The sequence below is a fragment of the Talpa europaea genome, assembly GCF_964194135.1.
Source record: "Talpa europaea genome assembly, chromosome: 13".
Classification (NCBI taxonomy): Eukaryota; Metazoa; Chordata; class Mammalia; order Eulipotyphla; family Talpidae; genus Talpa; species Talpa europaea.
In genome coordinates, this window is record NC_140080.1 from 78,744,683 (window position 1) to 78,816,548 (window position 71,866).

Below are 71,866 nucleotides of genomic sequence, written 5' to 3' on the forward strand. Positions count from 1 at the left end.
GAAAGACACTTCTCACCTTAGCCCAGCTGCCGGCCTGGCTGCCTTCCGCTGTTTCCCTGCCCTGGCTGTCAAGTGACCAGGCCTCTCCTGGCCTCCTCCTCTCCCTGGGGTATGATCATCTAGCCCGTGGGCCTTTTCTGACCCTATTCCAGCATCCATTTAGCCTGCACAGCTGATTCCTCCTTTTCAGCAGCTGTCAGGGACCAGCAGAGCCCTGGTCCAGGGACCCAGCCTGACGCCACAAGGTCCTGTCCAAGTGATGTCTCTGCCTTTTGTTCTGCTTTATGTGAGCCCGTGGCAAGAAGGCAGAGAGTCTGGGGGATCTTGTCTGGTGAGCCAGCCTAAAGGAAAATCAAGGTCTTCACCAGAAAACAAATGGCTTAGTTCGGATCCATCTCTAAAGCGCTCCCAAGCAGAAAAGGAAGTCTCTGAGTCCTGTGCAGACATGATGGAAAGATCTGGAACCAGCAGTGTATATAAGTCCCAGGGACTTGATGTTGGCTCCACAGATTCGAGGTAGTCAGTGCTGTTCACAGAGAGAACAGCCTGCTTGGGGGTCATGGGAGCCCAGCCAGCAGTCAGAGTCCCTGAAAAATGGATTCCTGTGCCATTTGAGAGAATGCAAAGAATATCCCTTTTTAAGGTGAATGAAACTTAGGCAACTGTCCTTCTCCATAACTGCATCAATTGCATAGTCCTAAGCAGTGTTAATAAACACTCTGGAAAATCTAATAATCGCTTCTCCTTCTCCAGAGCTACTGAGATCTCAGGAACTTGGTTGGCTGGAAGATGACATAAATGAGGTCACTTTAGATACACCCCCGGAGGACCATTTCCCTGGCATCCTAAAACCCAAAGCCCGGAAGGAGGGAGAGAGCTTTGAAGTGACCCTGACTCACAACACTCCTCAGGAAAGCCCTCCAGGCACGGCCCCTCTCCCCAGGACAGCAGGATGGCTCCATGAGGCACAGCCTCTGCCCAGAGGACAGCCCTGCTCTTGCTTTTCTGCCAGGAATGGCTTGTCTTGCAGAGAAAAGAGCCAGGGGAAGAATCTCAGAGAGGTACAATAGAGGGAGATTCTTGTTTCCTAGCAGAGGGAATAGCTTGGTCCAAATATGGGGACTCACAATGCTTCACTGTCTGGCTCTGACCCATACCCCCACCTTCCGCTTCACCTTTTATTGCCTGCTGAGCTGACACCCCTCCCCATGCACCAGTTGGATCCACAACTGGGAATTACTGGCATGATTTTCTTAGGCATTTCCTTGGCCCAGAGAGTGTTCTAGACACTTGCCTTCTTGGTCAGGTCCTAACATGAAAGCCTGGGCTGGGAGGTTAAGGAGCTGCTCTGAGCTCCTTCACACCCCTGACTCCCCTCTGCCACTGAACCTTATTCCCCCCTCCCCAAGGTCTGTTCACTCCTTACCTCCCTACCCTCAAATATGTGCTCTGCCTAGTATCTTGGTTCCTTTCAGGGCAGCCCACGGGCATACAGTAGGGACTCAACAAAGAGCAGTTTACAAACAGGGTAGAGAAGCCAGTCTGTTTAGGGAGCCCCTTTGCTGGAACATTTGAAGTTTGACTTTTTGGAGAGATGTGAGGCTGATCCCAATAGCCCTTTCTGTCTATATTTCTGAGGGAGGTGTGGGCAGACAAGGAGAGCATTTGCACACCAGGAAGATAATTACGTGTTCTTGGAAGCAGGTTTAATAGACTGGCTCAGAGCAGAGCTGGGACAGGACTCTGAAGCCTGCCGCCTTTTGATGGGACGTGGCTGGAGCTGGGGTTTCACTGTCCAGCTCTAACAAATGGCTGACGCCTTATGGAAACTTTTGAAGGCCCCTGTTTCAGAGCAGTCAGCTTGTACTTGAGCTGATTGGATTGGCCTAGCCATCTTTCCCTTCAATTTGGAAGCATAAGAAAGAAGGAAAATAAAACTCAGTGCATGCCTACTATGTGCCAAAAGCCAAGTCAACGATTTCACTGTCCTAATAGTCTGTGAAAGGGGGGATGGAGATCTACGCAGCCCCTCTGGAAAGAGAAAAGTATGAAGCTTGGCCTCTCAGCTTCCCAGTCTGTGCTCTTTCCAGACACAGTGACCTTCTCTTTACAAGGCCATTTTTGCTGTGTGTCTCATCCCTACTCCAAAGCCAAAATTCCCCCATTTGAACAAGATAAACATTCCCAGGGCAAAAGAACACTGTGTTCCCCAGAGGAGCTGTGATCACGTAGTTCCTGTAGAGGCTACTTGGGTTATAAACTAGAACATGGGCTGAGGGCCTGGACCTGAGCTCAGGGGCAGACACCCCAGCCCTGTTCCTCAAGGAGTGCACCCACTGGGCAGTCAGAGTAACAGAAAGAGCCCAAGGTGTGGGGAGTGGGCCTAGCTGGACTCTGCAGCAAGCTCTGGTTTTCCAGGGCTTCTGCTGCCTGTGGCCATCACGGGAGTAAGCCTGCCTCAGAAAGTGCAGAGTTAAAGCCATGTGAGAAATGCTGCCTGCTTTGCTTTGCTGGGCCTTGATTCTGCATCTGTCACTGGAAATATTGTCTGCATGGAAGAGGGACCTAAAGATAGAGAAGCAGGTACCTTTTTGGAGATGACTCCAGACAGCACTTCCCTTGGCAAGCCTATTTACATTCGTCCCATAAGTCATTAAATATATATATCAAGGGTATAATATGTGTCTCGTTTTGTGCTGGGCAGTATAAATACAGAAATCCACCATGACATGTGCTCTGTTCTCTCTCTTTTTTTTAAAGATGTATTTATTTATGCATGCAAGAACTGGGGTACAGACCACAGGTGTGGGGCTTGGAGATCCACCAGAGACAGAGTGGGGAACAGAACAGGCAGATTGACTGAAATACACTGCTGAGGGGAACAGCGGGCAAGTCAGGAGAGGTCTGCTGCACCATGTGGGTAGCTCCCTGGCCAGGGATCAAAGTCATGCTGCAGTGGCTGCAGATAGCTTCATAGGTTGCATCTTAACACCTTGTGCCACCAGGGAGGCCCATGTGCTCTGTTCTGAAAGGTTCACAATGCATGCACATATTTTTTATCAAATGAAATACAGTGTTTGAAAATCTCATGGTGAGGGCCTCCCCAGTGGCGCAGCAGTTGAGCGCTGGGTTGCGAAGCTGCCCGCAGCCTCTGTGGCGCCAGTTCGATCCCCGGCTGCTCCCCAGCCACCTGAGGAGGGTCCCACATGGCGCGCAGACCTCTCCTGCCGCCCGCTGCTCCCCTCAGCAGTGTACTTCAGTCCTTCTGCCTGCTCTGCTCCCCACTCTGGCTCTGGTGAATTCTCTCACCCTCCCGCGCTTCTGACTGTACCCAGTGCTTGAATGAATGAATGAATGAATAAATAAATAAATCTTTAAAAAAAAAGAAGAAGAAAATCTCATGGTGAGAAAATAATTCCTGAAGATACCCCACCTGCACACTGGAACCCTATTGCTAACAAAACTCCCTGTTTCCTTGATTGTATGACATGTATTGTTGTCATTTAACATTTCTGAAGTCAGGATAAATCTTACAGTGTTGATGGGCAGCATTTTCTTCTCTCTTGGTGTGATACAAATCAACAATATTTCTTAGTTAATAACATCCTAGGGGCCTCCGCTGGTGGCACAGCGGTTGAGCGCTGGGCTGTGAGGCTGCCCGCAGCCTCTGCAGCACCAGTTCGATCCCAGGCCGCCGGCGAGGGTCCCACATGGTGCAGCAGACCTCTCCTGCCTCACCAGCTGCTCCCCTCAGCAGTGTATTTCGGTCCATCTGCCTGTTCTGTTCTCCTCTCTGGCTCTGGTGAATTCTCTCACCCTCCCGCGCTTCTGACTGTACCCAGTGCTTGTATAAATAAATAAATAAATCTTTAAAAAATAACAATAATAATGAATAAATAAATAAATAAAAATAAATTTAATAACATCCTAGGTTCAATGATAAATATTCAGAAAAAAAATTATCCTCTTCCGACTAGATTTTTAGTGGCCACTAAATTTACCACAAAGTCTTTCCAGAACATTTCTAGCTCATCCAGATGTCTGGTGTCACACAGCTCAAGTGTCTAAATACCTGATTGCCCCCCACTTTTCATCTGGATGACTTGGGAGGAATCCTCTACCAACAGATCGGGGTGCTGTTTCACCTGTTGGCCACCAGAGGGAGAAAGTGCACTGGAAAGGAGCAGCTTCTGCTTATCACTTTCCCTCTCTCCTGGCATGCCCCCTCCAGGGCAGTCTGAAATGCTACCTACAGGGTCAAAATCAGGAAAAAGGCCCCCTTCCAGGGCCTGGCAGCATCAGAAAGAGGAATTAGTTGAATCTGAATGAGGCTTGCCGATCCACCCCAAAGATCAGCCATGGTTTAGAGGCGCTCCTCCTTGGCATGGGGACAAGGATTAGACCTGGCAGAGTTTTGTTTCAAAAATGAGGGCTGGTGGGTAGCCCCACCCCCTCCTCAAACCATTCAAGATTCATGAGACCCATGAAGATTTGTAAAGTTCTCCAAAGAAGTGTTCCCACTCCCCGTAGGCTGCCTGCCTACTTGCCTCTCTCCTCTCTCCTTCCACCTATTTGTTTATTGAACACCTACTGACTGTCAGCCAGTGCTGGCCTGATAATACAGCAGAAAACAGGACAGAGATGGTCATGTCCTCCTGAATCTTAAGTCCAGGTCGGGAGATAGATACAGTACAAATAAATACACAAGTCTGTCACTGCTTGCAAAATGTGACAGGAGACCATGGTTGGGTTATCTGGGAAGGTTTCTCTAACAAATGACGATTGAGACAAAGCCTGAAGGAAGAATAGAAACTTCCGACGAAAAGAAGGCCAAGAGGCCTCCAGGCAGACACACCAGCATTTGCAGAGGCCCTGAGGTGGGAAAGTGCTTAACACCTTCTAGGGCTAAAAGGAGGCTGTGGTGAAGTCTAGCCTGGAGAGAGAGGGAGGTACAGGGACAGACTACAGCATAGGTGTGAACTGGGACACACGCATGTTAAAGACATCTTTTGCACCTGTGGCCACTAAAAAAATTAAGCAGGGACTCAACTCAAACGAATTTGAGTGTTAATCTGACAACTCGGATCCCTTTGGAGCATGGTCTGGAGGAAAATCTGAGAAGTGGAGATATTCAATTGTGAATTTTTGGAGAAATTAAGAGTCGGTGGCAGCTAACTGAAAACTGTGGACATGAGGGAGAATTACTGAATATGGAGAATGGAGGCGAAAGTAATGTTTGAATCATGACATTTCTGAAGCAGCTGCTAGGAGAAGAGGGGAGTTAGAGGTCAACTGTGAACCATGTAGGTAGGCTCCACAGCAGCGAAGATGAGTTTTTCTTAGATGCCCCCCGATTCACTTGGAAGCTCTGGGTCATCCGTGTGTGTGTATCAAGGGGGAAAGGTTGTACAATTAACTCCCACAATTAGAAAGGCTAAGAAAAAGTATTTCAGTGATCGGGGGGAAAATAGGAGGAATCTGTTCTCATCGGGTGGTCAGGGAACTCTTCACAACAGAAATGGACTTTCTTTTGGACTTGGAGAAATGGGGGTATGTGGGAAGGTAAAGCTTCCCTGTGGGGGGAATGGCCCTGGGCCCCTCAATCTACATGAGCCACTGGGACCGCAGGTCCTGTGTGTCGGGACAGACCCAGCCTTCTGTGGCATCACCGGACGACCGCAGCCCAGTCCCTCTGGGCCCAGTTCTGACTCACTTGCTCTTTCCCTTCCCTGGTACCACAGATGAGCGCCCGCCCTGCCAAGGAGATGCTCACCACTCACAGCAGCCCTCTGCTGGCGGAGCCTCTTCCCAGCAGATACAAACTCTACAAGGAGTCAGAGCTCACCAGCCCCAGCTGGCCCTCCAGCCCCCAGGACACGCACCCCGCTCTGCCCCTCCTGGAAATGCCTGAAGAAAAGGTGAGGAATGTTCCCCCCAGGTGTTTCCCAGGTAGGGGTGGCGGGTGAGGACTGGGGAGAGATGGTGATGCAAGATGCTGCTTTCCCCACTTCCCAATGCACCTGTTACCTAAAGCCACCGAAGGGCCACTGTCTGGGGAGATGCACCCCCACTCCATTCACAGCATACACTCCCGATGGACCCCCATTGGCCTTAGAAAGAAAATGTGACTCTGGGGATGGTGTGATTTAAGGGTAAGTGGGGAACACACACACTCACACACACAACAGTCTTCGATCCAGTCTCCCAGCTCTTACCCATTAGACCTGCTCCCCTGAATTGCTCTATAGTATCCAAAAGGAAGGCCCTGGTTCATGTGGGCTTTTAGCATTCCTTGCCCACAGTGGCACAGAGGTAGCCTGGCTGGTGCTATTGACACATTGGAGAGGGACACAGGACTGCTCGGGTTTTTTAAATGAGATATAATTCATATAATAGCACAAAACTCACCTGCTACAAGTGTATATTCCAGTGGGATTAGCATATTAACAAGTCATACAGATATCATCACTCCTTAATTCTGTATTTCAACCCCTCAAAAAGAAACCCCAAACTTACTAGCAGTCACTCCCTCCCCCCAGAGCCTGGCAACTACCTATGACTTTCTGCCTCCATGGATTCACCTGTCCCATACATTTCCTATGAGTGGAATCCTAGCATATGTGGCCTTTTGTGACTGGCTTCTGTCATTTGTTATGTGTTCAGGTTCACCCATAGCTTGAGTCAACGCATTGTTCTTTTTTATGGCCAAATAATAATTCACTGTATTGATATGCCTTATTTTATCTATTTGTTAGTTGAGGACTTGAGGTTGTTTCCACCTTATGGCTGTTATAAATAATGCTACTAGGAGCATTTGTGTAAGGTTTTGGGTGGACATATGTTCTTATTTCTCTTGGGTATATACCTAAACGTGGAATTGCTAGATCGTTGGTAACTCTGTGTTTAATGTAAGTGCCAACTTGTTTTCCAAAATGGCTGCCTAGTGGGCATTTCCACAGCCTCGTGAAAACTCATGTTGTCTGTGTTTCCTACGATAGCCTAGGCGCACCTCAAGCAGCCTCTCATTGTGGTTTGGATTAGCTGTTTTCACTGTCCTCGAGACACTTAAGTTTTTCTACAGGGTGGAGGTGGGAGGAATCTATAGCGTAGCAGTGTACAGTAGAAGTACAATGTGAGCTGCATAGGTAAGTTTAAATTTTCTGTTAATCATGTTATTAAAAGTTTTAAAAAGCAACTGAAATTAACTTTAATAATATATTTTATTTGGTTTATTACAGAGAAATCAATTATGTATATATTATTGTTATTTCAGTATGTAATCAATATAAAGTACTACTGAGATATTTAAATTGTCTTTTCATACTAAGTCTCCAATTCCACTTCACGCGCATCTCAGTCCAGACCAGCCACATTTCAAGTCCTCCGTTGCTGCCTGTCCTGTTGGCTGCTATTTGGACGATGTAGCTTTAGAGCAAGGAGCCCTGAGTGGGACTCCAGGGATAGAAATGAGGGGACATGAACTTGAATGAGGAAAATAATGCATCTTTATTCTCAATAACCTCCAATGAATTTCAGCATTTACTGCAATTGTGAATATAAGCAATGAACACCAGTCGTGTTAGTAGTGCCTGAGATTTTTGTCATTGTCACACATTTGGTTCCCCAGGAAGTGAACTTTGAGATGGAGATTTGTGAGGATGGAGATCTGGGATGTGTCCTTGGGACCCATTCGTGCAGAGGAGGGTAAAGCCTGCAGGACCATCCCATCAAGGCCTCCGCTCTCCCTGTTGATGGGGATGGCCTAGATAATAGTCCTGAACTGGGATGAGGAGGCCCCACATAGTCACTCACCACCACTTTGAAATCATAATGTGCACTGGATCTGCCACAGCTGTGTGTGAATCACAATTTTTTAAATATTGTGATAATTGCATGTTGTTATAACTCATTTCCTTTGTCATTTTTATTTTTACAAACATAAACATTATCCTGGGGAGAAATCCACAGGCTTCACCAAACTGCCAAACAGTATCCATGGCACATAAGTTAGAAGCCCAGCTCTAGAGAAAGTGTGGCATCCTGGGCGGAGCAGGCCTGGACAGCCTCGGGCAGGGGCATGTGTCTTACCCTTGGGCCTGTGGTCTTGAATCTTTGTCAAAAACCTGACAACCTTCCCCTCCCCCCAACACCCCTGTTCGCAACAAACTATAATACATTACCTGATGTCTTGTCATGGCTTCTCCTGGAAGGATCTCCGGCCACCCAGTGAAGACAGCCACATTGTGAAAATTGAAAAATCCAGTGACCGGAGTAAAAGGAGAGGAAGCGAGGTGGCCCGTCGGGGCTCAGCCCGCCGGGGAGGCATCAGCCTCTTCCAAGCAGTGGGCTACCTCACGGGCGAGATGAAGGAGTGCAGGAACTGGCTGAAAGGTAGGCAAATGTGGGTGAAGGAGCAGCCGGCCCCTGTCAGGGGCTCAGTTCACTTTCTGGCTTGAACTGAAGAAGTCACCCCCTCACTCATCCGTGGCTCCCATAGTTGGGGTGCTCCAGCTCTGCCTTGACCCTGGGTGGATAGAATCTACCCTCTCAACCTGGAATTCCCAGTTTTGGAATGAAATGTATTGCACTGATTTTAGCTGTTTGCAAATTCTTCATTCTTGCATGGAACTGGTACAGGACAGCCGCGTTAGCCGCCAGGAGCCATTTCCTGAATAAGCTGAACCGTCTTCCTTATTCCACAGTCATGCATTGCATGCCAAGGAGATATGCACATCACCCTCCCGGTTGTTCCAGGGTTCTTTCCTTTCCATGTCTTCCTTATCCGAGTTTCCCCAAACTAAATGCTACAACAATGTCCTTCCCCTCGCAGCTCCACTCACCTTGACCTGTATAGGTTGTTCTGGGAATCAAATGTCCCCTCTTTAGACCCAGCTCTCCTGGGTCCTGACTCAATGCTGAGGGTCACAGCTGAGCAAAAACCAATTCTTTCCCAGCTTCCTTTCTCCAGATACTTTCTTTTCTTCTCGGACACCAGTCCTCCACTGAGTCATAGAGCTCGATACAAAAAGAGTTTCCGTCCGCCCCACCCCTTCCCTTGGACCCAGAAATTTCCCTTGGAATGTACCTGGGGATTCCTTGCCAACCAGGCCAATGGCTGGAACGGTGCTAGGTTGGTCTCAGGCTGTATGTAAAAGGGAAGACTCCTCTGCAGACAGACTGCCGGGAGACCCAGTCTGGTGCCAGGCTGAATGAGGAGAAATGTCCTGCCCCACGTCCCTGTTGCCTTGGTTGCCACACCAGCCAATGGTGCAGCCAGAGGTGCAGGCTGAGGCTCTGCCGTCTCTTTCAGACAAGCCGCTGGCCCTCCAGCTCACCGACTGGGTCCTGCGGGGGACAGCTCAGGTGATGTTCGTCAACAACCCTCTGAGCGGGCTTGTCATCTTCATCGGCCTCCTGATCCAGAATCCCTGGTGGACTATCGCCGGGGCACTGGGGGCAGTGGTCTCCACCTTAACTGCCCTCGCCCTGAGCCAGGACAGGTGGGTCCCTCTCTAGGGGGTCTTGGGGTCTTGGGGCAAACAGGTGGAGAGACATTTCCTTGAATGATCAACCAGCCCTATTCTACCCACCAGCCCAAAGTGACCAAGTCACTAGAACCCTTTGGGAATTAAATTCCTTCTGTGTCACAGCAAGTGATGGCACCAGGCTCCATTTCACTGTAGAGATTTCTGGAAACACTCCCCTGAGGCAGGTGCTTTTCCCTGGTGGAGCCTACTAGCTAGTGGAGGGAGACAAGGCTAATGGCAAGAAACGTCTCAGGGTACAGCGTATGATGAAGCATTCAGAGAGGCAGACGGCACTAGGTGTTGGGAGATTAAAGCAGCAGCCTTTGCATTAGGAACACTGGATGCAGGAGGGAGGAGGGGCAGGGGAGAGTTGGAGTGGAGGTGAATGGAGAAGAGGAGCAAACAGGAGCACTGGGCGGTGCAAGGCAGGCGCCTTCCTGCTGGAGATGATGCTCTGGTAACTGCGAAGTTCAAGCAGCAATAAATACCAGCATTTTCTAGCACCGTGCCATTTCCTCAGACTTTGTTGGATGTTATTCCAATGGTTCCCAGACTTTCCTCAGGGCCAGCATCAATCATGGGGCGCAGGGGTGGGTGAAGATTAAGAAATGTGGCTTCTCAGCTCAAGCTCTCCTCCTCCCTTCCAGAGAGTTCCAGTCAGTGGATCTGAGGGTGTTTGTAGTCAGAATCTTGGGTGGTTCTGGGGGTCAGAGAAGTTTGGGAATGCTCATATTCTTAGTGTTTTTTCAACTTTGGGATCATCAGCCCATATGTGGATCATGAATTAACTGCCAACAGCAATTGCCGACTGTGCTAGGTGTGGGGTAACACACACCTGAAGCTGTGATCCTGTACCTCTAAGTCTCATGCAGTGTTCTAAACCAACACTACCTGAATGTAAAAAAAAAAATAAAATTAATTTTCTAAATTTTAATAGAGTAATTATAATAATCCATATGTAGTAAAAGTAAAATAATTTGTGAAATTTTTGTTACATTCATGTTGGGGTGTGTGTGCATGCATGAGAGAGAGAGAGAGAGAATGAGCTAGGTCATACTATAAAATACATTCCTTCCAACTGTGGATTATTGTCAAAAAGTTTGAAAAGCTCTGCCGTGCCGTGACACGTGTGATTTTTGTCACCACTTCACAAGGCTGACAGTGCAGGTAATGGAGTCCACATTTTGCTAGTGAGAGAAGGGAGCCTCGGGTATGGAAAGCACTCACCTAACAGGCCACCAGCCAGGGTTGGCAGTGCTAGGACACGTGACACTCTGCACCTGACAGTGTGAGATCCCCCAAGCAGCCGAGGGCTTAGACACCCAGGAGACAATGTACATAGTTTAATACTAGATCAGCACAGATAATCAAGTGTGTGCACATGAGTGTGTGTGTGTGTCTGACCCAGTCGTCATTGAGTCAGCTGACTTTTTCTGTGAGTGCCAGGAAGAAGGGGCCTGGTAAGCATCCCCAACCCCAAAGCCAAGGACTATGTTGCCCGCAGGTCAGCCATCGCTGCAGGACTCCACGGGTACAACGGGATGCTGGTGGGGCTGCTGCTGGCCGCGTTCTCCAAGAAGCTAGACTACTACTGGTGGCTTCTGTTTCCGGTGACCTTTACAGCCATGGCCTGGTGAGGCATCTCGTTCTCTGCTCTCAGCCCCTAGGGGCCCCAGCTGCTTGTGTCTCACACAAAACAGGGATAGGCACCGTCTGGGGCCCAATGTCTTTATAGTCAGGCCAGTCTGTCTCCCAAGACACCATGAAAACCTGTGAGTTCAGCTGTCGCACAAAAGGTATGTTTTGAACTTAGAATAACAGGGACCCTATAAAGCAGCATAAAACCACCTTTTTTAATTATGCTGATAAGATTCCTTGAATGATAGGCTTAAAATAAAGGTTAACATTTACTGTTTCCTACACATCAGGCACAGTGCTAGGTAGGGTTATCATTGTGCCCGATTTACACAAGAGAAGACCAAGGCAAGAGGTTAAGTGACTTACCCCAGGTGAGGCTCGGCCAAAGTTGTTGACACTGGGGTTCTGAACTCACCCCAAGCTACATGGAGCTCATCTACCTTGTGGCCTAACCAAGATACAGAGGCAGAAAACACAGCTGGTATAGAATCAGAGCACTATGCTGGAACAAAATGTCTACATTTAAAACAGAGAACCTTTGTATGAGACGCATCAGTTGAGACCTTTGCAAGGAAATAAAAAAGATGTGAAGAACAAGAATCCATTGAGTAAGGGGTGTGCTTGGAAAAGACATGCGTGATCCTCAGTTCACTGGAATCTGCAGCCCTCTGCAGTGTTATGGGGTGCCAAGGGCGTGCCCACTGTGGGACAGGGGCAGGTAGCCTGGGGTGAACCCATGTCCCCCACATTCCCAGATGCACTGACTGATTTCTGACATCTCTAAGAAGTAAATGTCTTTCTTTGCTTTCAAGTCTGGAGTTACTAACACCAGATAAAACTGAAAACAAATTAATTTGGTTTAAGTACGGTCCCATTCATTTTTAGTAGTGCTTAAAATAGATTACTATATTAAGCATTCTGGGCGATTTATATTTCTTCTCAGGGCTTCTGTCATTCTTAATCCATTAAAACAAAGAGCATAAGAGTCATTTCTGTGGGGATTTCCTTAACGGACCCACAAGGCCCCGTGTGAGGAGTGGGAAACTCATCTTCATTTGCTTACATTTAATTTATAGCTGCATGGAATGAAGCTTCCAACACAGCTCCTCAGCCCAGCACACTGGGTGGTTTGTCTGCAGCGCTCCCCATCCCGTTTACACTATAGAAGACAGAGCACCTTGGCACCTTCTCTAGGCTGAGCTCTGCACCACTCCTCCAGCAGCTCAGCAATCCTCTTATATACTCTTGACATCCAGTCCAGAGGGAGGGTATTAGAGGTGCTGTTTGCCAGATTTATCCAACAAGCACATTTTTGCTGTGTGCCTGGTGCTATGTGCAGGCACCGTCCCGATGTGGGGTAGTTGTGAACAAGAGACAGTCTCATCCTCTTGGAGCTTACATTCTTCTTGGCAAAGATGGAAAGAAACTCCTAAACTAATTATTAGGAAAGATCATTTCAAGATGTGATAAGTGCTTTTAGGAACAGAAAACAGGACAAATGAGACAGAGAGTGGTTCCAGATGTGGGTGGTCAGGGAAAGCCACTTTGCAGAGGGAACATTCAAGCTGTCATAGGTAAATGAGGATCTGATCACTGAGGATCTGAGTGAAGACACTGCAGGCAGCGGCAGCCTCTGCAAAGACCCCTGAGCAGAGCAGAGTAATGTGTTCAGGAGACAAGACCAGTGGGAACGAAGACCTAAACAAAGGAGGGTGGCAGGAGGTGAGGGCAGAAGGTGGGCAAGACCCCATATACCATGGATCCAGTAAGCCCTTTGATTCCACTACATCTGTAATGGGAGGCAGCTAAAGGATTGTAAGCAGAGGAGTGATAGGATATGGTTTACTTTAAACAAATAACTCCGCTTGCAGTATGGAAAATGGATTTTAACTGGAGCAAGACTGGATGCTGACAGCATAGTTAGGAGTCTGCCACAGTAACCCGCAGGGGAATGGGAGTAACGAGGCCATGAGGGTGGTGAGAGGTGGTTTTGCTTGGGGGAAGAAGGTAGAGACAGCAGGACTTGTGAGAGACTGTGAATTATGAGGTAAAGGATAAAAGGTTCTGTGCACCACTGTAATTTGCCTGGGCACCTGACTTGGTGAAAATGACAAAGAGAAAAAAAGGTTGGTGGGGAGATACAGATATGACTCCAGAATTCTCTCTGAGCACATTAAACTTTGGCCTTCCAAAAAGAGATGTGGAAAGATAACTGGATGTACAAATCTGCAAGTTAGTGATGTAGTCAGGGCTTGGAAGACAGAAGCATGTAGAAGATATTTTGTTCATGAGATTAACAGATAAGAGTAACAGAAAGATAAGATTAAGAGAGAGAAAAGATCCAAAACAGCCACAGGCTCTGCTTAGATGTCTGGCCGAAGAGGAAAGAATCACTGATGGACACTTGAGAAGCGGCTGGAAAAGCGGGAAGAAAGTGAAGTAGCCAGACAGAGTGTTTCAATCCAATTAGAAAACCCAGCCAACAAATGAGGGAGGCAGGGAATGACTGTGGATTTGACAAGATAGATGTCACCAGTGAACTGGACAAGAATAATTTCTGTGGTGTGGTGAGAACATGTGTCTGCTTGGAATAGGGTTAGGAAAGAATGAACGTAGAAAAATTGGGATAGCAAGGAGAGACAATAATTTTGAGGAGTATTGCTATGAAGGGGACAGAGAAATAAGGCAATAGCTGGAAGGGGCATCAGGTTAAAGGGGCAGGACTTTTAAAGTTAGAAGATTCTGGAGCGGGCCTCCCCGGTGGTGCAGCGGGTTAAGAACAGCGCCGTGAAGCTGTCCGCAACTGCTGCAGCGTGGGTTCGATTCCTGGCTGGCCAGGATGATTCCCACATGGTGTAGCAGACCTCTCCTGTCGTGCCCACTGCTCCCCTCAGCAGTGCTTTCGGTCCGTCTGCCTGTTCTGCTCCCCACTCTGTCTCTGGTGAATCCTCCCACGCCTCTGGCCTGTACCCCAGCTCTTGTATAAATAAAAAATAAATCTTTTAAAAAAAAAGAAGATTCTGTAGCACATTGTATGCTTCTAAGAATGATCCAGAGGAAAGACTGAAGCTGGCAGGGGGGGTTGGGGGGAGGGGGTACGCAGAGGAAGGGGAAGGGCAGGGAGGGGTAAAGACATTGAGACAGATTGCAGCCTGAAGTATGGGGGTTTGGGGGGAATGGAAAGAGCTGAAAAGGAACGGGGACATTTCTATCACATTAACAAAAAAAAAGGCAGAGAGGCTGAGTATGTGGGAATGCAGGTAGTCAGAATGCGGATCTCATATTAGAAGAAGTATTTCCCATCTTGCAATTTCTGTTTTCCTAATGAAGTAAAGCAAGGTGGTTAGCTGAAACTAAAGGGAAGCACACAGTAAAGATTTGAGCAGAAAATGCGAAATAGTTGTCTCAGCAAGCTGGAGTGTTAATTGGTTTGGAATGTGCAGTGAGGTTTCATGTAGTCTTAAATGGCTACTTGAGATGAGTGGTCATTAATTAAAGGTAGACCAGTTAGCCAGATCACGTGATTTCCTATTTTTTCCCTAGAGCTCATTGAGTATAGTGAACATAGAGCGTTTGATGTCTAGTGTAGCTGGCCCCTTCCAGGAAAAACTGAATCTAGGGGAGAATAGTTACCTAATGTATGAGTAAGAGTTAAGATTTGCACCCAGCTACATCTGTCTTATGTCCTTTCCAAAGAATAGAGAGGACACATGGCAGTTCCCCAAGTAGCTCATCTTAGCTGAATCCAAGCCTGCATATACTACTTGCCATAGCAACCTCCTCCTAGCAGGTGAGATTTCTAAAAGGTTATCACAGCCCATGACGGCAGCCATCTACATCTTAATGATCCAAAGGTAATGAATGACATGTAAGGATTACATTTTGCTTAGTAAGATGTAAGAAACACAGAAGTATTTATTTTATAAAGTTTTCTATTCAAAACAGATTACAATACTTTTAAAATCAGTTTCTCATAGGCGTAGTCTTAAGTTGAACACCTTATTCCCAATCCCAGACCAGTGGACTACTAGAGTCTCATGGGAATCAGGGATGGCTGTACCAAGGAGAGGGGATGGTGGGTCAGCATAGTGACCAGAGCTGACGATTGGTGTAGCCCCAAGGATGATCTCAGTGATTGACCCTTTATCTATTCCATCTTCAGCCCAGTTCTTTCTAGTGCCTTGAATTCCATCTTCAGCAAGTGGGACCTCCCTGTCTTCACGTTACCCTTCAACATCGCCGTGACCCTGTACCTGGCAGCCACAGGCCACTACAACCTCTTCTTCCCCACAACACTAGTGGAGCCCGTGTCCTCAGTACCCAATATCACCTGGACAGAGATTGAAATGCCCTTGGTAAGTTACCCAATGGCATGAATTGAGACCCCTGATTCCGCCTCAGACCTTGCTTTCTGGATTTGTGGATTACCCAGGCTCTCAGTTTATCTAGATGATTTCCACCAGATGGTGGGTCTTAGTAGGGACAAGGACAGGAAAAGGTCACTGTCATCTCCATATATTCTTTCAACAAACCTTTACTGAAGACCTAATATGTGCCAGCTCTTCTTCAGACATGGGAATAAGGGAACGATATCCCTGGCTTTGTGAAGCCTGCACTCTGCGCAGGGCAACAGATCATAAACAGGAGGACAGAGACAGACAGAATGGGTGGATTAAGGGGGAAATATTAGATAAGACGGAAGTTGGGCAAAGGGACAAGATACTAAAGTAAATGTTTTAAATTAGGATTTTTAAAAATTGTCAGTAGAACACAGGGGTGAAAGTTTATGTACTATGCCATTTCAGTGGTTCTGAAACAGGAATAATTTTGCCTCTCCTGGGAATATAAGCCTGAAAACATTTTTTAATTGTCAAGACCAAGGAGCCAAGGGGTGTGCTACTGGCATCTAGTGAGTAGAGATAACACTAAACATCCCAGACCCCTCTCTATAAACAAAGAATTACCCAGTCCAAAATGTCAATGGAAACCTTTCTTTATATCCTATTATGCAAGTGTACATACCATGCACTAGACTGATCTCCAGACATAGGAGAATAACAGAATATAATAAAAATTTAACATAAAATATATAGATTGTAAAACTGTACTGTTTGTAGAATTGTAAAATTTTGGTCTTATTAGTGAACATTAAAGTGGTTAACACTAAGATAATCATAGTCCATATCAGAAAGTTGTTCCAAACCCTTAACTTATTAACACACTCTCATAATAATCCAATTTTATAAGTACTTTCATTAATTTCATTTCATAGAAGAGAAAACTAAGGCAGAGAGAAGGCTAGAGGCCAAGGTCAAACTGCAGCTAGAGCGTGAGCTTAACACCCAGGCAGCCCAGCTTTGAACCACCACCTGGTGAGGCCAAGGCTGGACAGGCTCTGCGTGGAGCAATCTCAGGGCGCTGAGAGCCTTTGCTTCGTAGTGCAGCCTGCTCATCCTTAGTATTTAAATGGTGGAGTGTTCTTCACATTCCGCAGCAGTCCATCTCCCTTTGGTTCCAACTCTGCTTTGTAGAGTCATTCCCATTATTGGTTCCTTGATCATCCTTTAAATATTTGGAAACATAAACTATTCTTCAAATATTGTTTGTAGAGCTGAATTCTGAGCCTTCACCACCCAGCTGCATCCATCGTCTAGATGTGCAAAAACCTCTTGTGACCCTGTGGAAGGGTGCTCAGCTCCAGGGATGTCCACCACTTGGGTAGAGGGGTGAACAGCAGATCCTCCAGCGAGAACCATACCAGGCCCTAAACCTATGAGACCCCAGTGACAGACACTGCTACTAAGCACCAAACTTTTTTTTTTTAAGATTTATTTATTTATACAAGAGCCAGGGTACAGGCCAGATGTGTGGGAGGTAAGAGAATTCACCAAAGACAAAACAGGGAACAGAACAGGCAGACTGACTAAATACACTGCTGAGGGGAGCAGTGGGCAAGACAGGAGAGGTCTGCCATGCCATGTGGGTTGCTCTGTGGCCAGTGGGGATGGAACCAGCACTGCAGAGGCTGTGGACAGCTTCACAGTGCTGCACTCAACCACCTGTGCCACCAGGGAGGTCCACCAAACACTTTTTAGGTTGTCTTTTTTTGTCTGCAGCTGAGGATGGTGTAGGGTCTAAATCCAAGAAAATGGGAAAGGCAAAGAGAGCCCTGCGAGGAAGGGAAAGCCACCCTCTCAAGTGGAAAACACTGGGGCAGGAGCCAGGACAAACAAGCTTTGATAGACTCCTTAATAGTCCCTCCTCTGGCAGTGAGGCACACTGCCCTGGGGCATAGACCCACTGTGCCTGAGCCTCCCCAAGAGGCACAGTCCCAGGGATGGTGCAGGGGCTTGAGGAACTGCCAGAGAGACAAGCCCACGAGTCCCCACCCCACCCACACTGCACCCACACTGTACCCACACTGCACCCACACTGCCAGGGAGGACCTGACTGGAGAAGGCCACGATCAGGAGATGCTTCTCATTCATTTAATAAGTCATAGGACCCAAATTTAGATACCCAGAGCCCAAGCGCAGCCCTGACCTCCTCACCCACCACTGCTGTGACAATGGTTCCTTTTCTTCCACACCATCCACACCTAGTTTTGAAGAATCAATGCCATTTCCCTCTTCCTCTTTAAAACAATGGAGGGAGTGACTTCCTTTTGTTTACCCAGGTTTGTTGATGTCACACGATTGTTTGGAGTACTCAGGAGGCTGGTGCTCAGTAAATTTCCACCCACACCTGAATGCCCTTCACACCAGGGTCTAAGCTGTGGCCTGGAGAACAGTGTGGAGGGGAGAAGTGGCCCCAGGGTCACAGTTCACCAGCTAAACTACAGGATGCCAGGGAGGAGGCTTCTTTCCAAGGCAACTTGTTCCCTCATTCTCTCATTCTTGATTGCTTAGGCTTAAAACCCAAGTTTTAAGGGGAAGTGTGTAGAGCATCTCTTGAACAGAACGAAGCCCACATAGCCTGAGCTTGAGGGTCACTGGTGGTGCTGGAATTGTAACAGGGTGGTCCCCAGGAAAGGGGGAGGTTCCCTGCCCCACCCAAGGGAGGGTGGAGCAGCAGAAAGAGGAGAAGCTGAAGAAGAGACTGAGGAAGGAAGCAGGATGGAGCCAGGAGACCTGGAGGAGGCGCATGGAGCCTAGAGACACGTGAAGAAACTGCGCTTGTCTTTTGGTCGTGGACTGGGTGACACAGATGTGGGTGAGACCCGTGGGGAGGGGACAATGGCAGCTTTTATCTTGATGTTGATTTTGCTCTTTTCCTTCTGGGCTTGTTTGGTTGTTTCTGACCCTTTTCTGTGGGTCCCCACTGGAAGATGCTTTAGACTTGTGGCAGGCTTTGGGGCCTTGCTCTGGGCCAATCCCATATGGATGGACTTTTACCCACAAGGGGACGGGTAACTTTGGGTGCTTCATTTAGAAACTGGACTCTTTGCCTTACCTGTATTGTTACCTGTATAGTTTTATTAAAGTTCCTTCCCATTAAAGTCTCATATGTTTTGTGTTGATGCGGCGGATGGCAGAACCCATTTAGAATAGGCAGGTTTGCGGGGTTTGGGCTGCCCCTCTCCCTGTCCTATAACAGAATTGGAGATGGTTCATTTGTCAGTGATGTCAGGTGACTTTTCTGTCCAAGCTGAATTATCTGGATTCCCAAAGTCCTCTGAGGGGAAAATGCTAAGAAGGGAGATTGGTAGCCAGGGAGAGTGCTGCCTGGAATTGAGGGTTCCAGCTTCTGGGGGCTCTGCACAAGCTCACTGTGTGACTGTGGGTGTGTCAGCTCCCCCACTCCAGGCTCGGGGGTTCTCCTCTGTAACAGAAGGAGGCTGCCTTAGCAGTTCTGAATTCTGCAGACTCCTTCTCTACTACCTGGACATATGACTGCTTTCAAGTCAGGGCTTCTTTGTGGCTGGATGCATAATAGGTGCTCAAGAAATACGTAATGATTAGCTTAGTGCTTTCCAAACTTGACTGTACATTGGAATCACCTAGAGATTTTTATTTTTTTTAAAAAAGGGGGGGGATATGAAGGCCCCTCCCCAGACATTCTGATAAGTTGGGAAGGGGTGACAGGGGAGTCTATTACACAACAGAGTTTAGGGGCCAATGCATTAGTTATGGGTAATTTGCTATAAAAATGTTGGGAGTTAATTGCATTTCTCCCTTTAGATGAAATTTGTAATTTTTAACAACTCGATTTAATTCTGGACTCTGTCTCATTTCTTTAGAGGATAGTGTTTGAGGTGTCCCCGAGAGTTCCTATGTCTTGCTTACCCTTGTCTCTGATAGCCTAACACCTTTTGGATCAGAGCCCATAGACTTCTGCAAGGAATCACAGGGTGAGGCCTGGTCTTTTTTCAAAGAATCCTGAAAACTCTCTGTCCAGGGAATTTGGCTTAAGTGTGGAAAATTGGGAGAAATCTCCTCAAAAAATATTCCATGTCTTCCCAAAATTTGAGGAATGCAGGATGCTGAGGTAATTCCCACATCCACCTGCCCCCAACTTTTCCAGGACAGAAAGGGGCTACCTGACATCACTGCCAAATGACTCATCTCCAATTCCAGCACCATCCAATGATTCACAAGCTCAGGAATATTTGGGCCTCATTCTGTTCTCCAGATGCTCCACCTCCACACAAAACACCTCTCTGTAAAGCCAGGTGCTCAAGAGCAGGGGAGGTACCTCCTCCTGCTGCTTCCTAGTTCCCACAATCCCCAGAGGACCACTGAAGGTACAGCAGCAACTGATAGAGGAGTGGTCAGGTTCAGAGACTCTAGCCTTGGCTTGGCCATCAGTGACCTGGGTGGACTTGGGTCAATTCATCTGTCAAACTCTATCTAACCTAACCTATCTCCAGTATTCCTGGACTATTTGTAGGATTTCAGAGCATCTAAAGGAAATCCCATCATGGCCAGAAACCCCAATGACAATCTCAGGTAGAGGTGTCCTCTCCTCCTCTCAAAGCTCTTCTTCTCAGAGCAGAAGTCCTGTATCCCTCAGGAGCAGCATGTCCATCGTGTCTAAACCCTGTATAGAGGGCCCTACCCACTTTGCATGAGAGATGCTCAGATGCCTGCTAGGTGGTGGAGTAAGGAGCTGTTTTTTCCAGCCCTGGAGCTCACATGTTCTCTCACAATGGAGGCACAGCCAGCTTCAGTTCCAGCCCATTAGCCCCCCAGGAATGGCTCAATCCTGGCCCCAAGGCCTGCTCACTATGGGCCCATAATCCAGTGACCTGGATTCTGTTGACTTTTGCAGCTGCTACAAGCCATCCCCGTCGGAGTCAGCCAGGTGTACGGCTGTAACAATCCCTGGACAGGTGGCGTGTTCCTGGTGGCTCTGTTCATCTGCTCACCACTCATCTGCTTGCATGCCGCCATTGGCTCCATTGTGGGGATGCTGGCAGGTAGGACAGGGCCCCTCTCTGCAGGGAGTGGAGAATTTTCCTGAGATCACTTCTCTCCTACAAGTGGCAATATTCTAGACTTGCTATCTTCACTGGCACCCTTGAACACTGTCAGTGACAGGGACTTATTTGTTCCTTTCTTGAGTCTTCAAAGGAAGCAGGTTGCAGAGCAGGCTATGTGGGGAGGTACCAGCAGACTGAAGACAGGGTTGACCTGCAAACTGAGCCTTGGAGCTGAGGGGTGGGAGAAGAAGGTTAACCCACAGCAAGTAGGGAGCAGCAGTAGCAGACTCAGTTTGGAGTAAGTAAAAGAAAAAACTTGAGAAAAAACTTTCTCAGAAACTGAATTTGAGAATTGCCATTTGATAAATATGTCCACATGTATAGTCATGTGTGAACATGCATGTGTACACATTTAATGTGTATGTGCAAACAACTCTCAGAAATGGGAACATTTGACTTACTCTGATATTTTTCAAAAACATCATGGAGACAGGAATCCAAAAAAAATTTAGAAATAATTGCAAACTTTAACAAATTACAAAAAATAAAAATAGTACATGAAGCCCCATAAATCCTTTACCCAGATTCACCTGTTGTTCCCTTTCGTGTCTCACTTCTCTACATCTATCTCTATATGTACATAGATCATTTTTCTTAATCACCTAAAGCAGAACTTTTCAACTGAAACCCTTCTTCCTGAAAGTGCTGCTCTCCAGTCAAAGAAGTGGAGAGGCCTGGCGTCTACCTCCTCAGCCTCCTGTCACCCTGGAAGTAATCACCCTCTGTGTGAAATCTTTGAAAAACAGTTTGGAAATCCCTGGTCTCTTCTCATTCTTGCTTCGCTAAGATGAGATGCCATTTGTAGAGGCTCCTTTGCTGAGTAGAGAAGGGGTTGCGGTTTGGGGGGAATGGCAGGCATGAGGTCACCCTGAGACCTGGCCCCAGATATGAATGGCCTTTGTAAGTGTGACTTAGAACCAGCCAGAAATGCCTCACTTTGTCCCACAGCCCTGACGGTGGCCACACCCTTCGAGAACATCTACATGGGCCTCTGGAGCTACAACTGCGTCCTGTCCTGCATTGCCATTGGGGGCATGTTCTACGCCCTCACCTGGCAGACCCACCTTCTGGCTCTCGTCTGCGGTGGGTATTCCGAAAGGATGACAACCAAGTCACCCCGCTACTCCTTCCCCTCCATGATTCAATCACCTTGTGACCTAGTTAGAACTGAGAGGCAGTGATAGAAGAACCTGTGGCCAGGTCCTAATGCTGGGGGAGTTCATGCTGGGGTCCTTATCAGCTGGGCCATGGCAGAGGCTGCTCTCTGTCAAATGGAGGCACAAGCACTAGTGCTACTATTGTATTTGCCTGGCATTGTGTGGTGTACAGATATTTCTGCACATGATAGTGGCAGCACTTCTGCTCTCAGTAACTCTTTATTCAGCAGCATTTATAGAGCCATTTACTAAGCACCAAGGCCTACACTAGTCATGGAAGATACAGTGGTGACCACATCCTCATGAAGCAATAGTCTGGCAGATGAGAAATAATTACGTAAATAATTATTAAGACTGTAATGTCTAAAAGGATTGTTGGAAAATTCCAATGGGATCATACACCTGGGAGCTTTGAGGTCTCAGAAAAGCATTATGCATCACTGTGGAAGCTTGGAGAAGGGACTGTCCACTAGACCTTACCAGAGTCACTCCCCAGCACCGCACTCCATGCTGCATTCTGAACTCACTTAGTCCTCCCAAGATCACTGCCAGACATGGGATGTCAGCCCCATTCTACAGGGGAGGAAATGAGCCTTGGAAGGGTTAATGAACTTGCCCTGGGACACAGATGTCAATGACAGAAGTGATGTCAGTGGCAGAAGTCTCTTCTTTGCACCAGTCTTCCTGTCCTGAGGTTACTTTCTCTGGAAACAACAGGACTTTCATAAGCAAAACTAGAGACAAAGGGAAGAATAGCATCCATAAGATCTTTTATTTTTGTTTTTGTTTTGTTTTGTTTTGCACTATATGGAGACTGCAAATGACTTCCATGTCCCTGTATCCCCCTCAACAGCCAGCCTGAGAGTGGCCGCGGAGGCAGTGGGATCAGTAAATATTTGTCAAGTCAAAAAGTGCCAGATATTTTGAGGTTCAGAATATAACTGCCTTTAGCCAGCAGAGAATTGGCAGATTCCTGTGGCTGGGACCATCTGGGAAGGCTTCAGGGGAAGGCAGGAGCTTATCTCAATACTTTTGGTGTGGGATTTGGATAGGAAATGAGTGGAGAGAAGGTGTACTGGACAGAGAAACAGAAAGAGCAAAAAAAGCACAGATGCAGAAGGAGCTAGTCCAGAGGAACCAGAGGTATGGATGGCTCCCCTAACTGTCCAGCTGCTTGGCTCCTAGGGACTAGCTCAGGAACCCAGTCAGGGCCAACTCCAGTGGGACTCGGTACAGTTCCAGCAGCATCATGGCCACAGGGAGTCTTGGACAGGAGGTACCCTATTGGGAGTTCATATACTCTGACCACTTACCCTCCAGAAAGACAGACATCCAGCCAGGGCTAGACCATCCCCAAGGTCAGTGTGGACAAGCAAAAGGTACTTGTTGACCTCTGACTCTAGGCAAGTTTACCTTGGAAGTGGAGAAGTGAAATGAGGAGTTTAAATGGATATGTGTCCCTCAGAGAAGACACAGTCTTATGGGAGATGGGCTGCACCCACAAAGATGACAAAGGATGCCAGGCAGACATGCCAGATGTCGGGGTACTAGAGGCCATGGAGACAGTGTGGGACCCTGTCTTGGGGTGGGCTGGAGGGAATCTGGGAGGCTGATTCTCAATCATCCTTGTTCCCCCACAGCCCTATTCTGTGCATACATGGGAGCCGCCCTCTCCAACATAATGTCAGTGGTAAGTTGGATTCTCCTCAACTCTACCCAAAAGTACCCTTCCCCTGCCAGACATCAGGCTCCTTGGAGTTTGATGGGCACATCCTGAGTGGGTGAGGGTGGCTACTGCTCCACACAAAGCCCATGCCAAGGTTTCTCCAGGGTTTGTCCAGAAAACCCTGCCCGCTACATCCTCGTGCCTCGTTAAAGGATTCTGATTGTGCCCAAAGGTACCAGCACCTCAAATTCCATGATCACTACTCTGACGCCATAAATCCAGAAAATAGTGCCATCCCTGGGGAGGATCTTCTTCCTCAAACCCTGCCACATCCTTCTTCCCGGGGTTCCTGAATCATTTTCAGCCCAGGGCTTGTATGTCCAGGTCGGTGTGCCACCAGGAACCTGGCCCTTCTGCCTCTCTACTCTCACCTTCCTGCTCCTGACGACCAACAATCCCGCCATCTACAAGCTCCCACTCAGCAAAATCACCTACCCAGAGGCCAACCGTGTCTACTACCTGACGGTGAAAAGCGGTGAAGAGGAGAAGTCCCCCAGCGGTGACTAGCCACGCTCCCGGCAGAAGAGCGCTTAGCCCGGCCCTGGCGTCTGTCCCCTGGGGTCTCAATTCTGGGTCAATCCACTGCAGCGTTCACCTTCCTCACCTCTGCTTGCACCAAACGCCTGTAACTACCCTTCCCTGTTGCTGATTTTCTCTTTCTGCTCAAACGATCCATGGGGCAACATCAGAGAAGTCTGGTGATGAGCATGCTGGAGAGAGCAGGGAGGCATGTGTTTTAAATGTCATTGACTTAAAACAAGCACATTTATATTTAGTCTTTTGGGAAGGTGATTAAGAAATGATCTTCTTGGCATGTTTAACTAAGCTGGAGATGCTGAGCTTGCTCGGCAGACACAGAGTGGGTGGAAATTCGGGAGACACGTGAAGGAACTGCAGGTGCCGCAGCGCACAGAGCCAGCGGCCGAGGTGCCGGAGGCTTTACAGAAACAGGAGGAATTTCACACTGATGGTTTCAAAGTCAAAGTAGGGACAGGGTTTAGGGTGCTGACATTCTCTGAATGGGGAATTTGAATATTCGGTGGTCAAGGTAAGGGCAAGACAACATTCCATAGCAGGAAGGAATTAATAATTTCGAATCCTAGATAGGACTATTATTATGAAGGATAAGCACTTCTCAGCGTAGGTCAAACTGTAACTTTAAGCAGAGATTTCAGTTGCTGAAAGTAACTGAGCTCAGTATGTGAAAAGCTGGGGAAATTTATTTCATTTTCCTTTTTGCTTGTGGGTGTTGGAGGTTTCAGGAGGTCTGTGATACTTAGCACAAATGGGTAGCCCTGAACATAGAAAAACTCCCAGTTATCCATGAATTTCATCATCTGGTTATCCATGAATTATAGTCATTAACTTGCATTCAGTCATTGTGTATCGATTTATATAGATCAGGTCTGGCAAGTTTTTTCTGGAAAGCATAAAATAGTAAATATTTTTGCCTCTGGAAGCCATAGTCTCTTATATGTACTGAATTCTGTCATTGTAGCAAAGAACAGCCTTAGACACATGTAAATGAATGAGCCTGGTCGTGTTCCAGTAAGACTTTAAGAGCCAGCCAGCTAGATTTGGCCGACAAGCCACAGTTTGCCTGTCCCTTATATAGATGATCAATACAATAGCAAGCCAAGCGGGTGATTGACATGATAATAGGGTTTTGTGACCGGATACAGGACTATCTACTCTGAGACTCCTTCAGCGATTGGACAAACCTAGTGATGTGCCTTAGGGGGTTAGTTATAAACCAGTTATAAACCAGTTATTAACCTTTCACAGAAATGTCTGGGGTCCACTCCTAGGCTCACCTGCCTTCATTCACCCTTTCACTCTGTTGCCCTGTCTGCCAGCATGGAAGTAAGAGAAACTAAGAGACTTGGGTACAAGAGTTTCTAGCTCACGGGGAGATGCATAGAATCTCAGGACTGGAAGGATTCAGGGGATGTGTTCCTGCCATCTATGATTCAGAAACCCCTCCAGATGGAGGATGGGGCTTCCTATCCCTGCAAAGTTTCAGAAGGCCTTCAATTCCCCAGAATGGAGAGGAGACCCCCAAGGTATTCTAACAATAGACAACACAACCAGAAACCCTATCCATTCATTCATTCTGGGCTAATTGCCCTAAGAAAGCCCCTCGCCTCTCCTCTCAGCCCTTGAGCATCTCCATCCAAAGAATCAGATATGCTGTGTTTTGCCAATTCCCTAGCTTTGGTTAATTTTATTCCACGTATGAGCAAAACCTTTGAATCATTATCTCTCACTTTCTGACTTACAGCAGCATAATCTTAGATTGTGGAAAATATGGAGGTTACCAGAGGGGGCGGGCAGAGAGGGTGAGAGGAGTGGGCAGAGGTGGCGAAGGTATTCGGTGGTGGCACTAGAACATTGGTGGTAGGTGGGTTGAAATGTACATACATTGAGGTGTGCAGCTGCACTCCCAAATTACAGTGTTGTACACCAGTGGTAAATCAATAACATTTGATTTGAAAATAATAATAGCAATGAAGAATCTTGGGCAGACATTTTAAAAAGCACACGAGGAATCAGGTTTGAATGAAAATTATTTGGATATGAAAAAGCCTTACACTCAGTTGGACCAGATTACCTTCCCCTTCCTTCTCTTCCCACCCGATTCATGGTTTGCCATTTATAGGTACCACTTTGGCCACAGGTATCTGTATTTTTTTTCTCCTAAGTTCCCACTTTAGCCCTTACAGAAATGAAAAGCTAACTCTATTACAATCTGCCAGGCTTGCTTGAAGAAAAACAGATAAAGGCTAAGAAAAAAAGGAAAAGAGTATTTTCAGTGAATCTGGAAAAACCACAGTGCCCCCAGCAACTCTCTAATGCACTGTGATGGAGATGCCAGATACATAGATGGGGATAGAAAAACAATCCTCTACTAGTTTGATTTAAGAAAGAACTGCCTAGGTGAAGTTAGTCACTGAATTAGCTTGCCAAGAGAAGTCACGCAAGAGTGATGAAGTTTTTAAAAAACGTCTTTGGGCTAAGAGGCAGAAAATCAATGATATTTCCCAAATGTGGTCAAATGAACTCTCCCAGAGGCAGAACAAACCTCTAAGCCAAGGCTGGAGAACAGATGTTGTGTCTCCCGTGGACAGATGTGCAAATCCCCATCTTCTATGCGAGTCTGCCCAGCACAGGTCACCTGCCCACAGGCGTGCACAGATGTCCAGATGTCCTCTGACCCGGCCCAAATAGTCTTATGGAATGAGAGAGCCCCCTGGGGTGGCTTTGTCCTGCCCTCCCCAGATCTTGCTCATCTCAGTGACCCACTCAAATAGTAGGGGCAAGAGGCCTAAACTTACAGGTTTTCACCACCAACCTGGGGTTACATGGGAATGGGCCACAGGGAGTGAAGAAGAGCGTCAGGTCACACCTCCCTGCTGTTTTTCCTGTTACCCCAGACTAGCTGCAGCCCCTCTCCAGTGTACAAATGCTAGCAGAACATAAGCATTTATGGCTGGACATAGAGAAGCAGCCATTAAGGAGCAGGGGTGTGGCGGGGTGGGGGGCAGGGGACTCCAGAGGAGGCACTGCCTTTGGCTCTTCCCATCACACCCTCCCTCCACGTCCCCACTGGACCTCCCCAGGTCTTTTCTCCTGTCCCTCTGATCTCACAACTTCCTCTCTATTCATCTTCTTTCCTACAACATGGAAGAGTTCCACTGTCAGGGAGAAAGAATTTGTCCTGCTGCATTTCTTAATGCTCAATCTTGAATCATCTTTCTAACCTCTATGATTATTGATACAGTCAAGTTTTCTGCTTCTTAATCAAACTAGAATTTGCTAGAAAATAACCTGTTTTCTTTAGCTGCAAAACTGTATAGCCATACTGTTCCTCATAATGCCCTCATATAGTCATCTCTCTTCTATACCTGTGGTTTTGCCCACTTTCTCATTCCTGATCTTACCTAATTTTGCTCTCTTCCCCTTAATCAGGTTTGTGAGGGGTTCATCTATCTTATTGACTTTTTTTAAAGAAGCAGCTTGGAATTTATTTGTCCTTTCTATTGTTTGGGTTTATCTTCTATTCTATTGATTTATTTTGCCTGTTTTCTCATGGTTTATATAACAATTTTCTTTTTCTCTGAATGTTTAAAAATTATATGAAGTTCTTTCCTTTTAGATCTTTCTCCTTTAACAGCAAAGATATTTAAGGATATTAATATTCTCCTCAGTACAGCTCCAGCTATGTCTTGTAGGTTTTGGAATAAAATACTCTACTTTCATTAGTTTTTAAATAGCTTATAATTTTAGTTTTCATTTCTCCTTGATCTAGGGATTATTTAAGAATGTGTTTCTTAAATTCTAGCCTTTGGGATCTTTAATATTCTTACACTCTCTATATCTACTTTTGTTGGATTATGAGCAGAGAATATAACTAGCAAAATTTCTATTTTAATATTTTATGAATTTTTCTTTGTAGCCAAGAACTTGATTGATTTTGAACACATAAAATGTAAATTATTTTATTTGAAGGAATGCATATTAAATTGATCTACTAAGTTCATCATTTAATTCTTCTACGTGCATATTTATTTTTTGCCTATGGGGGTCTTACTTCTGAAAAGGAGTTATTAAAAGTCGATTTTAAATGTATAACTTTACTAAATTCTGCATTGCTTAAACCGTCTTATGTCTAGCTGCTACATTGTTTGACACCCACTAACTATAACTATCATTGATTCTTCATAAATTCTATCTTTACTGTTACAGACTACTCATTTTATCCTCTTTAGTGCTTTTATCATCATTCCAACTTATCTGACTTGAATGTTGCCACACCTACTTTGTAGTATTTTCTTATTCCATTGTCTTAACTATTATCATTTCCTCCTAACTTTCTTTTAAATCTACCACTTTCCCAACAATCATTATCAAAAGTACATTTCTCTACTATTATATAAAAGTAAGATGCCAAATGGTTTACCCTGAAAAGATACTACATTTCTGGAATGTTCCTTCCCCACCACAAGGGACTAAAACCTTAATAATATTTCATCATTCTGCTCTCCATTGCCCCCATCCTCAAAACATTTTTCCTTCTCTAGTATGTTCCACCCCTAGATTTTTCTGAGATGGCTTATCTTCTTAATTTTTTTCCCTTGCAATATGCCTCTTCCTTTTGCAAGAATCCTTACTTAACCCCTATAGCACACATTCTCAGTAATTCTTTCATTGTGCACCTGAACTTGATCCTTTACATGGGACCTGTTTCCTATCATCACTGTTTCCTCTATTCTTCACCTTCTATTTTGTGATCTTTATCCTGACTCATTTATTATTTGTTTAGTACTCTTTGTGTATTTTCTTCTAACAAAATATGAGAGATAATAAGTAAAGTATTCTCTGAGGTTTGCATGCCCATAAGCTCCTTTGCCTGACAAGTGAATGGCATTTGGCCGGGGGTAAGATCCCTGGGCTGCAGCCTTCTCCCTCATTTCTCATAGGTGTTTTCCCTTCATTTTCTGGCTTCCATGAGAACTCTGATGCCAATCTCATTCTTTTTCCTTGTACATAACTTATTCCTTCTTTCTAGAAGTCGTGAGCTTTTCCCTTTCTCTTTGGAGTTCAGGAATGTTATGAAGTTAAGCCTCAGTGTCTTTCTCATCAATCCTGACTTTCAATCTGCAAGTTCAAGTCTTTCTTCAGCTCAGTGACTTTTCTTCAAACAATTGTTTGATTATTACTTTTCTTCCATTTCTCCCTCTTCCTCCCTCTGGAATACCCATTATCCATATGTTAGGCCTCCGCAATCTTTACTCTAAATAGCTTTTGTCCTTCATAATCATTACCATTTTTATGTGAGCTCTGCCTTGATCTTCCAGACCACCTATTGATACCCCAACAGTAAACTTTCTTTCCTTCAATTCAACAGATAAGTATTTTGCTTCAAAAATCATGTGTTTAGTTTCAAAATTTCCTTGGGATGGGGGCCAAAATTGAATCTCAGTGTGTTTACATTATTCTTCCGTTTTTGTCTACCTCCTCGAGTTCCAGAAATCAGATACAGATTTTTGTTAACTTCTGGCTCCAAATTTCTGCCTATTCCCCTTCTTCTGTGACTAATGGGCCTCTTGTGTTGCTTACCCAGGGCCATTTTCCAGCTTTCATGAGCTGAGCCCCTAGAAACTTGGCCCTGCAGCCTGACCTCATCCACTCATTCATCCAGAAGACATTATGTGAAAAACTATTAATTCGTTACTTAGGTTTCCACTTGACAGCAAACCAGGGAAGAATCAGATCAGTTTCTGCCTTCAAGGAATTCATTTAATGGGGATTTTACTGGCCAGGTGAGTAGTCTCACTGAAAGTGAAGATAGACCTCAGGCTGCCTGTGGCATAGTAGTTCACAGCACCTGTTTCATTATTTGAGTGAATTTTCCATTTGAGTTGGGCTTCTGTTGTCCCAGAAAAGTATCAAGCACTGATTTGAAGAGTTCCAGAAAAATTCCTGTGCTGCTTCTCCTCTTGTCCTCTATCTTGCCATTACCTGCTCTCTAAACATTCCCAGCATCCCTTTAGTTTAAGGCTTTAAACCTGTTAAAATGTAAACAGTCCTGGGTAGATAACACAGTAAGCATGAGCAGCCATTTGCATCTTAGGTTGATGGAGCCACTTCTGAGAATAGGTTGAATGAAAAAGAGAGACTACAAGGAAAAACAATGGGCAGCATAGTTTGAGAAGGCCTTTGGCAAGGGAGGGTATGCTGAGTTGAAGCCAAGCTGAGTGAACAAGGTCTGACGCACCCTTGTCTCCTTGGCTTGGAGAAGAAAAGAAAGGAAGGGGGCTTGCCTGACTGCAGTATGGGTAACACATATAAGTCTACTTTACTCTACTGATTTCAGAGCATACAACAAGTCATGGGTGATAAGCAGGTGGACTTTTGATCAATGGAGTGGGGTGCTTAACAATGGAATTTGCCCACGAGATGCTTGCTCTGTGGAACCCTGAGTTCTGTGCTCTGTGCAAGAGCAGGGGCTAGAGACCTATTGGGGATGATTATGTTGGGTGGGGGTACACCAGACCACTGGTCATGGGGGAACACATGACTACTGCCATCTTTCTTTTCCAACTCCAAGATTTTCTATATGGCCCTGAGTTTCTCTGGAGGATGAAAGGGGAGGTATCACTGAGGTGGGAAAAAGGTAAGAGCATGGAGATGAAATGTATTAAAAATATACCACTGTTGCCTTACAGCTTTTCCTAGAGTTTTTCCAGTTAGCCATTTAGTCAGGTTACCAAAATGCTTTTGCTCGTGTATATGCAAACTGAGGAGATAACGTCACTCAACTGTGCCCTGTTCTTAACCTTCTGCTCCCCATCACTCTCCCCTGTCATGTCTCCCCTCTCCCTTCTAAGATCTGTCCATTGAGAAACTCAATTTTCTTTTTTTTTTAAGATTTATTTTGTATTTATACAATAGCTGGGGTACAGGCCAGAGGTGCAGGAGGGTGAGAGGATTCACCAGAGACAGAGTGGGGAGCAGAGCAGGAAGATGGACTGAAAGCACTGCTGAGGGGAGCAGTGGGTGAGACAGATGAGGTCTGCCGCGCCATGTGGGAATCTCCCTGGCCGGCCAGGAATCGAACCCGTGCTGCAGATGCTGCAGGCAGCTTCACAGCACTGTGCTCAACCCGCTGCGCCACCGGGGAGGCCCTAAGAATCTCAATTTTCATGGCCTGCATTTGTGGTTCCAGTAAACCCATTTGCCCCAATTTCTTTGTGCTTCCTGTATGAGTCAGAGCTTTGTTTCCTGGGGTCCAAATGGTTGTGAGAGACTGGGGATAACTATAATCTAAAGCTAGGCAGGACTGGCAGTTTCTGTGTGGGTGATTTCTTCTCAATAAATCACAGTCTCATTGGGCAAATTTAAAGGCATTCACTTTTTTACATGCTATTTTTTGAGTTGGCTGGCTTTTTCTGTCTCTTGCCATTTGGAGAAGATCGAAAATTCCATAGGTCCTGTCCCTAGTGAAACCCGAACTGCAACAGCCCCAAGGAAGGTGGGGGAGGGAGATTGCCTTCTTCCTAACCTCCATGAATGGATGAACTGAAGTCCCTCCTGTGGCTGCAAGGGTGGCTGGGACAGAAAGAAGTAAAGGGAGTCCCTAAGGAGAGCTCCTGGCTCAGCTTGCGTATGCCATGTGAACTTCAGCTTTTTTTCCCCTCAAAGGTCATGCCCTTCCCAAGCTTAGCCCTGAAGGTCAGTGCAGTGCTTCTCCCTCTGTGAGGTTGGAAATGAAGAGCTAAAGGGAGGCATGAAGACGTTAGTACTGAGATGAATTGTGATAGTCCAAGCCTTCAAGGAAAGAGTCTGTCGACACAGAACTTTCTAGAGCCTTCGGTATTCAGGCTGCAATCCTAGGTAGGACCTCTCTGGGACAAGATTCCATCTTAGCTTATACTCTCCAAGATGGCACTTGATTCCCCTGCCCCTAGTCATGTATGTGTGTGTGTATGTGTGTGTGAGAGAGAGAGAGAGAGAGACAACACTTCTAAGCACCACGGTTCCCTCTGGTCCATGGAAGGCATGGCCACTTCCTGGATGACTCCTCATTGGCAATGAGGTCTTTTCAAGGTGGTTGCACGTTGTTCATGCTGGCTCTCCTTATTTCCTCAAGTGTGGATGGACCTTTGAAGACTGGCGTGAGCACACCACCTGAAGTTCAGCATCCCTCAGGGGAGGCCAGAGCAAGAAAGCAAGGATGAGCCTCCAGGGCTGAGCCAGTAAACCAGCCAGCTGGAGAATGAGGAGACATGTCATCAGCAGACAGCCATGGGGCCTGAACTAGCAGCACCAAGGGAAGGGTCGTGAGCAGGGAACTGACCTGGCCTCAGCTCACCACCTCTCCCTGGAATGTGGTGCTCACCAGTTTCCTCCCTCCCTTTGTTTACTTTCTCCCCTCAGAAGGCCCTCCGTGATCAGGACCCCTTGGTGGCAGTTCCAAAACACCTGGCACAGTGGGGAGGGGGCCTTTGGTGTCAGGTGGAGCTAATTCCCTCAGTGTGAGGCTTTGTTTCTGAACCTGAGTAGGCTCACATACCATCACTGAGTGTGTGTGCATGCATGTGTGTGTGCATGTGTGCATGTGTATGCATGTGTGTGTATGCATGTGTGTGTGTGTGTGTGTGTGTGTGTAGGGGGACAACAGGGAGCATACAAATGCAGAGAGACAGGTGGGGAGGGTTGAAGCTTGATCCATTAGACCCACAGAGCCAAACAAAACACATTTGGATTGGGCCTTCTCCCCAAATTCCTTCCCTCCAGACCCCAAGGCCTCATGGGAGGACTGGCTACCTAATATATAGAACCCCAGGGGCCTTTTGGAGACCAGGTTTGGGCATCACTTTCTTGCTCTGAGAGGATGCCATTGTGAGCCCTGAAGGCCCTGGTGAGCAGAAGTCAGCAGGGGGAGTCTGAAAATTTCCACAAAAGCAGAAAGATAGCATCTAGTGTTAGTCTCTACAGAAATTTCCATTGAGGCACTGATGTCACTGCTGCTCCCCAACCTGTGCCTTCTCTGGGAATTAAGAGGGTTACTGAGGTTGGAAAGCAAATCGGCCCCCTGAGGAGACAATTCTTAGACAATTGCTTTAAAGGCAAATACTACATTGAGACTGGTAAATACTAATGAGACTGGTAACTGGGAGGTAATGCCCAAGAGAAGACTGGGCAGCTACTGCGAGACAGTCCCAGCTCTGCCCCTTTAAAGGAAACCTACCTGTTCAAACCAGGTGGGGGAACCATGGCAGCCTGTGTTCCCTAGGGAGCTTGGGAAGGAGTCTACAGAAAGCAAGCCACAGAAAGAAACTTTGATTCTCCCTTCTCCTCGTGGTCCCTTTCCTCACCCAGAGGCCATGCAGTGGGCATAGGTTTGGAGAAGGCAAAGTGAACTTATGGAAAGTCAGCAAAAGGTCAGGCTGGAAGGCTGCAGGAAGTGAAGGCGTTCCGGCCTAAGGAGAAGTCCAGTGCCCGGAGCTGAGGACCAGAGTCACAGCCCAACTGGAAGAAGCTTCTTTCCAGATCTCATTGGTCTAGACTCCTCCAGCCCCCTGCAGGAGCTCAAAAGGAGCCAGGTAAGAGGTTCTGAGGGACAGAAATGAACCAGGTAGGCCTTCTAGCCAACAGGGTCATCTGATTTTTCAAAGGAGAGGAAAAAAAAAAAAAAAAGAAAAATGCTCATCTGTCTCTGTTCCTTTCTTCTGGTGTGCAGGGGGGCCAGTCCTGGGAGGGGACCTTACTAAGACTCCAGAGAGAGTTTAGGTTTGGAGGTTCTAGCTGGAAGAACTCTTTCATAGCGATAATTCACACCCCTGATTATAGATGAGGAAACCATGGCTTGTCCAGAGACCTGGCCAGGGATCAAAGAGCCTGGACAAAAACCCAGGTGTCCTGACTCACAGCCCCCACTCTTTCTGCTCACCTGGTTATGGTCCCAGGCTAACCCATCAGCCCCAAAAACCTTTAGCACCCTAACTGCCTGCTAGTAATGAGCCTTCACATTATTAGTCCTCTTTTCACCACACTGTAACTCACTAGGTTTCTCAGGTCAGCACCAAGTTGAGATGAGCCATGGGATGCTGAAGAGGTGGATTTGAACACCTTCTTTCAGGACTCATTACAGCCAAATCCAGGGTGAAGGCACCTGGACCAGGCATCTTGACCTCTCTCCTCAGGTCCCAGACTTGCCATCAGAACCAGACCACCTCATATCCACAGACAGCTTACCATCCCAGCTTAACAACTTGTCTCCTTTCTGCCTCTCTCTTAAATAGCCCTCTTAGATTACAATAGATATATTCTGTGTAGCTATAATAGGAGGATATTTCTGGAAGATGATAATCATGTCATAAGGAACAACATTCCAGGATGCTCAAGTTATCTGATGAGAGAATAGACAATCTTGTAAGGTAGGTGGCACCAAAGGACTTGACCTTGGTGGACTTGCTGGGGAAAGGGTGTATTATGAGGTTTGGAAATATACATGGCCAGGAAGTATACATGCCTATTATTAATACCCTGGTCTTAATATATGCTTTCTCTCAAATGTCTGCAGATCCCCACCTTCTTTTAGGGTTAGAATGGAGGGAAGTAAGTTTACTCTCAAATGTTGTTGGTATTAGTGTTCTGAACCATTGTGTTAAGAAAGATTCTGTGGATGTATTGGAACTTATTGGAAAAAGAATGCTGTGATCAATTAGCTGTTTGCCATAGATGATTGGGTGAAGGAGTGGCAGGGAAGAGGATGAGGGGAAAAGGAGTATGGAGATGTTGCCACAAGAGAAGTAGCTAGTATACAGTGTTCCAGAACTTTCTTTGGTCTTTCAGTAGGTGTCACAAATGTAATAATATACAGGTGGGTGCTTGGGGGTTATTTTTGGAAGGCAGCTATGCTCACCACCATACCAACGCATCTTAGGGGGGTTATTTTTGGAGGGGAGAGGTTGGTACATTTTGTTTGGGATGTGGAATAATTTGTAATATTTAAGAATAAGAAAGTCACAAATCCATTGGTATCATTTGGGAAATCTTCAACTGTGACACCTACATTGCAGGAGTAAAGAAGAAAAGCCTGGTTCTGTAACTGCTGTGTGACCTCAGATAGGCCTCTTCTCTCTGGACCTCAGTTTCCTTCAGCCAATGCCTAGACTCAAAGGTCACTTGGTTATCAAGGATTTGGAATTCTCCGTGGTTTCATTGGATTGGAAGTATTTACTGAGCTCTTTTCATATACATTGTAATTGTCAATATAAAAATCCAAGGTGGCCCCTCCTTCACAAGATGTAGGCTGGGTACCTTCTGCAAATGCAAAGGGAATTCAAAATGGAGTGATCCATGTGGCCGAATAAGCCAAGCAGGACTTCATGGAGGAAGTAGAACATAAACCAGACCTTGAGTGGTGGATAGGAGTTATTCAAAAAGAGGAAGAAAGCACAGATGGCCAGTGATGAGGTCAGAGACCAAAGCAGGATGTGTGTTGGGAAGAGGAAAGGTGCAATGAGCCACATTATAGAACATGTGCAAAGCCTGGAAGGGGAGCTTGAGCTGGCACACTTGGCAGTAGGGAGCCATGTATATTGTCGAACAAGTGAGTGGCCAATAGTCTAGCAGTTGAAGCACAGAATGGATTGAAAGGGGAAAGATCAAAATCAGAGAGATGACAAAATAGACATGCAACTATGAGGCTGTGGGCTGGGATGAGAACGGGGGAGAAAATGAGCAAAGTCATTGCAGTGGGAGTTCGGTGAGAGGTGACCCCAGCTACAGATGGGCTGCTTCGACTCTTGCAGTCTATTTAACCTCATCTGTGAGTTATCATGAGATATCCTGATGATAAATGAGACACCAACTCATCAAAGCTTATTACTATCTTCTCCATGGAGCAAGCCAAAGACAAAACCTAAGCAAAACAGAACAAAATCCAGGTGAGTTCATTGGCCAGCAAGTGAGCTGTGGGGGAAGAGGCAAGATTAAATGCTATGAGGATTTATCTCAGGGTCATAGTGACTCACATCTTGGCATTTTAAAAGATTGATTTAATTAAAAAGTTGGGATGTCCAACTACTGACCCCCAAGTTCCCATGGACCCAGCCCCCACCTTTACACCGTCCAGTTCTCACACAACCTGCCCCTGGTCCAGCTATATTGGGAAACCTCAGAATGACTTCTGGGTTTTTCTTAAATCTCTGAAGAAAAGGGAGCCACAGGGTAAAGAGAAATGGATTCTAGAATACCTAACTAGGCCATTATATTCAAAAACAGAGTTGAATTGACAGACCAAAAATAAATCCCTAGTAGGAAGGAAGTACTTTTTAGGGAAATAAATCTTAGACTAGAAGGCAAGAGACAGAATAGACCTATGTGATATTCACTCCTGCCTTTGCCAATAGCTGTGGCCTCCGGTCAATGACTACATTTCTCTACACCTAGTTTCCCCAACTGTTAAATGAGAGGGCTAGACTTGATAATCTCAAAACCCTTTTTGAATTCTAACAGCCGTTGCCTTTGATCGCCTATAGAATGATGTTTGAAAAGATTGGCTAAACACAACTTCCCAGAAAAAGATACCAAAAATCTCTCTCTCTCTCTCTCTCTCTCTCTCTCTCTCTCTCTCTCTCTCTCTCTCTCACACACACACACACACACACACACACACACACACACACATACACACACACACAGAAACATTCACAGACTAGTGCTAAAAATTACAAGTCATACTGCAAGCTTAGCTTCCTCATAAGGAAACGTGCCCAAATTGGGGCCAGAGTCATGTGGAACTGGATGTAGGAAAAATTCAGATGTATCACTTTAAAAAATTCATTCGGACATAGTAGCTAGCACGAGGCCTTGTGATGTGTGGGAGTGTCATGAACACCTGGAGGAATGAGAGACCCAGGGAACTGAGAGGGGTGACAAATGGGCCTTGATGGTAGGTCCCAGATGCTCCCTGGGTGGCTATTGCTGGTGAGGTGTGGAAGCGTCTCCACCTGCCGGAGCCAGCAAAGCTATTCAAAACCTGGGAGCAACAACTAGCCACAAGTGTGAGGGAATGGACCTGTTTTGAGTACAGGCTGATATTTTCCCCTCTTCTGAGCAATGTCAGAATTGGTTTGGATTTGTTTTATTCCCCTCTAAGACACTGCAATGAGCACCAACACTGGATCTGACAGGTGGCCTCTTCTACAAATTCTTTTTACCCCTGATATGTGAACGGTCAGCATGTTCTGTCTGTTCGATGTCAGTAGAGGCTTGAGTACTACAGGATACAACTCTAGAAAGTGTTTCTGAACAAATCAGGATGTTCCACAGCTGTGCCGTCTCTGAGTCAAGGTGGGGAAGGCTTTGCTGGAGTCTGGGCTGTTAAAACACAGATGGTAGCAATCCTCAAAGGCTGGGGCTGTGCCCCCGAAATGGTCCTGGAGGCCACCCGGCCCCATGTGGAGCTCTATGACTTGGGGTACTAAATAAGGATTGTTATAGAAGGAGGTGGGGGGGGCTCCTTCATGGGGGTGGGGGGTATGCTGAGGAGTTGTGAGGTTCCCCCACAGCCTTCAGGACAGAGCTGCCCCCTCCCTGTGAGCTACAGCACAGGTAGCAACACTCCAAGCAGCCAGGTGGGGTGCTCACTGCACCTGGGCACACAGTGTCATGTGAGGCAGGCAAATGAGTCAGAAAGAACCAAAAAGAGTAAGTTACTGTGAACAACATTGGTCTGGGGATTCAGGAAACCCAGCTCACCTCTGAGACACCACACAGAACCAACCTGTACTGTCTTGACAACCAAAACAAATCCCTTCAAGAAAGATCTCATCTTCAGTGACTGCCTTTCTTCCCTGTCATTCACTGAGCTCACCCAGCCACTCCTGCAGGATTGCTGGGTTCCCGGCCAACCATTTTATTGTGAACTATAAATGTCCCTTCTTTTATCCAAGCAACACTGGAAATAATCAGCGCTTACCCTGCAACTTCCAAAACCCAATTCAGCTGTTGCCCTTGTTAACCTATGAAAGACCTCACCTTTATTTCAATATTTATCAAGCATTTAACACTGACAATGAGATATATTATTTTTTAAAATGCTGCATAGCCTGAAAGAGCCAATGATTGTTCATCATGCCGCTCAGAAATCTTAAGACATAATAGAATGAGCCCTTATTGATTGGCTCAAAAAGCACTTCCGAGCTCCCACAGTCTACCAGGCTCCTGCCGGCAGGTGCTGGGGTGCCCAGGGGACCCAGTATAACCCTGACAGTCTGGGACCCCACCATCCTATGCAGGTAACAGACAAAATGGATCACTGATACCTGGAAAGCTAAGAGTCGATGCAGGTAGGTGTACAGTGCCAGGCATGTGCAGAAATAAGGAGCCACCTGCCTTGAGCACAGGGACTCGTGCCACTGAGGGAAGTGACTTCCTGAGGGTTTCTGCCATCTGAGCAGGGCAAAAGTATTTTCCAGGGCATTTTGCCAGCATGTTCTCATGCTTATAACGTGGGAAATAAATAGGAGGTTTCCCTCCAAAAGATCTCTCTTCCTCCTGCAGCTGGGGTTGGAGAGGTCCAACCCACGAGTTCTATTTCTTTCTGGAACTGTGCGACTATGGGGCACTGTTCACAAGATGGGCAGCTTGCAGCACTGTGCAGAAATCAGTGCCGAGGTTCTCAGCCGGTCAGCTGCTGGGCTTTTTTTTTTTTTGTTCTTTCTTTCCCCCTCTATTACACCAATGGAACATTTATTTCTAGAACTTTCAGTAGATGTGTTCACGATACTCTTGAAATTGCTGTTATCTGTTGTGGGCGTCCTGAGATTCCATCCCAGAGAGGGCGCGCACGGCGGCCACCTGAGCTGAAGTGCTTGCACGGCTCTTTCCCTCCAGTCTTCGCTGTAGGGCTGTTCCCACTCTCACTCCCAGCTCTGACCAGTGCATCCCGGGGGCTCCTGCCCTCCCTGGGGTCTGCAGCCAGCACTCCCGTATCATGTGAGACCCAGAACCAACACAGGGCTTGATGGCACCTCCCCAACTCAGCTGAAGCAGGACAGAGCAAGGGAAAGAAAGGTGCTTTGTGGTTTTAGTTCTTGAGGCTGGGATGTCAACTCTGGGAATGCGTAGTCCTGTGTGGAGACCCTGCCCCACTTTCCTGGGCCCTGAGCAGGGGCTGATCTGAGGTGCACAACATGAAGGACCGGGGCTTGGGAAGGATCCCCGCAGCCACGCTGAGAGCAGCAGATGGGGGGTCAGGAGATGGGGGTCGACCCTGGCTTTGCCGTGACCCAGGAGCTGGGTGACGTGGGCAAGTTGATTTCTCCAGGCCTGGAGGCAGACAGGGCTCTTGTAGCCCTGCACAGCTCTGAGCCTCTGATGCTGTGGTCACAACATTACTCCAGTCTGGGGCAGCCGGCGCCTGCAGCTGAGGGAGGGAGAGAACAGACCCGCGGACGGGCTTTCCAGTTGTCTGTCCGGTGATAGAATGCGCCCTCCTCGGCCTCATCCCCTGGTCTGTCCGGTCATAGAATGGGCCCTCCTCGGCCTCATCCCTGGCGCAAGCACAGTCTGCAGAGGTGCCCCGGGGCAGCTAACTTGCCAGGTGTCTCTGAAGCTCAGGGCCTAGCGGGCAGCTCCAGACTTGGCCATTCAGGCTCTACTCGGACCCACAAGCAGGAGGCTGGCTCGGGAGCATCTTCCCAACCCTGAGGTGAAGGGAAGGGAACTGGTGGGACGTGTGACCTTTCCGAGCTGGTACACAAAACCCCTTGGCTCCTTGTTCCACCCTGGGAGAGAGCAGTGCCCACCCAGCAGCTTCAGGGTGCCCTTGAAAGGGCCAAGGGAGTTGGCTGAGAAGTGTGTCGCGTGCAGCAGTGTGGGTGCTCCACTTTTCAACAGCCACGCTCCACATGGGTGCTCTGGGGCCCCACTGGAACATTAAAATGCAGGCCTCAGGGGCTACCAAATGCCCCGATTCACCCCTAGGAGCATGCATCTTAGAAGCCGGAGACAGTTCTCGGTCCACACTGCACAATTCGTCCCAAGAGATGGGAGTGTTCTGCTTTGCTGGGATTGGTCATTTTTCATGGTGCTGCAGAGAATTTCTGGAAGCAAATCACAGATTCAGGACTCACCCCCACCCGCCTCTAGACCAGAACTTGCAAACTTTAATGTGCCCAGAAATCACCTAGGAAATCCTGGTGAAGTACAGATGCTGACTCCGTCAATCAGGGTGGAACCTGAGAATCTGCATTTCTAGTCAGCATCCAGATGGTGCCGATGCTGCTGGTCTGGGGACCACACTTTGAGTAGCAAGAACCTGGATTTGTTTTCTCAGTCCAAGCTGCACAATAGCGCCATTCTTTGAATGTTATGGGCATTAAAAACTTTAAGTTTTAAAGTTACTCTAGGGTTGGGCTCAGGCATTTTGTCGAAGTGCCTGAGTGAGGCTCGTGTGCATCAGCGCCAAGGGCCCCACACACACTCCCTGCCACAGGTGGAGACCTAGGCGCTGGCTGAAGAAAAAAGTGGACAGGCAGCTCTTCCACTGTCCAGGCCAGGCCAGGCCAGGGCTGTGGGTCTTAGAGTAGCTGAAGAAAGAAGGCCGGTGACTCACCATCTCATGACACTGACAGGACTTAGGTTGCCGTAGGGAAGGGGCGTGGACCCTGGAGCGGGAGGAACAGGGAAGCTGTTTGTGCCAACGCAGACACCGACTCCCACTCCAGCCTCGGGTCCTCACTCTGTCCTTTCCAGCTTCTGCATGACTTTTCTGGAGCTCTCTGCTTGGTGCTCACGGGGTGCAGACCAGGGTGGGACACTGACCTGTCTCCTTTTGCCCCTGGATAGAAGGCGGTGGGCAGCAGCCGACCACAGTGAGCCCCAAGGCTGATGAAGGCTCAGAGGCCGTGCTCCCCAAGCCCAGAAGCGTGTTCCACATCGAGTGGTCATCCATTCGGAGGAGGAGCAAAGGTTTGCGCTTCCTCCCCATGCTCTTGGGTCCTGGGTTTGCTTATCTCTAAAATGGGCATGGTGGGGAGACCCACAAGGGTCAGGTTCAGTCTCATCACACCTGACCTCAGGCCACAGTCACAGGTCCTGTGGTCTAGATTCTCCCCAGGAGAATGGGGGTAGGGGGGAGCCAGGACAGGATGCAGACACTGTGAGGTTAGGCTGGGAGGTCCCAGACTTCTTGGCTGCACATCGGGATCACCTGCACCACCACCACCCCCAGAGCCTCTCATCTGACATCTGGAGAGTGGCCCGGCAGGGCATAAGGGTCTTGAAATTTTCCCGTGAGTTTCTAATGTTCTACAGACCACTGGTCTAGGAGGCTGCAGATGAAAAGCTCTTGCCTGCAGTAAGAGTAGATGGCAAAGCCAAGAGAATAGAGTTAAGATCCATAGAGGGGAGGGGGTTCCCAAAGGCTAAGAGGAGGACCAGGGGCAGTCAGAGCTGAGCAGGTAGGAAGTCAGAAACTTGGATTTGGAAGCTGAGCCCTCAAAGGGAGGGGTGAGGGGTATCTGTCCCACCAGCTGGAGGGTTGGCTTGAAAAACAGGTCAGAGGGGTCATGGTATTCTGCCCCCGTAAACACACGCCAGCCCCAGAGAGAGGAGCCGACTTGCCCACAGTCACACAAGCGACGAGAGGCACTATGGGGTCAGATGAGTCTGGGTTGTTGTCTCTTTGGGATATCACCTGCCTTCCCGGAAGGTGCCTTAGTGACTCTATTCTTCCATCTGAATACCACTGCCTCATATGCAAAGTGGCCAGCCCAGAGAAAAGACACCTAACGAGGAGGAGAGGGGCCTCTAGCCCAGGGGTGATGTCTCCAACAGGAACCCCTGTGCATGGGGTGCAAGAGAACATGGTTTGCCTCAAAAGATTGAGTCTCCCTCCAAACATCCTCTTACAATAGTGGTTGGGGGCCAGGTGGGAAGGCTTAGTAGAGATGACGATGCAAAGGAACCTGAGAGGTGGAGGTTAATGGCAATTGTTGGACAGTGCAAGCAGAGGGGAGCTTCAGACAGAAGCAGAGGGCTGTCAGGATATCACACACGCTGGCCTTATAGAGGAATCCTCTTAGCTTCTATTCACAGCTCCCAAAATCAGTTTGGAAATTTCCCCTGCATAATATAACTTCCCAACCACACTGGCATTTACAACCCCTGATCCTTCAAAAATGGAAACAAGGCCTCTTGATGCATTCCTTCTACACTTGCGCTTAGCCAAAAGGCAGAGAGGTGATGATACATTCCTTCTAGCGCTTAGACTGGGAACTGGAGGACTGAAAATATCAGGCCTTCAGAACCCAGCCTGCCATTCTCCCACTTGACCACGAGAGGGAGCCAGAGTATCAAGACTGAAACCTGTGCGGCCTAGCTTTGACAATGCATAAACACCCTACTAAGTCGGTCATCTTTGAAAATAATAATAATGGAAAATATGTATACATTAGATCTTTAGAATTACAAATATATACTAAAATCTGTTTCAAATAACAATACGAATATGAGGTCCAACCAGCAGTTGTTGCTAAAATATCTATAAGTCAGAAACATGCATCAGAAAAAGACAGAATAGTCTGAGCTCCTCCAGTTGGGGATGGTCACAGTCTAATTCAAATACAGGTCTTGCATGGCTCAGGGAGCTTCTACTTTACAAATACTGAGTACGATGTAGGAGAGATCGAGTATTATGCTCTTGAACTCCAAGGCCCTCTCTTCATGCATTTGCCAGCTCTCTTGAGTACTGCAGGAGACAGAACTCTGAAGTCAGGGACCAGGGCCTAGTCACTGTTGCTACAACTAAAAAATATAGAAGTTGAATGAAGCTTCTTAACTAAGGTCACTTGAGTCTCTGATCTCCCTAAGTTCCCATAAAATGTCCTATTTATTGGAGGACGTGAGCTTTTTCCCAGAGAGAGGGCCCCAAAGCATCCATGACCAGTAAAAGGAAGGTCTGCTAGCCTCCAGGCTTGCTGAGCTGAGCTGAGACAGGATGCACCGAATATTCTATCTTGAGTCGTGCAAGAGAGGTGATGCTGAGGCACCAGGTAGACGTGTCCTAATTGATGGTGTTTTCTCCTTCCAACTCCAGTCTTTGGAAGAAGCGAACACCAGGAAAGACCAGCCAAAGACTCGCTTCCCTATCAATACCGGAAGCCCACAGTTGAGTTACTGGTGAGTAAGGGGAGGCCCCCACTCAGGAGCAGCGCCCTCGCCCGCTGCCAGAAACAGATCGGGGAGCTGAGGTCCAGAAAAGACCTTCTCTGATTCAGGCGAATTTCACTTGAATTCACATTTTCAGAAACATAATTACCTGGGATTAGAAATGTTTATTTTTCACAGTTTATCAAGTTTCACATTCTTTTCATTTGAATTATTTATTACCTGTCCTCCTCTAAATCCAGCATGCAAACATTTAGAACATTTGCTGGTACCAATTTTCAAAACCAGAATCTTCATATGTTTAATTTTATGGACAGTTAATTTTAAAGGCACGCTGAGGGAGAAATAATTTCTTTTGGAAAGAGTTTGGTAGAGTAGAAGTAATGGTCTAAAAAAAAGAATCTAAAGATCTGTAGTTAAATCTCATGTCTACCATTTGACCTTGACCTTTGCAAATGGACCCTCTCCATGCCTGAGCCTTCCTCCCCAGCGTGAGGAGAAAGATATGGTCCTGAAGGACAAGGTTGTTGCCCATTCTAAATGAGGTGACTTGCCAAAACAAGCAAAAGAGTCTGGTTTACAGAGTCAGATGTTTAAATAGCAATTTCACTAAATACCAAAATGAGAATCTTAGCTTGATCCCAGAGCGAGCGCAAGTGTCACTGCTAGTAGGAAGGACCCCAAATGTGGGAGCTCCTTGACCGCCTCTCGTCCCTGGACAGGATCTGGACATCATGGAGGAGAGCACGGAGAGCAAGACTTCCTGGATTCAGAGTTCCATGGCCGCCAGTGGCAAAAGAGTCAGCCAAGCCCTCAGCTACATCACAGGAGAGATGAAGGCGTGTGGAGAGGGGCTTAAAGGTAAAGGCTCTGCTATCGCACACCCCAACGGTCCCCTCTGCCCCTCCCCCAGATACGCATTTCCCTGGTTCTGGACCACACTGAGTTCTGGTCTTCTAGAAGGGGGTCATTAGACGAGACATGACGTCTCTCAGGATGACAGTATATAATGTGTGTCAGCTCTCACATCTGAACAAAGCAGAACAACCCATCAGAGCACAGCAGTCAGGCCTTTTAACCCTGGGGTTCTGGAGCCAGCATTGCAGGAAAATGTTGGTCTCTCTGCGGTTCATAGGAAAATGGAGCATCAGGGTTCTCTTGAGCAGTCTCCCCAAAGTTCAGGCCCTCAGTGGGCTTGACCCTCTATGAAACGAGAGTGTTTTCTTCATGGGTGTCTTCTGGAACATGCATGCCTCTCTTCTGGGCACAGACAGCTCGGGAATCCCGTCCTGCTCCTTGGAAAACTGCCTAATGATGTTTTCCAAGTTTTCCAGCTGGCCTGGGCCTAAAGAGTGTTGGGGGCCATCTAAGGTCCTCTTAGTTCCCTTGTTTACCCCCAACTGTGGAGGTGCCAGCAGGCACTGGTCTCCTGCAGCCTGCTTTGGAGGCAGAGAGGCCCTCATGTCCTCTGCCCTCATACTGTCCACCTGCCCACTAGGGCCTCACCCAGAGCCGCCACGCCTAACATTAACTGGCTTCCTGTCCTGGTTACATTTCAGACAAGTCCCCAGTGTTTCAGTTCCTGGACTGGGTGCTGCGGAGCACATCTCAGGTGATGTTTGTGAACAACCCCCTCAGCGGTCTCCTCATGGTCATCGGCCTCTTCATTCAGAACCCCTGGTGGGCCCTCTTGGGCTGCGTGGGCACCGTGGTGTCCACTTTGACAGCCCTCGTCCTGAGTCAGGACAGGTAAGTTCCAGGAAGCCCAGGGGCCCGCGTGTGGCCAAGAGGAGACTTGGGCGGGACCCCTGCCCGGCTTTCCACCCCTTGCTTCTTAACTCCTTGCTGAGAAACCCCTCAGAATAAGGACCCTAATAACTGCAGACCACCACCCTGACTGCCTTGTCATAGTACCTATTGTCCTGGAGCGCGCAGGGGTGCTGTCTTCCCACCCAGTACCAGAGGGGCCTGCATGTAAATGCGCGTGTGGTCAGGCCCCGGTTGAGACAGATGGACTCAGAAGGCAAATCAAAGGCAGCCCCACACCCGTGAGGACACAGGGATCCTCCACTTACCTGCCTCTCCTCCCCAGGTCGGCCATTGCTGCAGGACTCCACGGGTACAACGGGGTGCTGGTGGGGCTGCTGCTGGCCGTGTTCTCGGACAAGGGTGACTATTACTGGTGGCTTTTGCTCCCTGTGATCATTATGTCCACGTCCTGGTAAGTTTGCTTCGAGGCCGTGGCTGATCAATGCCACCAACCATTTTACCCTACTCAGTGACAGACTTAAAGTGGCTTTCTCTTAGTTGGCACATAAGAGTCGCCCCCTGGAAACAGTTACTCCCCTCAGGCAGTGACAGCACCTCGTAAGTGCCCTACAGTCCAGTACCTCAGCACCTAACCGCCCTTCCTTCCTCTGCTTCCTTCTTCTCTTTCCCCAATTTGAAAGGATTCCTGGTCCTCCCTTGCCAGGGCACAGAGTAAGAAACAGAGCCCACCTGGGTTAAGAGCTGCACCAGGGTTAACCCTGGGTTAACCCACTTAACCTGGGTTAAGAGCTGCACCACGGGTCCTCTCAGTTTTTGGAAATGTCCTTTTCCCTCCTTCACTCTGGGCTGTCGCTGTCCTTGGGACCTGCCAGACTGACGCAGCCACTGGTGGAGAGGAAGGGCCACCCACCAGGCAGAGGCCCCAGAGAGCCGGGCCCAGGTCCTCCTGCACCTCCAAAAATTTGTAGGGCGCTGTCAGAAATCTCAGAAATCTTGAAGTTTCTGTGCTCTCAGTTACTTGACAAACATGTATTGAATGAATGAACGTGTCTCCCTGTCCCGTGACTCCCCCAGCCTGTTCTTTGCTCGGGAATGGAGCTGTGTGACCCTTCAAGGTCATTCTGTGACCCCCTGCTGTAGACTTGCCCCAGAGTGCCCTGCCCCTGCAGCTGAATCTGGCATCCCCTTGCCGCTATGCAAGGCACAGGGAAGAGCCCCGGGGAAGACTTGGTTCCCAGCAGACGAGAAGGCGTAGGTTGCTCCCTCCTCCTGCTCACTGCAGTGTTGGGTCAGGAGGCTGCTGGCACGGTTCTCTTGTGCTTCTGCCATCAGCCCCATCCTCTCCAGTGCTCTGGGCACCATCTTCAGCAAGTGGGACCTCCCCGTCTTCACGCTACCCCTCAACATCGCCGTGACCCTGTACCTGGCAGCCACAGGCCACTACAACCTCTTCTTCCCCACGACACTGCTGCAGCCTGCCGCCTCCGTGCCCAATATCACCTGGTCTGAGGTCCAGGTGCCCTTGGTAGGTGTCATGGAAGGCAGAGGGGCAGCGTCTGTCCGAGGCCCTATTGCCATGGCGCATGCCTATTTTGAACATCAGAAAGGCCCACAAGGAATAGCTAGTAGCAGTTACGCAGTGGGGGCACTTATACACTACACTGTACCTTCTTTGCTGTTCTTCAAGAGCTAAGGGTCATTTCTGGTCCCATGTGTCACAGCACAGAGGGAGAACCTGGCCAGGTTAGAGACCCACCTAAGGACACACACTGTGGAGAGCGAGGGCAAGACCAAAACTTCGTTGTCTGACTTCTAGGCCTGGGTTCTATCTTTTATAGCATATTTGATGCTTTGTTCCAGTTTTAATCCCATTTCTGTTGTGTCCTCTCTCATTCAATGTCATGGAGTCATTGAAGACGTCCAGCTATAGGCTGAAATCACATGTATTGAATGAATGAATGTGACTCCCTGTCCCTTCACTCCCCCAGTCTATTCTTGGGGGCAAGCTCACACCTGAGAGCACGGTGTTCCTCCACTAGAAATACGTGTAACAGAGCTTTTCGGGCTCTTTACAAATATTCTGTGTGCGTTGCTGGCCTCTGGAGGCCTGCCAAGATCATCAACAACAGCTTAGTGTGGAGCCAGCTTGGAGGGGTGCCCGCCAGCCCCCTTATCTCCGTGCACACGTTTCGCCCAGGTCCTCCTGTTTTCCGTTACACCAGATGATGCCACAGGTTAATCACAGAAACTTCGTTATGGGCAAGTCATCATCTAACCACAAAGCTCTTGGGCTCAGCAAGAAATAATGCCTCCTGGTTTCTCTCAGCAGCAACTTGAGGTCAGCAGCAGCCGCCACAGGAGGAAAAGCTCCGCTCTGGCCCCGGGCGCATCCCGCTTAGGGAGAGAAACCCGTGCGGGCCCCTTCCCTGAGGGGCTCTTGGGTGCATGGCAGGAGCTCCACGGGCCAGAGGTCAGAAAGGGCCCCCTGTTGGCAACCCGGCTCCACAGCTGTCCTCTCCTGCTGCCCTCGTGGTGGAGCTTAGGCTAAGGGAGATGAAGGCCAGTTTAAGGTATTTTGTATTCGCCATGCCACCTTATCCATTGAAAAGATGTCTAGGGGGTTTGTAAAAGTGAAGGAAAGGATTGGAGACTCCTGTCCAAATACTTTAAAATCTCAGAGTTTCAGGAAAGAAGACTCCAATTTGGGTGGTTTTTAAGGAATAGCTTCCGGCAGGCTGAATGGGGGGTGGCAATGACTCGTGTATCTTATCTTTGACCATTGTAGTTAGAGCCCTGAGTTTAGGGGAAACATGACGGAGAAAGGGTTTAAACTCCGATAATGTTGAGTCCCCACAGGCTTCTCTGCTCTCGTGGTCACTGGAGAGCCCCCCAGAGAGTGTGGCCAGTGGGGCATGAGACTGTCCAGGCCACCGCCTCTGTAGAAAACAGCCCCTGGTGGTAGCTGAGTCCTGCACCCTGTGCTGGGGCGACAGGAGACCCAGCCCAAGGGTCAACCCGCTACACGGACAAGCCCTCTAGATATTTATTATTTTCTAATGAATACTACCCTCATTTGAAAAGATCTCAGTTTCTCTTCTCTGGGGGTTTAGTACCTTACACTCATTTTTCTACTTAAAAGAAACTCATCCTAGCCCCTTAGTTTTCTAAGAACTCAAGATTAAACCAAAAAGTGAGTGTTCTTTAGAGTCAGCTTAAAATTTGAGTAAAGCTACATTGGAAACCTCCTGCAAAATGCTAATGTGAAAGATTTGGCTCCCAAACATTTCTAGCCAAGCTTCAAGTGGCTCTGCTTACCCTACTAAGGGCATTAGACACCCTTATCCTCAGGGGATAAGTCCGAAGACCCTCCCCCAGTGGATGCCTGGAACCCGATAGGATCAAAGCCTATATATACTGTTTTTTTTCCTGCACATGCACACCAAAGATAAAATTTAATTTATAAATTTAGACACAGTAAGAGATTAACAATAACAATTATAAAATGTAACAATTACAACTACATACTATAAGAATGTTACGTGACTGTGGTCTCTCCCTCTGCCCGCTCCTATCTTATTGTACAAAATCTTTTCTGACCAGTATCTGTGGGTAACAGAAACCATAGAAAGCAAACTTTCAGAGGGGACTGCTATAATGGCCTGTGACCTGTTGCCCCCACAGCTTTTGAGAGCCATCCCTGTCGGCATTGGCCAAGTGTTTGGCTGTGATAATCCCTGGACTGGCGGCATCTTCATCATAGCTTTGTTCGTTTCTTCACCTCTTATTTGCTTGCACGCTGTGATTGGATCCACCATAGGCATGCTCGCAGGTTAGTGTCCTCCCTTTCCCCTGATTGATGGATCATAAGGAAGTTAGTGCCTGGGGCCAGCTCCAAAGGAAATGATGACCTGTTCTTCAATGTTCCACGTGCTTGTCCCTGTAAACATCTCCTCCTTCCATTGTATCATGTTTTTCCATTTTTGGTGCCAGTGTCCTTATGCGCCCCTGAGCAAAAAACTGGCCTCAAGAAAGGCTTTAGTGTTAGTCATTTACACCTTAGTATGAATTTAGAGTTTGAGAAGAGGGTTTTTTAAAAAAAAATGTATTTATTTATTTATACAAGCACTGGGTACAGTCAGAAGCGCAGGAGGGTGAGAGAATTCACCAGAGCCAGAGGGGAGAGCAGAGCAGGCAGACTGACGAAATACACTGCTGAGGAGAGCAGTGGACATGGCAGGAGAGGTCTGCCTTGCAATGTAGGATTCTCCCTGGCCGGCCAGAAATCTAACCAATGCTGCAGAGGCTGTGGACAGCTTCAGAGCTCTGCACTCAACCCGCTGCGCCACCAGGGAGGCCCAGAGAAGAGTTTCTTTTTAAGTCTTATTTCTCATGATAAGAATTTGTTCTCCATTAGGGAACATTAAGATTTCAATGAAGAAGGAGAGTTCCCTTTTGTAGTAGTGAAAGGACCTTCTCTGGACTTTATTATTATTATTATTATTATTATTATTATTATTATTATTATTAAAGTAACAGTGCATTGTAAAAATTAAGTTCCAGGTGTGCATCATCAAAAAATGAAAGTGTCGGGCTTCCCCTGGTGGCACAGCGGTTGAGCGCTGGGTTGCGAAGCTGCCCGCAGCCTCTGCAGCGCCAGTTCGATCCCCGGCTGCTCCCCGGCCACCAGAGGAGGGTCCCACGTGGCGCACAGACCTCTCCTGCCGCCCGCTGCTCCCCTCAGCAGTGTACTTCGGTCCTTCTGCCTGCTCTGCTCCCCACTCTGGCTCTGGTGAATTCTCTCACTTTCCCGCGCTTCTGACTGTACCCAGTGCTTGTATAAATAAATAAATCTTTAAAAAAAAAAATCAAGGTGTCCATACTACATTAAGTTCACCTCTGAAAGTCCAGTTCTATTCTATAGCATACAATTGTCACCTCTGTCCTAATTCACCCACCTTTCCCCTGTCCCAGAGTCCATAGTCAGTCTCTCCTGCCCGTGACTGTTTAACCTCTAATAGTCAAGTGGCTCATGCCCATTTGTTGCCTTTAGATTTTTTTGTCACTGAATAAAATCAGTTCTTTTTTTTATAAACACCTAAGAGGATGGGCCTCCCTAGTGGCGCAGGGTGTTGAGCACGTGCTGTGAGGCTGTCCGCAGACTTTGCAGCAGGAGTTCGATTCTCGGCCAGCCTGGGAGATACCCACATGGTGTGGCGGACCTCTCTTGTCTCGCCCGCTGCTCCCTTCAGCAGTGTATTTCTTACATCTGCCTGTTCTGCTCCCCACTCTCTGGTGAATCTTCTTACCCACTGTGACTCTGGCTGGTACCCCACTTCTTAAAAATAAAAAAGATCTAAGAGGACTTTGAGGACTGTGGTGGGTTTCAGACCAACTGGTGAGTCCTGTGAGACCCGAAACTCAGCCCTGCCGTCTGCCTTCTCTCCCAGCGCTCACCATCGCCACGCCCTTTCACTCCATCTACTTGGGGCTGTGTGGCTACAACAGCGCGCTGGCCTGCATCGCCATCGGAGGCATGTTCTATGTCATCAACTGGCAGACGCACCTGCTCGCCATGGCCTGCGGTAGGTACCCCAAGGAGCTCCTCCCACCCCAGAAGAGGCCTGTGTCTGTCTCTGATCATTCCGCCTTCCTCCGCAGATAAATGGGAAGCTGTTTTACTAAGAGAATTTGTCTTTAAAATTGCGTTGCCTGGTTGTTTTGTACATTTGAAACCGTTTTAACTGAGCACAGTGCGGAACCACCTGGAGACAGATTTCTCGGGTGGTTGTTTGCTCTTTGTCCCTGGCTGTCTCCTGTGGGTGCCGCTTCCCTGAAGGGTGATTGGAGCTAATCAACCCAGAGACTCTAATGCTAATGAGAAGGGGGTGATTTGCATCAGTTACAGTAATTAACCTTAAGTACCTTCAGTAAGACCTTGGTTGGAGATCTGTTGAGAACCCCAATAAATAAGACTGAGTGTAACAACTTGTTACAATACAATACATGTATGTATATATATACATATATTCTCATCCTTGAAAACTTTTATTTCTTAATGTTATATGGACAGGGAGTCAAATAAAACTCCTTCAACCAGGAGATTTGACAGAGTTTTCATTCCAGCACCTTAGACTCTGTATACATTATCTATACAAACTTATTCCTTTTTAGATTTTTTTTAAACTAAAAATGTACGTGATAACCTTGACATAGTTCTGTGGCCCTGGGCGGGAGCACCCCCTTCAGTTTGTCGCAAGCCTGTTAAGAAGTGGCATCTCACACGTGGGGAGCACCAGTAAGTTCTGTCCTCCCCCCCCCCAGAGAATTTAGCCATCTGGGGTGACACAGTAAGATTGTGTGCCCACACCCCTCTTCAGGTAATCACACCTTCATCTCCTCCACCCTCCCACTTGAGGGCCTACCCCAAACACTAGGGATTATCCCGCTGAAAGACACAACCGCTTGGGGTTCACCCTCCCCGGGCCTCAGCTTCCTCATCTGTAAAAGGAGAAAGGAATATCCCCGATGTAGGAATGCTGAAGGAGGCAGGCAGGATTGCTACCTGCCGGGCCCCCAGTAACTCTCCTAGGGACCCCAGGATGCTTCTTGTGGAAAATCAGAATTCAGAAGCAAAGCCCATTTTCCCAGGGCCTCACCTCCTGCCAGCACCTGGCTCTTCCTGGCGGCCAGCCCGGCCAAGTCCTCTGCACACAGAGCCTGGGGGGTGGTGAGGCAGTGGTCAGACTTGATCTCCCTGGAGCTTTCAGGGTGCTGCTCTTCCCTGGAAACCCATATTATATTAATAACTTGCTGTGGGTTCTGAGGCTCACTCACCGTAGCTGTACAGTAAAATTTTCATTTATGGTTTATACTGCTAAATGTTCCTTTGCTAGAATGCAAGGTGGCGGGACCCCAGGGACCCCTAACAGCTCATTCCTGGCCCTCTTAACAAAGTTCATCTGCAGTCTTAGCCGTGCCGGCATTTGCATGGAATTTAACACTTTTCAAAGCTGCCAAGCAGTGGAAACATAACTCAAGTGGTTTTGTTTTCATCTGAGAGGTGGCATTTGAGGCATAAAATGTCTGGGGAGAGGGTATATCGACTAAGCTCAGGCTCTGTTAGCCATTGGACTTTCACTTGTTTCTTTTCCAGCACTGTTCTCGGCCTACCTGGGTGCTGCCCTGTCTAACATGTTCTCTGTGGTGAGTGAACGTGAGCTGAAATGCCCACCAACCATTGTTGTCATGGTTCCCCAAACCAGTGTGATCCCCTCCTCCAGGAAGCCTTCCCTGATTCACCCCTCTTCCCTCAAGCCACACAACTCTAGACAGAAGTGCTAGACCTCAAAAGCTGAAATATCAGCCGCTAGTGAATTGGATCCCAGTGTCAGTGGGCTAATGGAGTTCCTTGGAGGACAATTGGACGAGCATTATCTTGTAAACAAATCCCTTCTGCTGTATCATCATCTAGAAATGTTTTAAATCTGTATTATTTCATTTTTGTATGTTGACGGTTGTCTGCCCCCCTAGCTTGTGGACCAGCTTTGTTGCTCACATAGCAACAAGCACAGAGTCAGGCTCACAGGGGAGGCTGCTGGGAAGAAGGGGACTGGAAGCCGTGCCAAGCCCAAAAGAAGACTGAGCTGGTGGCAGTGGGTGCAGCGGCAGTCTGAGGCCCCTTCCTTGTCTGAGCCCCAGTGTAGGGTGGCATTTGAGGTCAGAAGGTGCTGTGTGGCCAGGCCAGCCCCCATTGGGAGGGGCCCAAACCCTTTTCAGAGGACTCAGCCTGCAGCCCACGTCTCCCCTTCTTAATTAAGGGGTCCAGGACGCATCTCACATAGGTAAACAGAAAAAACCTGTTCCTGCAGGTAGAGCTGGGGGTGGGCATTTTACTCACACCTGAATAACTGCCTCCTTCACCCGTAGTGAAATGGGGTTGTATGGACTAAGCATGGGCAGGAATTTTCTAAGCAATGAAATGAGCCTTCCCTATTACGTGCATCTGCTACAGTTGACATGCAGTGACACATCAGGTCCTCTACCACCTTCATCTCCTGGGCTCCTTCAGAACAGGATGTGGGTTATGTTTTTAAATTATTCCAGTGTCCATCACATAGCAGGTGCTCAAAAAATACTGAATGAATGAAACCCTAAGGCAGGGAACCCCCACCCTGGGGGATATTAAGGGTTTCCGTACACGGGGCACAATAGCCACGATCACACATGTGGACAGAGGGCGGAATACCCTCTGAGCACCTGCCTGACCGTGCTCTCCCATCTCTGCTGGCACCCACCTTTCATCCAGCTGTCCAGCAAATGAATACCGGCCACAAGCCTTCCTCAGACACGGTGCTGGGAAGGGGTGTAACATGAGACTGGTTCCTGCTCCTAGGATTTGCAAGGTGACTGGCCTGTCCTCCATGCATAGAGAAGTTACAGGTCAGACATTTTTCAAAACAAAAACAAGTTTACTTGCTGCATGCCTGCTTCATTTAAGACACAGCACTCACCACTCTCAGGGATACAAAAAGCGCAGGTCATTAACTTACTCCAAAGGAATTTCCAATCTTCTCAAGGGACGTGATATAAAAATGCTGATTGACACCTACAAGACCATTGTCCACAGAAGAGAGCATGAAGGGGCCACTTTGTCATGGGCATGTGTGCAGTGCCAGGTCCTCGAGAATGCCACCCTCTGCCTGATGGCAACATCACATACTGAGGACCATGTATTGAGGACGTAGCGCAAGGCACCAACTCTCTGCATAAACGTCATTGTCTCCATTTCACTATCGAGAAAACAGGTCTTGGGAAGATGACAGGACCATGACAGGGAGATGTGGGCTGAGCCCTGGGCCTGGGTTTGTGGAGCTCCTGCCCCACATCCTCCCCACTTTGGGACTCGGAGGGGTGGCTTCCCAGAATACACAGTGAGCACATTGTATTCATCACCAGCCACAGCTCTCACAGCCCCAGGCCCAGCCCACAGAGCCACCTTTGAAGCCCACAGGCTTTCACCCAACTGTTCAGCAAATAAATATGGGCCACATGCCTTCCTCAGATACAGTACTGGGAAGGGGAGCAACATGAGACTTTGCTCCTGCTCCTAGGGTTTGCAAGATGACTGTTCCTGCGGGCACTGCTCCCGCTGTGCTGTCACCTGGGGTTATTTTACTGCTTGTGATAGAATGATGACGGGGAGAGGAGGTGTGATTCGGTCTGCCTCATAGCTGGGTTTGCTGAGTCTTTGTTAGTGAAACACCCACTCAGTTTATCTCAAAGGACGGGTGGGAAGGGGTGTTCAACAGTCTCAGGACATCTACAGGAATAAAAACCAGTGAGCATTGTGAGAGAGGAGGTGGGGCTAGGAATGCCCTTGAGAAGAGAGGAAGCTACACCCCGCTCCAGATCCCTGGACCGAATGTCTCGTCTCCTCTCTCCGCATCTGCCCTGTGTCCCTGAGTCTGTCTGGGGGGTTTCTTCTGGCGCACACAGCCGCCATAGGGTCACCCGGCACTGGCTGCCGCCCTGGTCCTTTCAGGCCAGGGGTCTCCGGACACCGTCTCTGCCCCTTAGTTCAGATTCTCAAGGGAGCGAGTCTAGTCCCAGGTCAACTGCTTTTGAGTCAGGTGCCCATCCCTAGTCCGTCTTGGCTGACCAGACAGAAAAGGGGTCTGGAGCTACAAAATGGCTGCCAAAGCCATTCTTTCTCCAGGGCTATGGGAGAAGGCTGGGATTGGCCACAGTTGCTAAAATTAGAGGAATAGCCTGGCCAGACACCCCAAGACAAAGGTGGTTTCGAGATAAAGGCATGTTATGTAAGGTTCCCACAGCTGCCTTCCGAAGAAGGCGCGTCACCTGTTACAGGCAGATTGACACCGCGGGTGTGATTCCCTCTCGTGGGTCATCAGTTAGTAATCTAATCAATGTGCACGTAGTCTGCCCTCTCTACCCCCCGCTGGAGGTGATGGCAGGGGCTGGCGAAACAAGCACGTGTGTCCCATGTAACCAAGGCTTTTCTTGTATGCCCTCTCCTCAGTTCGGACTGCCACCCTGCACCTGGCCCTTCTGCCTCTCGGCTCTCACCTTCCTGCTCCTGTCGACCAACAACCCCGCCATCTACAGGCTCCCGCTCAGCAAAGTCACCTACCCGGAGGCCAACCGTGTCTACTACCTGTCCCAGGAGAAAAACAGAAGAGCGTCGATTCTAACAAAGTACCAGGCTTACGATGTCTCCTAAGTTGTCTTTTCCAAAACACGCCACTATAAACTCAGTCTTCAGCAGGCTGTCCAGGTGCCCAGGCTGAAGGTCACTCCACCCCAGCTTCTGTCCAATCTGTGATTCTACCCCCCAAGCAAGCCTACACCCCCTCATCCCAAAGCACAGGGAAATATGTGTGTAGTCACGATTTAGGAGCCTCTCTGTTCTGAGATACACACTTAGCACAGATACAATTATTTGATAGTTCAGACTTTATTCCCGTAGCTCACTCCGTTAAAACCTCCTTTAAGGAAACTTCTGCAAAATAAGCCACTACCCTAAAGAGAACTCGCCAGGAAGGGAACAGAGATTGGTGACGTGGTCATTCAACTCAGAGCAAGCGTCATGTCAGGAAATGCACCAGACTGGAGGTTGACCCAGCCTGGCTCTGCTGGTGACCTCCCACCCCCTCCAGCCCCACACTCAGCCTCGTCTTGTTGGTTCCATGACAGAAAGGGATTCTGTGGGCCCCTCTGCATCAGAAATGTTGATACTTCTTTCTCTCCTATAAACTGACGAAATCAGCATACCAACAAGTAATTATTTTAGTTAGCTAAAACACAGAGGGGTTACCTGGAGCAGAGGCAGAAAATGGTGATGTTCCATGGAGGTTTACCTTTGAGCCGTGGGAAGGTGGCCTCCAACCTGAGGTCAGGAGGCTAAATTCCATGGAAATGCCAAGGTTCCTACAGTTATATAGCAGAAATATTTCTGGAAATATCCTAAGAAATCTTTGATATCTTACGAAATCTGATATTTTTCAACTTTCGAATCATATGTTCAACCACTGTTTCCATTTTTAATATTCATAAACATAGTCTCATTAAACTGTTAAGTTTGCATGCTGGTATCAGGGTGTTCTTAAAATGGGGCTCACCTGCATTGTTCATGCCTTGCTCAGGGGAGGGGTTTTCCACAGCTGAGCATGAGTTTTAAGAGAAATGAGGATGTGAGTTAAAGGGATCGGAAGAGGGTTTGATTGACTTACGAAAAGAATTACACAGAAATGACTATGGTCCTTATTTTCTGTTTGAATTGAAATTCAGGTTGTTAATAACCCATCTCACTTTTTAGGGGGTAGTCTTTTAGTTTTGTACCCCAAAAGTACAAATCCAGCACCTCTTGAATGGCCAGTAACTCTTGTCATTCAAGCATGCTCGTTGGAGCACTGAGCTCTTAAACACAGGACCGCATTGTGGGAAGCCATGTGGCCCATCTCCTCATCCCTCCCCAGAGGAGGGGGTGAGCTTCTTATAGAACCATAGTCCCTGAGTGGGACCCCCATCTCACAGACTCCTGGGTTAGCTTCATGGGATGAGGACACAAGATGGGGAAGGAGACATAGGGGTGGAGGGGCAGCTCCTCTATAAATGTAGCTTTGAGGAAAGAATTATATTGAACCCCAAATCCATCATTTAGAAAAAGCTGGTTTTAATAAATATATACATTTATATATTCTTTTTCTCCATCACCCTTGGGAGCCCGACTATCTCCTACCAGCCCAAGAACACTGGGCTGCCTCTTTCTCTTGCAGAGCGTATAACTTCTCCAGAAAAACGGAACACTTCTCCCTGGAAACAAGAGGCCCCACGTACCAAAGCAGGATGAGTCACATCCCAGGGGTCCCCTTGGAGTCTGTGCTCACACCTGGAGGCCGAGAAGGTCTCAGGCTGCATGTTAATGACCGTGCAGTTACGACACGCTGAAGCGTAAGCGTCCAGGAATTTCACCAGGAGGCTGCTTATGCTCACAGCTCACTCAGCGGCCCTGCACCTCTAAGTGATGACATGGAACTATTAAAATACCACTTTGCATGCATTTTCCACCAAAGTGTTCTAATCTGGTTTTATTGAGAGCAGGAAACACTCCACGTGTGTGCCAGGCTGGCCAGCGACCACTAGCAGACCCCCTCAGCTGTTCTAAGCATCTCCAGATCCTCACCTGCAAAGCAAATTGAGGTGACCCAGGAGGCCAAGCGAGGTGGAAGGAGGTGAGGTGTATGGCAGCCACAGGGTTTCAAAATAGCCTGGCTATTCCTGTTCTTCACGTAGTGTCAATAGAGGAGAGAGGGAGGTTTGTCAAGTATTCCCTGAGGCTGCCTGGAAGCCACCACCTCTCTCCTGGGCAGCATTCAATGACACGCCCAGAGAGCTTGACATCACCTGGGGTGGGAGTGTACACACCACAGAAATCAGCCACCTGCAGACCCCAGGCAGCCAGTGTATCAGTACACCACTGGCACCCTCATTTGGTGGTGGGGGAAAGAGGACCATGGTAGTGTTCCTACCCAGACGCTAGGGTCAAGATATTCAATCCAGTAGTGCTGTAAGGATGCCATTACGCATACCAAAAGCACCAGAAAGAACAGCAGAAGTGTTCTCAGGCATAAAGAGACACAGGGGATTCACCCACAGAACGCTACTCTAAGAACAAGCCTCTGTAGGAGCATCCAAATTAGAAAAGCCCATCCAGGAGCTACTGCAGGGAACACAAGAAGCAGGGGGTGAGCCAACCTTGGTAGCACATTGTCATGGTTATTATTTATTAAGGCCAAACGGGACAGATAGGAGAAATCTAGCAACCCATAACTTGACTGTCAAATGATAAGGGGCAGGAACCAAACAGGCTGTTAGAGAAACTTGGCTTCTACAGATTTGCTAAGTTGAAAAAGTCCATAAAGAAGAATCCATGTGGGTGACAGAGCAGTTGAACAGAAGAAAATTCCATCTTTCCAGTAGAAAGCGAAAAAGGGAAAAATAATGTGGTAAGTCCCCCCAAAAAGACATTAAGTTCAAAAAATACAGAAGGCGTAAATTTGTAGTAACACCATAGTGACTGGCCAAAAAAAAAGTTAACTATTAAATTGACCAGTAGAAGATTGAGACTCTCAGATAATATTTATGTTAAAGACCTAGCAATGTGCTGTTTACAAGGAACATATTTTTAATTTATTTAAGGGTGTAGATGCCTCACTCACCCACCACCGAAGAGCTAGTGCCCTTCCTGCTATCAGGGCGATGCCCTCTGCCCTTCCCTCCCACCTCCTACCCCTTTCTCCTTGGTAGCTACTCTATTTTCACAGAATCTAAGAGTTACTTTTATTGTGATTTGTTAGTCTGTATGCTTTGCTTGTTTATCTTCTACATATGAGAGAAACCATCCAGCAATTGTCTTTCATTTTCTGACTTACTTCACTTAGCATAATCACTTCAAGTTCCATTCAAGTTGTTATAAATGGCAAGCTTTCATCTTTTTCATAGCTGAGTAGTATTCCATTGTGTATATGAACCACATCTTCTTATCCATCATCCGTCGGTGGGTAATTGGGTGATTTCTGTGTCTTGGGTGTTATGAACTGCGCTACCGTGAACATGAGGGTACAGATCTCTCTCTAAATTAGTGCTTCACATTCTTCCAGTAAATACCGAGGAGCAGTATTGCTGGATCATAGGCTATTTCCGGTTTTAGATTTTTATAGAATCTGCATTCATCTTTCCATAGGATTATACCAATTTACATTCCCACCCACGTGAACAAGAGTTCCTTTATCATGGCAACCTCGTCAACACACACTGAAGAGACACATTTAAAACAGAAAGAAAATGTTTGAATATGAAAAGATGAAATAAGATATACTAACCAAATCTGGACCTAATGAGAGTTTGGGGTATGAAACATATTACTTTGTAAAGTGAGATTCAAGGCAAAAAGGGAAAGACAAAAGAATGACATCAAAGGACAATAGGACAGGAAGAAGCAATCACCTTAAACACACGCGTACATAAACAAGCAAGCAACAATTGACTGAATGACAGGGGGAAGAAACAAATCAATAAATGTAGCTAAGAGTTTTACCAAAACTGACACAGCATAAGAACAAAAAAATGAACAAAGATATCAGGGATGTAAACAACATAATCAGAAAGCGTGAGACACTATATACATGTGGAATTTAAGCCCTCCCACATAAAACCCCCTCCTAAAAAAATAGAGAACACACATTCTTTTCAAACACCTATAAAAACTTTTACAAACTGGACCACATATACCATAAAGCTAGCTTGGGACCGTCGTGCAGTGAGGGTGGGAAGTTGACAGGTGTGTCCATTTAGAGAACAAACCCTCAGTATTTAGTCACATGTAGACAGACCCTGTGACCTAGAATTCCCCTCCAGGGTATATACAGGGAAACCTCCCCCACTTCATGTGGACCACCAGGAAGGCAGGTAGCTGGGAGAACACGAGACAAAGTGGGTGGGCACAGGGCAGTCCTGGGCAGCAGGGAGAAGCCGAAGATCTGAGATAGAGCAATGTGGAGAGATCTCGAAAACCACTGCTGAGATAAACATAAGAAAATGACTCTTATAATCAGTAACATTTACATGAATTAAAATGAGTGCTGCGAAACAACAGAACACATTTTGCAGACACACATACAAACAAAAAATAGAAAAGAGAGTGGAGCATAAAAATAAGAAGTCACACACACCTTTGTACATTCAAAAGGAGCCCTTGTGGTGCCCCCTGGCCCCCGTGAAGATAACGTGCAGAGACTCAGCCTCACGAAGGACTCAATTCTGCATCACGAGTTTTTAAATGGGTCAGGCGAAGGCTGTGTTGGCAGGGTCTCAGGGTGTCAGGGTCAGAATGATCCCGAATTGGAGCAGAGTCCACCTTCAAAGTCCCCTATTTCTCCACTCTGCTGCACTAGCATTTAGAAGTATTCCAGCCTCTACTGCAAAGTACTATATAAACTTAAAAAATGGGGAAAAAACAGTTCAGTACTTTGCCTCCAAATTAAGTGAACATTTTAACCCCTAGGGAAACAATAGTAATAAACATAACGTATTTGTTTCTGCTTTTAGAATATTTTGGAATTTCTAATGAAATGTGAAAGTAATATTTTATAGTTTTGAGATCCCAGAAATATTGGAGAGACACTCCTGAAAATGGAAAATGTAGAAATTGTGGATATAAACTGAATTCAGAAAAAAGCAGGAATTGAAGATAAAAAATAATAACTTCCTATAAGCTCCTTGAGTCAGCAAGCCAAGCTGGGGTTTCACACGGGAGGCAAGTGTGGAAGGTGCCAACAAGGAAGTCGGACGCCTGTGGCTTTGACGCCAGCCCTCTCTGTTACTGACTGACTGGGGCCTGATCTCATGGGGCCTGCAGTTGGTCATCTATAAAACAAGGACCACACCTACCTTAGAGCAGCTACCCTGGGGTGTAACTGGCTTGTGGCTGGGGTGGAGGGGTTCACCATCTTACCCACAATTCCCAGGTAACCCCAGTGACCAGAAATGCTCAGCAGAGCCTAAGGGGAGCGCATGGGTTTTCCTTAAAATGGTGTGTGCAGGGCTGGAGAGGCCAGATCAGAAAGATGCTAAGAAAAGGACTGGCCAGACATAACTTAGTTGAGGCCCACTGGGGGTGTACCAAGGCTGTCCCCTCATTTCATCATTGGACTCCAACTGGACTCCCTTCTCCAACTCAGCAGAACAGAGCACCCCAGATGCCCCCATTTTCTTAATCCCTTAGAGTCATCACCATGGCGCTTATTCACAACTGTCCTGTTTCACTTATGTGGTTCTCTTCTCTCTAATTAGTTTGCAAGTCCTATAAGGGTTGTAGTTGTGATGTACACCCATACACATGCATGCACACACGTGTGCACATAGTCACGTATGCAACATATAAACCTGCTCATATGTAGGAGTGTGTACACAAGTGCATGTGCGAGCACAGGGATGCACACATACATGTATACACGAGCACCTAGGGGTCCGTACATATGCATATGCCCCAGTACCCACACGTGTACTCATACTCCCTCCCATGTAAAGAGCACACATATATGTTCCTGTGCCTGTGTACAGATTGCGCGGCCCACCCCCAGGGTTTCTTATCCAGTAGGCCTGAGCAGGACTGAGAAGTGAATTCCTAACAAGCTCCCAGCTGACACTGCTGTTGTGGGTACAGGGGCCACACTTTGAAAACCACTTACTCAGATTAGGAATAAGATGCTGAGTCAGGCCTCCCTTCTTTCTCCTTTGCATGTTGTAACACACTGTTTTGCAAACTCGTGTGTAGGTGAGCATCATCTGTGGTGCTTATTAAAACATATCCCTGGGCCTCCAGCCCAAGGGTTTTGATTTAATAGATCCGGGCTGAACCAAGCATTCTCTTCTGGACTTTTGGGCCACAGATGTTTCTGGGTCAAGGTCCAGACTCTGTGAGCATTGCACAGTGTTAGCCCTTCTATGACCTTCTAGCGTAAGTGTGCAGCCCTTACCTCAGACAAATTAAGTTAGCCAGGGGCCTGGGCACCCAGATATATATAAAGCCCCTGGGTTGATTCCAGCAAGCTGCCGGGGTTGAAAACAAGTAAGGCGGCTGCTTCCGGGTCCCCACCTGTCCGCAATCACACTCGTTTTCGGAGGGGCTGAGCATGCGCCTTTCTCGTCCGCAGGTGGTTTTCAGAAGGTGCCCGGGGCAGGAGGCCTGTGCGCAGGAGGCCCAGGGAATCCTCAGAAGTGAAGTGTACCGTTTTCTCAGGGTGGTTGGGGCTCAACCCTACACCCCAAAGGAGAGGTTAGATAAAGAAAAATGAAACCACCAACAGGAAACATCCAGCCCAGTGGGCTGAGCAGGCAAACAAGGTTTTGCATTGGCCCCGGAAGCCCGCTGAGTGGGGCGCCTGGGCCCAGAGGAAGAGCGGGTGGCCGGCCTGCGGAGAGGGGATGCTGTGAGGAGCTGCGGGCGCTGTGCGAGCAGGTACGGAGGAGCGTCCAGGGCTGTCTGGGGTGGGGACCTAAGACTGCAGCAGCGGCTGTGTAGGTGGACACAGGTGGGCAGCTGGTGTGAGCAGAGAGGGAGCACCATCAGGACCCCGTGCGGGCAGCCCCAAGCAGACGGGCATAGGAGATAAGAGGTAAAGGCGTCATGTACACTGGATCTTACAGAGGGATCACATTCTACCATAGAAAGCAGTTATTTTTCAGTTTGGGCAGGGTAGAGACAAAAGAATTGGGCATTAAATACTCCTCACATACAATCAGTAATTTTTAAGTGCAGTGATATCCTCATGAAATACCACTGGCTAATGTGTACCAAATTGGAAAGGTGTCATTTTGGAAATAAGGAAAAATCCTTCTCATTATTAACTGGAGTGTTGGTGTGTTTCTGGTTGGACATATGCAAGTATACACATGTGCATGTGACTGCACAGAGACACATGCATGTACACACATGCCTTTATGTGTTCGTTCGTACACATGTGCCCACCTATCCAAGCCCACAGAGGGCGCTGGCCAGTGTCCGTGGAAAGAGTTCTAGGGGCAGACGCTGCTGGGGAGAAGAATGATCAGGTGGGGAAACCCCGACAGCATTCTTTTGTCAAGGGGTGCTTGTTCCAGTTCCTGGGGTCGGAGTTGGCCTGTTATTGTACAATTCTTAACCACTGGAGCTGGACAAGTTTAAGCCGTGTTCCTGGTCCCACTAAAGATTTAGGAGAGACTACTCTGCTCATCTGATTTTTGTTTTTGTTTTGAAACTCCTGAGCCTCATTGGATCCTCTCCCCTGCAGAGGTCACAGAGCGCAGGACACAGCGGGGGAGAGGCCCAGAGGTGGAATGTTGACAGTCCAGGCCGAGGGCTGCCTTCAGGACCAGGCTCCCATTCTTCTGGGACCCACCTGGGCTCCTCGGCCCCAGCCCCTAGGAACAGACCCTGCACCCCTTGTGGACAGGAATGGGAATTCACATACCCCAGAGCCCCCGTCCTCACCCCTCCAGGCACAGGGAGACACAGACAGGGTCACGATCGCCTAAGCTGTGTCCAGAAGAGCTGGTGTTCCCTCCTCCATTTTCATCTGTGTGCTGGTTCAATCTCCTTGCTCCTCCATAGACCACCCGGGCCCCAGACAGATAAGTTAATTGCAAGTTAAAATGATGCACAGTCCATCCTGCTTCCTGTGTCTGGTCCAGCTTCCTGGCAGCAGGCCCACACAGTCACATGGCCCTCACAGCAGGCTGCACACACTTCGGCCACCATCTCAAAACTTGCTGACTTTTGAGCAGGTGGACCCCCGCCGACATCTCGCACTGCACCTGCAACCCCCTCACCAGTTCTGCGCTCAGCTCTTGCTGGAGTTGCGCGCTCTCTCGCCATGGCAACCGCCCCCTCCTCCCGCTTTCTCATCCCCTCCTCACCCATGACAGCATGAGGCGGCAAGATGACACTGCCATACACACAAAGGGACTTGGCAAAGAGAAGGGTGAGTGCTTGGGAAAGGGGAGACACAGAGAGGCGGCCCCTGCCACCCTGGGGGCCCAGCACCCCGGGCAGTATGTACAGGGACCCCAACCACCCAGGAAGACACCCGGTGACCAAAATGTTCACAGATGTCCCAGCTGGAGCACAAAAAAAAAAAACCAGGACCTAGACAGATCCCTACTAATAGTGAACCTGCAAAACTCCCCACCCTCAAAAGACAAAAGGAGCTGCTCACACTGTCCCCCTGAAACAGGCCAGCAGGACTTTGCTCGCAGCTGAGCTTGCCCATGGGGAGCCCCCTATGGTGCCTGGCACCATTTACCATGGGGATAAATGCTGGGTTAACATTTCTGACCAGTGGCCCCTATTTTAGCCATAAAATTTTGGAAGATATGCTTTTCAGCAAGACAATTTTGATTCAAAATGCAGACCCCACCCTCAGAGATTAGGATTCAGAAAGTGAGGAACCAGGTGTCTGCATTTTTACAAGCATCCTCTAGTGACTGGAGAAGGTTGATTCTCCTGGGGATCTGAAGGCCAGAGGGAGGCGGTGGGAGAGGCCGTCTGAGGATGGGCTGGGAGCTGGGTTCATAGGGGTGCAGCACATGGGTGCTGAGTGGGCAGGGTGCCCCGGAGTGATCGTCTCGAGCTTGTGAGGTCTAGCCCGGCACCTGAACAGGTGGCTGCCACCTTCCCAAGATCAGTGCATCCAGAAAGCCCCACTCTCCCGAGGCAGGTTTTTTCCCCATGATCCCAGCTGTCCCCCAACAGCTCAGAGAGGAGCTTGTGTGGCCACAGCCTCAGCTGACCCTGAGGGGAGAGGGTGGAAATGTGCTTTGGCGTAACTCAAGGAAAGTGTAGTTTGCGCACTTCTTCCCTAAAAAACTTTACCTCCAGCGTGAATTTCATTGTTTTCAGGTATTGTATTGTTTTGTTTGTTTAGGTTTTTTAAATTAAATTGACTGATTAGAACATGAAATGTAAGTTTCAGATTTTTATCATTGAAAATCCACACTGCCTGAATTTCTTAGTAGCTTCTATATTCTTTAGTGAAACTAGTATTTTTTTTTTAAAGATTTTATTTAGACAAGAGCTGGGGCACAGGCCAGAGGCGTGGGAGGGTGAGAGGATTCACCGGAGACGGAGTGGGGAACAGAACAGACAGATGAACCGAAGACACTGCTGAGGGGAGCAGCAGGCAAGGCAGGAGAGGTCTGCTGCACCTTGTGGGAATCTCTCTGGCCAGCAATCGAACCCATGCTGCAGAGGCTGCGGGCAGCTTCACAGCGCTGCGCTCAACCCGCTGCGCCACCCGGGAAGCCCAAGTGAACCTAGTTTTATGTGATATTGAGCATATGATCTAACAATTTATGCTGCCTGGTGCTGCTTCCTTCACGGGGAGGGTGTTATTTTCTCAATGAAGTGGTAAGTTCTGGGGAGAGGCCTCGTCTTTCACCTTGTGACACTAGATGCCGTGGGGTCTCAGCTCTATTTGGGGTCCGGGTCTGCAGGTCTGAGGAGGCTGTCTCGGGATCCTGGGACTGTCATCTGTGGGAAGGAAAGGAGTGCCAGCTGGTCTTCCCCAGAGACAGGAAACCACGTCTGAATGTTAAAGGGTGACATTGGGGATGCCCACCAAGCATGCTGGCTGTGTGCACTCTGACTGTGCAACCTCTATTTCCTCAGCCAGACCTGAAGTAATACTACAACAGCCTCATAGGTTTGCTGGGCGGATCAGATGCACTAAACTATGATGTGACATTTGAATGTGCACATGTAGAGGCAGGAATGGCCACGGAGCAGGTTTTCTATGATCCAGCAGACCAGGTAAAGGAGGAATCCTGGAGCTCTTAGTGGCTTTTGCAGGTCTTTTATTTAGATTTACCAGGTATATGGCAGGCAGGGGTGCTGGGGGGCCAGGAGGCTGGCAGTCCCCCCAGCCCCCAGCAAATCTTCACTCTATCTGGGCTCTCTGGTGTTCTCTGGGGGTCTCTTCTTCTCTCGGCTTCCGTTCGTTCTTGGCTTCTCCTGGCGTCTTTGTGATGCCACCCTTAAAATCCCAGTCTCAGCCCAGGTGAATCCCATCTACCTATGCCCACACCCTACTCCAGGTGCCCACCATCAGGCATGCATTCAGGACCGCAGGGTTCTGTCATCTATCCTAATGGCGGGAGGGCAGAAAAGCCTGATACTTTTTACCTTACCGTACAGCACACAAACCTCCCGAGGAACTTGATAAAACACCAGTTCTGTGTCAATTGGTCCCGAGGGCCTGGAAAGCTGCAGTTTTACAAGCTCCAGGTGATGCCGTGCAGCCAGTCTCCAGGCCAAACTCATGGAGACAGCAGCCCCAGACCTAAGCATCAGCATCACCTGGGAAGTGCACATCCCAAAGCCTGTCCCAGACCTGCTGAGTCAGAGACTCTGGGGTGGAGACAAGCCACAGGCCTCCCCAGTGAATCTTTACTCTCTTTGGGAGCATTCTGGTGTCTCTCGTGCCCCACCCCCAAAGCCATGGCTCCACCACACTGTCCTCTGCCGCCCCTATATGCCCAGTCTCTCGGCTCAGGTGTGCCCACTTACACACGCCCACACCATTCTCCAGATGACCACCATCAGGCATGCGTACCCAAGCCCATGCCCCCCAGTGCCTCCTGCTTTCAAGGCCGCAGGTGATATAGCCACAAAAGCCAAAAGCCTGAGCAATCTTCCTTTACCCTTCACATATTGATCGAGGCCACAGACCTCAGCGATGCCTGGCCCTCAGCAAAATATTTCCCGTCCTTGAACCTGTTTTGTCACCATTAAAATGGAGAAAATAATCCTGCCTTGCCTTCCTGGGAGGTTACTGTGAGGATCACATGATTTAAATGTTCTGGAAGCTATAGAGTGAGACACTGTTAATAGCATTGCTTTAATGTGACTGAGCGCACTGCTGACACAGCCCAAGAAGAATGTGCTCCCAAGAAGAATGTTCTCCCAAGTCTTTTCTCCAGGAATTTATTTCCCAAAGCGTTATGTCCTTATCACCATCAGCATGGGCAGCTGGCAGCTCTTTGATTAATTTGAAAACTCAATTTAAATATAATTCATTTTCTTGCATAATTCCCAACATTTCTCCAACTGTCTCTATGTAGGAGGAATTTTTTCAAAAATTTTAAAGATATTTATTTATTTTTGCATACAAGAGCTGGGGTACAGGCCAGAGGTGTGGGGGTTGAGAGGATTCACCAGAGACAAAGTGGCAAGCAGAGCAGGCAGATCTACTGCAATGCACTGCTGAGGGGAGCAGCAGGCGAGGCAGGAGAGGTCTGTTGTGCCATGTGGGTACCTCCCTGGCAGGGGATGGAACTCAGCCCACAGTGGTGAAAGCATGATAGCACTGAGACTTAACCCCTAGGCCACCAGGGAAGCCCCCTTATCTGGATTCCTTTTGGAAACTGATTTAGAATCCAGAGTTTTGGTTTACTGCTCAAGTGTCCTTTTTTAAATTTTATATTTAAAATATATATATATTAAACAATGTGGTTTTTTAAAGTATAGCCCAAGAACCACCTGCATCAGAATCACTTGGATGTAGTTCAAAAATGCAGATCCCTGGGGCCCCTTCAGTTCAAATAATGGGGACTCTGCAGCTGGAACCAGATGTTGCTCTCCCAGTGGTTCTGCAATTAAGAGCTGCCATTCACCCTTGGATTCTGGGAAAGCCAGGTTATCTGCAGAGAACCGGGACAGAAAGCTGACAGAGCAGACAAAGATGGCTCTTCCTATGCCTCCTTCCTGTCCCTTCCCCATTTCCACAGCCCACTTCTGTGTCCTTTTACACGTTGACACGTTCTGTGGAGTAATGAACTCGCACACACTAAGCACTCCTTGGTTTACAGTACCTTCAACTTGTCACCAGAGGGCGCCAGAGCATCTCCAAAAGCCTCAAGGCTCTCTGCTCTTGGGGCTCCCTCCCTTTGCAGGCTCTCCACCAGGCCTAGCTCCCAATCTCAAGGCTGCCCCTCACCTTAGTGATTCTCAGAGGGACTTTGGGTCACATGGGAGTGCAAAGCTGCTAAGAAAAGTCTTTATTACCTGTGAGCCCCTGGAGAATTTGTTTGCCTCTGAGCTTAAGTTTCTCATCCTTACAAGGAAATAACACAAACCTATTGTTATAGCTCTTTTAATGGTTAAAGGAGATAATAGAGGTGACACTCCTTGACCAGCTCCTAGTTGCTCTTATTCTGCCTTTGGTAATGATTTGCATTGCCTGAGAACTAAGAACTGGAGTTGCACAAATAAATTTTTTCATTTTAGTATTAACAGATTAGGAACAGATCTAAGATCAGCCTTGGCTCTCTTTCATCCATATATTTCAACCCCTTTGACATTTTTGCTGTAAACCTTGTAATTTCGCTTGCATGTCACCTTGGTGAGCAAAAGAGCACAGGTTAACAAAGAGGAACCTCCGTCTCTCCAAGCGCTTGGCTCCATGCTCCATACTCACTCAGTTTCCTTTCTGAGTCATGATAGGTAGTAAAAAAAGGTGTCATTACATGTTATTCCTTAATTAATCTACTGTCATCACTATGATGATGTATTCTGTGGAGACAATTATTGTCAGAGGTATTCTGGTAGTAGAGGTGGTGGGGGGAGTGTAGAGACGGAGGGAGAGCTGGTGGGAACAGTGGAGACAGGCAATATGGTGGAAGTGGTTGTGGAGTTAGTGCAGGAATGCTTGTGTAGTAGTGGAGGTGGTGGGTGCTGGTGGTTGTGGAGGTGAAGGTTGTGGAGATAGAGGTGGTTGTGCAGGTCGTGGTGGTGGTAGAGTAGAGGTGGAAACAGGTGGAAGCACTGGTAATGTCGCTAGTAGATTCTCCTACTTAGTACCCTATAGAGATTCCATCTGCCTAAAGGCTAAATCCCAAACTCCTGAGTTTGACAAAGTGCTTTCTGATTCAGCTGCTTCTCTCTGCTTTGCCTCACTCACACACTTACACCTTCACACACAGACTTACTCGCTCACACATACTCAGCCCAAAACACACTCACACTCACTGTTTCCAAAATTGTATATTTTATGAGACTCAACACACCTTAATTTTATTCTATCTTTGTTCATGCTCTTCCCTTCTTCCACATTCCATTGGAAACACTCCTATTCAGTCTCCAATACCCAGCTCAAATGTTACCAGCATCTTTTGTGAGTTCTCTGATTCTCAAAGAAAAGTCTCTTTCCTTAACTTCCATGGTATTATGTGCATACCTCAAATCTAACATTTTTTATCTGGCTTATAACCAGCTGGTGGGGTCTCCTGCCCACTAGAGGTAGCCTTAAAATTGACCTCTCCAAGGTCAGCAGTGGACATCCTGACTCGTCTCACTTTAGTCTGGCTTTGAACTTTGTATGGAATCACAGACTGTACTCTTGTGTTTGGCTTCCTTTTCCCAGTGTTGTGAGATGCATTCATGCCATGGTGTGGCATTGTGGCTCATTCATTCACTCTCTGGCTGTGCAAACACACCATTACTTAGCCACTCTACTGTTGATGAACCATTGGCTGCTTCCCACTGGGGATCTTCTCAGTTGCCATGGAAGCTTGCTGTGTGTGTCTGCTGGTGTGAGCGTAGACATGCATTTCTTTGAAATTTCTTCCCAGAAAGTTATTGCTGGGCTGTAGGGTGTGGGATGTCTGCTCCCATAGATACAACCAAGCCATTTCCTAAAGTGGGTGGGTTGATGTACATTTCCTCACAGATGTGAGTTCCTGTTGCTCCACTTCCTCTCCATCACTTGATGCCATTTTTGATTCACCCGTCCTTCATCCCATGCCTATCAGTATCTCTTTTTCCTCCCTAGTTATCTCACATTTGCAGTCCTCTCTCCTTGGTGCTGCCCTGCTCACACACTGGGAGCTGATGGTGAGCCTCCCTGGCTTCCGCCTGAAGTCCCTCATGACCTGCTCCCAGGCAGTCCCCTCGACCTGCCTTCACCACCGCCCCCGCTGTACACAGAACCTCAGTCGCTCCTGACCTCCACTGACTAGTTTGCTGTCTGCTTGTTGGGTTTCCACAGTCTCTGCAAACCTCGTCAGTGATCAAGGGCCCCTCTTTCCTTCAGGCCTCCATGCCACCTTAGCAATTCCCACGTCACTTTCCAGCACCTTAAAGCCTTTATTTGATCTGAAATCAGGCCAAGCTCTTGATATTAACTGAATATGGAGGAGGGCGGATAACAAAAAGAAATCTCAAGTCAACCCTGCTTTTCAAACTGCTTCTCAGTGAGAGAAACATCCCCCAGCTGTGGTTCTCAGGCCTCCTGCCACAGTGAGGGGGGTTAATCAAGCAACAGGCTTCTGAACCCTCCCTTCATTACAGAGAATCATAGAAAGCATGGGAAATAGAGAGGAGGCAAATTTTGTTTAAGCTGTCTCAATTATAAAGAAAAAACTTTAATATTTGCTTCCAGTTTATTATAGTCATTACTTGAAGGTATACTCTACACAAGGGACCCCAAAACCCTCCAGTTCATATTGCCCATATTTAGAATTTATAGCATAATTTTGCTATTTTAAATGGTTTATAGCAGTTCATAGTTGCACCTTTTTCTTTTTCTTTTTTTTAATTAATTTATTTATTTATTTATTTTATTTATACATGCACTGGGTACAGTCAGAAGCACAGGAGGGTGAGAGAATTCACCAGAGCCAGAGCAGGCAGACTGACGAAATACACTGCTGAGGGGCGCAGCGGGCGGCAGGAGAGGTCTGCACGCCATGTGGGACCCTCCTCTGGTGGCCGGGGAGCAGCCGGGAAACGAACCGGCGCTGCAGAGGCTGCGGGCAGCTTCGCAACCCAGCGCTCAACCGCTGCGCCACCAGGGAGGCCCTTTTCTTTTTCATAATGTGTTTCTCCCACCTGCATCAGTTCCAATGCTTTATTGCAAACATCGGGGAGCATAGCTTCCCTGTGGGCCTGAACTGTAGCTGGATTCATGGCCGTGACTCACAGCACTTGCCCTCGGCGCCCTCCCCAGGCCCTTCGCCACCCCAGAACATGCCCTGCTTCTCTCCACTAACACTCCAGTCTCTCCCTAAAGGTCTTTCCTCTTTTCCTGCCTACAGTGATGCTACCCACATGTTAAGGCTTATGAGGCCTGTATTTTCAGTAAAGCTCCCTCTGCCTGATCAAGACGGCTCCGATGTCACCCACAATGAGCCCTCAGTCATATTCTGCTCACAACTGAGCACGCGATTGCACATCATCTCCGATAGTTTAAAACAGCCTCAAAACCTGACAGTTGTTGATGAATCTTGACAGGCATCCTGTCGCTCCCTGGAGGACTGCCTGATGTGCTCCTCCATTGGCTGATGATGTGACAAAACTATCTGTGCTAAGGAAAAAGCACCTCTCTGCCCACAGCATAACCACTGATCATGTACACATGGCCTTAACTTTGACATGAATGCTCATTGGGGTCTTGTTGCTGCAAGAGGATGTGAGAACTGCCTCATCGCTCACACCATCCCCTAGCATTTCTGGGGACTTTCCTCAATAAGCAGTAGGAGGGAAAGTTGTGAGTGACCTGCAGCCTGAGTGAAGATGCTGAGCCCCTGGTCAGCAGGAGTGCAGTGACTGGCCAAGGCAGCTTGAGATTGCAACCTATGACCTTGGGCTGCATGGGGAGGGGACCTGGCCATATCCCATTCCCAATCTTGGAGAGCCTAGAACTCTGGGCTTGGGTTGAGCCAGGCCTGGCAGCTAGGGTGGGACTGTCTTATGTGATCCACATTGATCTCCATCCAGAAGGCCCTAAAGATACAGGCTGCATTTTGCTTGCCTACCTCAGAATGGCACAGGTGCCCATGGAACAGGCCAGCCCACTCACCTGGAGCTGGGGTTCAGTCCTCCTCAGTTTCAGGACAGTCCTAGAGGCAAACCAAAGCCTCTAATAATGGAGCAGGCCAAGTGCCAGTGCTTGCTCCTAAGGCTGATTGAGCAGTGGCAGGAATAGACAGATGAGGGCCATCCTCTGTCCTCCAGAGGCTGGGCCCGTCCCCCTGGACTACAGGCCCCAGTCCTAGTGCTGGCCCTGCTCTGAGAGCAGGTCTACCCACACCTGCTTGCTGCACCAAAGATACATACCCCTGTCTCAGCACTGCCCAAGAACTTGCCCTGGCCCTTCAAGTAACTGCAGTGTCACTCATCAGTTTGTTCACCCGTATACTCAGCAAATGGCTACTGAGGATCCCTATGAGCCAGACGCTGAGCCCGAAGCTGGAACTACAGTGCAGAATGAGACCAGCCCAGACTCCTGCCCTCAAGAGTTCATCTAGTGGGTGAACTCCATGAGCA

General features: G+C 48.0%; 1 protein-coding gene across 1 annotated transcript; it reads left to right on the forward strand.

Moving 5' to 3' along the window:
• Positions 1-5,741: 5,741 nt before the first annotated feature.
• SLC14A2 (solute carrier family 14 member 2) lies at positions 5,742-55,228 on the forward strand (the record flags this gene model as incomplete). The annotated part of the gene is made up of 19 exons (XM_084252385.1): positions 5,742-5,918; positions 8,211-8,391; positions 9,311-9,500; positions 11,032-11,160; positions 15,328-15,520; positions 20,436-20,583; positions 21,595-21,729; positions 23,444-23,493; positions 23,854-24,028; positions 40,897-41,019; positions 43,148-43,230; positions 43,941-44,079; positions 44,778-44,967; positions 45,311-45,439; positions 46,321-46,513; positions 48,670-48,817; positions 50,436-50,570; positions 52,142-52,191; positions 55,028-55,228. 19 exons carry the CDS (start codon positions 5,742-5,744, stop codon positions 55,226-55,228), a joined length of 2,769 nt encoding a protein of 922 aa, XP_084108511.1.
• Between the last annotated feature and the right edge of the window lie 16,638 nt (positions 55,229-71,866).